The following is a 60,948-nucleotide window of genomic DNA, read 5'->3' as shown; positions in this document are numbered from 1 at the left end:
AAAACTACTACAAAAATTGATCTGTTATAATTAAGTTGTTATTTCAAGTGTAAAAAGAAGTCAGGAACGTCCAGTCATTTCACACTGAAATGATAACTCCACCAAGACATTCATAGCAATAGTTCTTTGATCTCTGTAACACAATGAATGTACAGTCAAAACCAAGGACCAAGAGGGAAAAAAATGTGATGCAACAGCTTTTGAAGGATCACCCCATTACTATTGTGTTTAGGAGTGCACAGCTATTCATATATATATGACAGGATTCTGAAAGTATATCTCATATACATAGAGATATCTAGACAGATAGATATAGCCAGCCCTGGTGGTCTAGTGGTTAAGATTTGGTTCTTTCACCGCTATGGCCTGGGTTCCTTTCCTGGCCAGGGAACCACACCACCCATCTGCTGGTTGTCATACTCTGGTGGCTGCATGTTGCTGTGATACTGAATGCTCAGGTAGGTCCAGGGTCCAGTTTGTAGGGTCACCTATGGTGGACAGGTTTCAGGGGAGCTTCCAGACTAAGATAGATTAGGAAGGCCAAAAAAAATTGTCCACGAAAACCCTATGAATAGCAGGAGAGTGTTGTCAGATATAGTGCCAGAAGGTAAGAGGATGGTGCAAAAAGACTGGGCAGGGCTCTGCTCTACTCCAAACAGGGTTGCGTGCTGTCAGAATCAAATGGATGGCACTGAGAACAACAAAGATAGATACAGATATATAAACTGGGTTATTATGAACTGGATTAATTGAATACAGTTCAATTCCTTCCCCACTTTGTAATCTGTTCCAGTATGTCAGGGTGCTCAGCTGATAATTCAAGACCGCAATGTGTGACAGATACTAATCTCACCAGATAGACCCTGAGCCATAACAGTATAAAACTATAGAACAGTACTTTCCAAGTATGTATTGAACTTTGATTATCTAGTCAGCACTCCACTGAATTCTCTAGAAGGACTGAAAAGAAGCTATGACATCCTAAGCTTTTCAAGAAATAGGACTAAACACTCTCACTGTGCAATCTGAGGATCATCTTTAATGTTTCTTGAATGCTAGCTTTTCCATTGTCACTAATAGTGACAAACCTTTTGCTTGTAAATTATTTTTAATCTTACAAAGTATGTGGAGTGCCTCTCTTCCCTGCAAGCTTTGCCTGGCTAGCCTACTCAGGTCTCAACTTAAGTTCCTCTTCCTTGGAAAATATCCTCTGAGCCCTTGTTAGGGTTGGTTGCCCATCTCTGTTACATCCCTCTACTTCCCCTATCCTGGCCATATATTACTTGATTATAATTGTTGTCTCTATCTTCTGCTAAACTATAAGTTCTATAATGACAGGGACATGGTACATAATGGGAAGATGATGAATTAATGAATGACAGTAGATATATTTCAGAATCCTGTTTCTTGAAATGTGTATATGAATTTCCAGGTATATTACTATAAATCCAAGCTCTCCCAGATGTTGGAGACTTGTAAGTTGAAAACCACTGGAGCTATAATATAGTCAGAAATTTTATTTAAAAGAAATCAAGGTACTATCTTGCTATATAATGCAAGTAAAATGTACAATAGCTAACATTTGTCACACACGTACCTGTGCCTGTATGCCAAGCAGTTTACCTCATTATTGAATTTACTTCTTACAACTCCCAGATGTTAACACTGTTCCCGTTTGGGGGCAAATTAATTTTGTCAAGCATAAGTCACCAAAGATCACATAGCTATTAAGTGACGGGGTCAGGAAGTAAATTTGGGCCATCTACCGGTCCCAGCTCTTACCTACCATGCAACACTTATCGTATGCTTCCTGCGCCAGTTATTAACTTACGTCTCAGCTTCACACCGCCTTTCCCCTTGTACTTGGTGATTCTGAGGCCGGGAAGCCGCATTTCTGCTTTTTCCTTGGGTCTGGGGCTCCGCCGAGAGGGGGCGCGAGAGGGCGACTGCAAGGCTGGGGAGGAAGAGGCGGGAAGAAGCCGCGCGGGGCTGCCTGGCTGCTGCCTGTGGGCTCCTTGTCCGCGCGCGTCCAGCGGGCAGGGTGCAGGTGCAAGGCCCGGTTTGTATTTGTTCGACACTTACAGAACCCGCTTCCTTAAGCCCCCGTCCTCGGAGGTCTGAGTCCATGGTCCACCCGGCCCTTCCCCTAGTGTCGTAAATTTCAGTAACTCCATCTCCTTGCTTCCCCCGTGTTAGAGATGAAGGCTGCTTCCCGCGCTTGCAACCTTCGAGAAATCTAGAGTTCTCCTTCGTTTACCTAAATTACAACTTTACACTTAGGTAACATTCAAGCTACTGGTGCATCTCCTGACTGAACCCGCACCCATGCAAAGTTATGCGTGCATCAAAGAAATAAATTAACAAGAAGAAATTAAGTTTAAAGCTTAGAAACTGTCAAGTTTAAATCTATTAGTCATGCATCACATGAATTCTTTAAATAATCTTTTCACTTCTATTATAGCCGTATATATAGAACACATACATATTGCTGGCTAGATAACCATCCATCTCTATCTGTAGATAGATATATATTTGTAGATATCTTAGGCTAGCTAGCTATATTATATAGCTAATATTAATTATATAGCTAAATAAAGCTAGAAAACACCAACTAGTTCAGCTCCTAATTTGAGCTTTAAGATGTTTGATGAGGGGATCAAGAATCATCACTTTCCACATCTAAAATGGATAATTAGAATATCTGTACTTCTTCCTTTCCAGAAAAATTGCCATCAGGCAATCTGTGAGTTTCTATTTCCGTTGTTTCAAGTTACTAGATTGTTGCTGCTGCTGATACTGTTACTGTTTCCACACCATTCTAGCTGTAAGGTTAAGTGAAAATTTTTTCAAGTTTTCATATTTGGAGAATTTTTAGCAAGTGGTATACGTGGCCTTCATCTGATCATCTAATATTTTAATCACTCCTATGCTAGATACAGAGCCAAGTGTTAGTTATACAGTACAAACAAGACAGAACATGCAGCTCCTGCACTGCCCCACAGTCTAGCAGGGTAGATAGATGTCAAACAAATGGGTATTTTATAAAAAGTATTTAATTTTAGGTCGTTTATGTCTGAGTTTTTTGGGGGCTCTTTGGTGAAAATAAGAAAATACTTGATATATAACTGGACAATAGTAATAAAAGTTTTAAGATTTTTTTCTAGAAAATAAATTCATTATCTCAATCAAGTTCATGAGTTACATGGAAACCTCAGCAAGATCAAGGAGCTACAAAGTGACCATGTGTTGATAACCCTACCTTCCCTAATTTTAGGCCATGTCTCCAAACTTAAATGTCTACACATAGTCAGCTATATTTGTAGAGTAACAGGGTGCAATTTCGTTGACTCATGAGTCATATCTACCTTTAGTATGTACAGTTCTCACAATCCACACCCTAAACACTTTAAAAACTTTCTTTAGTATTACTACAGAGTGGCTTAGTTTCACTTTATGAAGGGTGTGTGACTGGGAAGAAATGAGAGCTGGATGATAATATCTGCGTCTTGGGCTGCTAACATTCATTGTCTTCTCTTGCTCTGCCTTCCAGGCAAGTTTTAATGCTGTCATTTGCAACTTTTGCAATACCCAGGAATCACCCAGGAGGCATGTTAGAAATGCAGATTTCTGAACTTCACGTTCAGAGATTCCCACTCATTAGGTCTGGGATGTGGCTCAAGAATCTGCATTTACAAGAGTAACTACTGGTTGGGAAGCTCTAATGCAAGAGAATCATTGCTTTGAAGATTAGCAAGGTGCACCAGACTGAGAGTGAACCAGGAGATAGGTGTGATATGGGGTTAAGATCAAAACATAATGTAAATTACATCCAGGAGGGTTCTGAAGACATCAGAGAAGATGATCACTGTCATTGAAGATGACCATCTAAAGATCATTGTTCTCCAAACTTACCTGATGAATCACCTGTAGAACTCTGTAAAGCAGGTCATTCCTGGCTTTGTCTCCTAGAGCAGTGGCTCCAACTTCGTGTGCCCCATGGAATCACCTGGGAAACATTTAGCAATCCAGATATACAGGCCACACTGCAGACTGAATCAAAATTGCTAGTGCTTAGGCCCAGCGTGAGTCTTTTTTTAAAGCTCCCCTGTGATTTCAATGTGCAACCAAGGTTTGAGTGACTGTGCTAGAGATTGATTCTAGAAGTCAAGGGTGGTGACCAAGAATCAGTATTTTTAGCAAGAGCTTCAAGTGATTCTTATGAACACCAAGTTTGGAAGTTACTAAATTTGATATATCAGGATCTATTTCAAATTATTTAAAGAACCATCCACATTTGGCTAACTTCATGCTATACAGTGCAAAAAGGTAGGTTTCTCTTATTTGGGATTGATGATTCTGACAGTTTTTAGCTCAAACTACCTACTTATATTGTCACCAACAACTGCATTAAATACACACACACACACATATATATACACACACACACACCCTATAGCATTTTTACCCTTATATTGTGAAATAAGAACTCAACACACAAGTGACAAGTTATTCTTTTAATAAGACTTCCTGCCACTTCACTAATGTGATGAAATATTACTTCGCTGAAAGATGATTTTTAGGGTGTGGGGTTAAAATTGCTTTTCCTGGTTTAAACTTACTATTTGTCTTCATCATGTTCTTTAGAAATCAAAGTGAAACAACTTGTTCCTAAGAAGAGAAACTCCACCCCACCTTCAAAAAAAACCAAACTGGAACACAACGTATGTTCTACTGAGCACAGTAGAACATAGTGAGGTTATGTCTTAAACCCTGTCCAGAAGGGTAGAGAGCTACCTAAAAAATACCTCAGTGATATCCTACAGCACAGACACCAGTGTAGCACCATGGTCGGATTCCAGGAAACCTTACCTATGATTTCTTCCATCACGTTCTGTAGTCATCTCGTAGAATCACAAGATTGTACATCTGACCTGGACAGCAGAGACGTCTGGCCTAGTCCAACTGCCATGCTTGAAAGAGAAGGAAACTGATGGACAAAGAAGTGAGCTGATTTTCCTCAAGTCACACAGTGAGTCGGTGCCAGGTTTCCATGCTTCCTGACTCGCAACCTAAAACTCTTAAAACCCCTCACACACTATCCGTCTTCTCTTCCAACCCACACACCCCTCCTCCTTCACCTCTGAGGAAAAAAAAATCAGCCAGATAAAACTGTGCTGAGAGGATGGTGCTGTTGTTGTGACGCAGAAGATGTAAAAGTCTTTCTGGGTCTGTCCTTTGTATATATTTTCTATCTTTCCCTTCCCTTGAGTCTTTTAGGAGTAAGAGTAGGGCCTGAGTCAGGAAGGTAAAGACCGGAGGAACTTAGTAAACTATGTCCTATTCTTTAGAGAGATTTCTCTTTCTTTTGGTCCTTGTGTGCTTATTTCTGCTCCTCTCGCTTCTACTATAGTCTCTGTGATTTTAAGATGTCGTGAACAGGGTATGTGTTCCTGGGAACAGCCTGTTTTTCATCTAGGCCAGAAATTCTCCAACTGGTATGTATTCTTTGGCACCCTAGAAGTCTCTGAGAAATTAAAATTAATCTTAGTGTATTCTGTATCTTTTGGAAGACAACCTGTTATCCTAGTGCCCACATTTGTGTTTGTGTTCATAGGTGTGTTCTCATCAAATGAAGGCCAAATAACAACACAGGATGCTATAGGAAAAGTTTGCAGTGGTTCAAGAAAAATGGGAGGATAATTGTCATTACAGAACAGAGGGTAGCATAGACTCCATAGTAGTCAGACTATATTTTTACTGTAATTGGGTATTTTGCTGATTTGGATCCACTTATTTGTGCAAAACAACTTAAAATAGTGTAAATGGTAGCACTGTGGCTCATTCCAGGAAACCTATAAGTGAAGTAGTAAATGCAGTCACATGTCACTTAATGACAGGGATACATTCTGAGAAATGCATCGTTAGGCAATTTTGTCATTGTGTGAGCATCATAGAGTGTACTTACACAAACTTCAATGATATAGCCTATACATACCTAGGCTATATGGTACTAATCTTATGGGACCACCATCGTATATGCGTCCACTGTTAACTGAAACATCGTTATGCGGCACGTGACTGTAGGCCAAAAAGTAATTTGTATGTTCCTTATTCCAGCAATCACCAGATGAGATACTGTATTCCAAAGGATTTCATGAATTGCCATGATACTTATCTAAGTGAACAAGACTGTCCTGTATGGTTATCAAATTATATCTCATTAAATTATCATTTGTATATTGCTTGAGGGCAGTTTGATTAAATATTAAATTTGATTATACAGACCTAGCAAACAGGGATGGACTAAAGCTTCCTGGTCAAAAGCTTGGGCTCTAAGTTAGGATGCCTGGATCCAAATCTTAGTTCTCTAAAGCCTAGATCGTTTTACTAGACAAGTTACTGACTATCTGTCTCTTAATTTCCTGATCTGTAAAATGATGATAATAACAATTTCTACGTCATAGAGTTGTTGTGAAGATTAAATTAGTGACACATGAAAAATACTTAGAATAGTGTTTAGTGTATATTAAATGCTCAAAAAAGATATAGTAGTATTGAAGTTGAAATATAGAAACATTTTAAATCTGATTTTACATCTTTCTACCATTAAATCCAGCACTGGTGATTTAGGTTCAGTAAAATAGCATTATCTGTCACATCAAAAATACTCGTATTCAGGGGCTGGCCTGGTGGCACGGTGGTTGAGTTCACACACTACGCTTCGCCAGGCCTGGGGTTCGTGGGTTGGGATCCTGGGTGCGGGCCTATTCACCGCTTATGAAGCCATGCTGTGGCAGGCGTCCCACATATAAAGTAGAGGAGATGGGCCAGGAGGTTAGCCCAGGGCCAGTCTTCCTCAGCAAAAAGAGGAGGATTGGCAACAGATGTTAGCTCAGGGCTAATCTTCCTCAACAAAAAAAAAAAAAAAAAGAAGAAGAAGAAGAAGAAGAAAATTCGTATTTAATTTCATTTAATGGGTAAAGAAGGTTCTGCCTTAGGAGTTAGGCAATCAGGTCAGGAATGGTCAGTATATTCCAGGTTCCTCCAGGGGAAGGAGTGTGAGAAAAAGTGTTAAACGAATGTTCATGCCAGTTTGATCTGAATGGGACACGGGATTATGTGGTGCAAGATAGAACTGAAAAAGTAGTTTGCTTTCATTCATTTATTCAATACATGTTTAGTCAATATTAAGTAAGTACCTGGCACTGGGAATATAAAAAATAGGGGTACTGCCTGTCTACTAAACATATATAATCATATCATTATAATTATTCCCAGTGTTTTGGGGACCCAAGAGGAGATGGGCCATGAGAGTACCAGGGAAGGCTTCTCAAAAAGGATGATTTATCAGCTTGGTCTTATGGATTATAAAGAGTTTCTTTTCCATGTGGAGACAGAGGTGGGAAAAGTACGTCAGGTCGAAGGAAAGCCGGTGGTATGAAGAAGATGACGCTGAATTCCTTGGTTTGAGATAGGAATGGTGGAAGATGGAAAGTAGAGCTAGACTTCAGACTTGATCTAGTAGGCAGTGGAAAGTAGTGATCAGAACTGAGGGAAATGAACCAAAAAGGGGAGAGGTCAACATTTCAAACAATAAATTATAAGTTCTTCCTTTAAGACAGAGTCAGTGGGGAAGGTGAATGTATATTGAAGACTATTCTTTTGAGTGTCTTTGATATCACGGAAAGAAGGGAATTGGTAAGTAACTTGAGAGGTTAAAAAAAAAAAAAAGAGATTTCTTATTTGAAAACAAGTTCAAAGGGATAGATAGAGAAGTCTCAGAGCCCAAGAAGAAGGGAGTGCTACCAAAAAAAGGAAGTATGTGAGGGAGGGAGAGAGAAGAAATATAGGAAAGAGAAAGTAGTAAAAACAAGAGTTAGTTATCTAATATCTGATCCTCCAGCCAGGCTCAGCTTCATGAGGGCAGGAACCACAAGTATCTTGTTGAGCACTTAGTGAGAACACAATAGTGCTTGTCTCACAGGAGATAAGAGGGGGCTAGGTCAAAAATAAGAAAAGGATGGTCTTTTAGTCTGCCTGGGCTGCTTTAACAAAATACCACAGACTGGGAGGCTTAAACAACAGAAATTTATTTTGTCCCAGTTCTGGAGGCTGGAAGTCCGAGATCAGGGTGCCAGCATGGTCAGTTTCTGCTGAGAGCTCTCTTCCAGGCTTGTAGACAGCCACCACCTTGCTGTGTGCTCGCAGGACCTTTCCTCGGAATGAGGAAGCAAGAGGCAGGGAGAGAGGGAGAAGGGGAGAGGCGAGGGAAAGAGGAGAGAGAGAGAGAGCTATCTCAGAGCTCCCTTTCTGTTTCTCTTCTTATAGAAAACACCAATCCTATAGGATCAAGGCCCCACCCTTATGACCTCATTTAACCTTAATTACTTCTCTAAAGGCCCTATCTCCAAAGACAGTCAGATTAGGGGTTAGGGCTTCAACATATAAACTGGGGAGGGACACAAACGTTCAGTCTATAACAGATGGGTTAGATTTTGAAAGGAAGAGGGACAGGAAGGGAAAATGGGTAAAGGAATGTTGCAAGAGAATAAAGAATAATGAAGTTGTTTCATTCTTTTGGTGTTAAATTTAAGCAAATTAGGAGGAAGGCTGAGCTGTAGCTTTAAGGCTGTGAAATAAATTCAAAAGAGTTTCTCTTTGGGAATTACGGAATTATCTATGCATTGTTTCCTAAATTGACCAGATTATAAGAATCAACTAGAATATTATTTTAAAATACAGATTTCCTTGGAGATTCTTTTTCTCTAGGTCTGGGTTTGGGTTCTAAAATTAACAAGCCTCTTGAGAGATTTTTATAATTTACAGTTGTGGGAAACTAGAAAATAATAGGGAGTTAAGTAGGAGTGAGGAAAGAGATTGGAAGATAACATTGAGGGCTCAGCATGAAGGTAATCTAATCACATGATTTTCATAAAGATTATTTATAGCCAAGGGACAAGCGTATTTGGTTGAGTGTACCTTGAACTAAGGATTGGCAAAAAGGTTGGGCTCAGGTCAAGGGGCAAAAGAGATCCGAGGTGTTTGTGAGTGTACAGCAGAAATGTTGATCCATGCACCTCAGGCTGAGTAGGCACAGGAGTGAAGCCAAGAGGGAAGAATCAACTTGGGCAGGGGAGAAAGATTAAGGGGCTGTCAGTGCTTAAAAATAATGAGGGTTGTGTTTACTGGGAGACTTGAAAGAGCAGGAGGTTATAGTAAAAGATTTCAGAGATCAAGGTTTCAGGAATATCGTGGATTCTGAATTTGTATAGACATGGATGTCATGAAAAATGGCATAACAGTTCTTTTGGTCTTACTTCCTTCACATCCACGATCCATAATGCTGCCAAAGTGCTCTTTTTAAAATGAAAGTTAGATCATATTTTTCTGTGGCACCAAATGCTTTCCTGTCTCCCCACTGTCTAAGGTAATTCCAAACCCTTACCACTGCATTCAGGGCCCTTCATTATTCCTGCAAACAGTACATACCGTTAATACCATGCTGCCTAGACATCCTTGAAAACACTTCCTCCGTTCACCCTTTGCCTTTGATTATGTAGTTCCCTTGGCTAGGACTACATGGAAAAATGGCAAACTCATTTTTATTTTTTAAAACCACTTCAGGAAGGTTTTGATAAAATAGTCCTCCTTCCAATGCCCCACCTCCCACACACGTCAGCTCATCTTTTCCTCTTTGAGTCTACTTTTATCCCGGGCACGTGCTTTTGTTGTTGGCCTTAACACTGTAGGGTGACGGTCACAAACCAAATAGCTGCAGAGGGTGTGCACTTAACACAAATGCCAGAAATAGGTCAGATGAAAGACAATTGGTGCAAAGGTGCTTGTATTGTAACTAAGTGTAACACCAACTAGTTAAACTGCTTTTTCAAACACTGTTGGTATAATGAAACAGATCAAAGAAAACACATCCAAGGCACGCGTAGTCCCCTTCTGCTACACGGGTCACAGCATAACTGAAATGAGAGGTCAATTTTGAGAAGTAGCAAAGAAGAAAAGCAATTAAAATTTCAGGTGAAGGGAATTGTATGTGTAAATAGTAGAATGACATGATAAATTCAATATTTTGGAATAATAGTGCCTAGGCAGATTCCTGGCTCTGTGTGTCTCTGACTCAAAGAGGCTCAAAGAAAACTAGAGACACAGAATCATTACCCAGCAAGAAGCTGCAAGAGTGAACTTTGAACTGAGATGTGGAGACCTGTAGAGTCCAGCTGTCACCTTGTTGGCTCTCCCATCATATTGGCCTCTACAATGTCTGAAAAAGATCACATGATTTTTCCCAAAGTTATAAACTTTCTTCTGTGATTTATTTCTCAGTTTATGGACTGATTGGAGTCAGCCTAAAAGAGAGACCTTTAAGAGCGAGTCAATGGAAGCAGTTTGCAAGAGTCCTTTAGCTGCATCAGCAAAAGACAACTTTATTATTTATCTTCTGATGGCTTACAAATCTCTATCTCCAATCAATCTCTATCTCTATTTCTCCCATGAGCTTCAGAGATATATATCCATCTTCCTCCTGTGCATCTCTTAGATGACGCCACAGGCATTTTAAACTTAATATGCTCAAAACTGAATTTCTCCCTTCATCACCAACAACAAAGACAAAACATTGCTTTTCTTCACAATTCACTTAGCTGCCTGATGCAGAAACCTATGGGTCATCTTGGAGAACACCATTATTCTCCCCTCCTTACCTAACCAGTCACCAAGTCTTATCAATTTCTCTTCCTAATTCCCTCTCAAGTCCACTCCCAATGGTATAATCCCAGTTTGCTCAGGTAACTAACAGACTGACTCCTGCTCTTTTCTAATCTGTTCTTTACACTGTAGTCAAAATGATCTTCCTAAAGTGCAAACAGTAGCTTAAAGCTCTTTCTCAGTCTCCTACTATGTACTCTTAGAATGAAGGTTAGAACTCCTTAATATGGTCAAGAAAACCCTGCCTAATTTGTCTCCTGGCTACCTCTCTAGCATCTTTTCTGCTATTCCTTCCCATACCTCTCAGCCATTTGTTCATTCAGCAAACATTGAGTGCCTTTCTGGGCCAAAAAGTGAGGTGAACAAAACAGGCAGTGGGAAGATTTTTAAAAATCGTATAAATATGGAATAACACATTGTGGTAAGTGTATGTAGGAAAAGTAGAGGACACATTGAAAGAGTATGCGGGATTGACATGATTTAGATGGTTATCCAGGGACCCCAATCCTAATACTCCAGACACAGCTTTCCTGAGAAGAGCTATGTTTTCACACCTATGGGACTCTTCCTTGTCCGTCAGTTCACTAGCACCTGCTCATCTATGTGGGATTTCTTCCAAGAAGCCAGCCCTGAGGCCCAAAGCCCGGTTTCATACTTCCCTACAGCGTCCCTATCATTTGTATTGTAGTTGTTTACCGTCCTGTAGTTCAGTGGTGCAGGGACTGTTTTTCTCGCGTTGGATCCTTAACTTCCAGCATGGTGGCTGTTACAGAGCAGGAGCTCGGTAAACATTCCTTGGGTGAATCAGTGGAAGAATGTTGCTGCCACTGACAGAATCAAAGAAAATTCTAGGGAACTAATGTTCATGAAAACTCTGCCCTTTACTACTGCCCCCATGAGATTAAATCTTAAAATCTTTCTCTTGTCCAATTTGCCCAAACTTCAACCCTATTTGTATTATTTGACATACGATAGGTGCCTGACAGTTGCAAAAGGGTAGAAGATTGCAAGTTGTGTAAGTGGCTAGATCCACAAGAAAGGAGTTATTACTGAGGACCTAAGACCCGTGTCTCTATTATAAATATAATCTTATTCGGTCTTCAGCTATTTTATCTCCTGGCGGGCATCTTCAGCACGACCCTATGCATGAAAAATCAGCAGTTTAATCTATTTGTTTGATCTCACATGAATCACCCTAAGATGTTGCAAGAAAAACCTTGCAAACTTGACATGTTAGGAAAGAAACACATAGGTAACTTTGCAAAACAAGATTTGTGCGCAGTTGAGGAGGCATTACAGAGACAAGAGGTAAGATTTAGGAGGGCTACGTTATAAATGGGCTAATGGGTGAGGTCAGTTTTTCCGAAAAGGAAATAGATGAAGTTCATAACCTAATGACTTCATTTCTGAATCCAGGTGTGTCATAAATAGATCTCCGATGTAAATCATGTTATCTATTGAGAACAGGTTAGACAAATTCATACAAATCGGCCAGTTTCCATTTCCTTAACATCACTTCTTGGTTTACTGGGCCTGGTGTGCACTGGGCTACCATGGCCTTGGCAATCTCCTGGAACTTTATGGAACTCTGTAGCTGATGATCCTCACTATTTTGGCCTTTCCTTCTGCACTTGACTGCTTAGCAGAAGACTCAGCATGGCTATATAGTGAGGTTAAGAGGAATGACCTACCCATCCCATCTTGCCCTACTGCTCAATGGATGTAGAGTTCTGATTAACACACATATTATTTCTTACAAAGGAAAGTGAGAAACAAAAATGTGACAAGGTCAAGTTTAGGTTTGGCAGTGATCTGTTGAATTTTGAAACTCAAAGGTGTTTTATAATAAGAATTTCAAACACCATGCTATTATTACCTAAACAACTTATCTCTATGCCTTTATTCATGCTATTTCCTAGAATGCCTTTTGAATACCCTAGCTCAAATGCCAACCGGAGCATGAAATCTCAGATTTGCATAGCTGGAAGTGATCTCTCCCTGTTTGCATGAGACCTTAACTCCTGACACTAAGCGTATGCATCTGAGCTTTCCTGGGGGTTCAATTTCTTGAGGGCTTTGTATTTGGTAGGTGTTTACAAATATTTGTTGATTGAATAAATAAATGAATTACATGATTAGGTAGAGTAGATGACCTCAAGTTTTCTAGAACATTGAGTTAAATCCTTGTGTTTGGAAATGTCAGCATTCTCTATAACTTTCTGCGACATTGAGGAGCTCATATTCAAGCTCATGGTTGAGACTCCTTATCTGAGTTCACAGCTTTTCCCTCCTTCCCCTGTTTCTTCAACCATACTGTTAAACAGTTCTGTTTATTGAACTGGTTAAGTTTGTTCCTGCCTTAGGTGATTTGTACTAGCTATTCCCTGAGCCTGGAATTCCCTTCTCCCAAGTTTTCCCTCTCTACATGGTGGAGTTTCATCATTCAAGTCTCGGGTCAGATACCCCTTGCTCAGGGAAGACTTACTCGACCACCTAAACTAAATGAGCCCAGTCAATCATACCACCATGTTTGGGTTTCTTGGTCCTAATGCAAATTAAGCCTGAACTATCACTGGAGGCAAAAATGATCAAACTGAGGCTGTCCTACTTTGGGCACATCGTGAGAAGGCAGGATTCTTTGGAAAAGACAATCATGCTGGAGAAAGTAGAACGCAGCAGGAAAAGAGAGAGACTAAATCTGAGATGGATTGACTCCATAAAGGAAGCCGTAGGCCTGAGTCTGCAGAAGCTGAGTAGGTGTGGAGGACAGGACATTGTGGACATTACTCATTCTTAGGATTGCCAGGAGTCAGAGCCAACTTGACAGCATGTAACAACGAATTTATTACTGACTGAATTTGTCTTGTTTATTTATTTGTTTCCTGGTTTATTTTTCTCCCTTTGTTAGATTGAAACCTGCATTGGAGAAGAATTGTTTGTCTTCGTTGCTATAGGGTCAGCTCCAAGAAGAAAGTTTAAAAATGGAAGATCCTCAATATATAACTGTCGAATGAATGAATTAAAGGATGACTTCCAAATAAAAGTGCTTTTGTGTATATTTTTAGTGAAAAGCATCAGGGCACACAAAACACGTGTGTTTTGCTAAACTTTCTCTGGGGAGGTGGCCTGGTTTAAATTCTCTGCACTGTAGGAAATTGAGTCATGGCATCTGCAACAACCTATTAAACATATTGGTAACTTCTTAAAGACAGGACAGGGCCCTGATAATACATGTATTCCCCAGCACTTAGCACAGTTCATGGCATTAAGTAGAATAAACTGAGTGAAGGATTAAATAAATGTAGCTTGATTCTCAAACTCAGATGCTTTATTTTTTTTACCTTACTACTTACCCAATTCTTAACAATAATACCTGCTCACTAGATAGATGCTTTATATTCTTTACCATATTAATTCCGTTAGATAACCCTTTGAAAAGGATTACCATCCCCATTTTAAACATGAGGCAAGCTGTACTTAACAATCAGCTTATTAGAACATTAACTATTATCTCAAACTTTGCTAAATACTTCCTAATTCTCTTCACAGCAAATAACTAGTATGTAGCCTGGATCTGTTTTTAATATCTAAACAAATCTACAGAGATTTTTGCTATACATCTAACCTACTGTCCTTTTTCTTGTAGTTTAATATAAGAAAATAGCTTTATATCTTTTTGGTGACTGTAAAAAATAATATAGTCATTGCAAAAAAAAAGTCAAATGATACGGAAAATATGGAGAACACAGACTAAAATCCATCTCAAATACACATAAAATTTTACATAAATGAAATCAAATTGTATATAATATTTTTCTTTTCTTTCACCTAGAATTATGTTATCTTACTACTTTTAACAAAAAATTTTAAGCACTATCATATATCTTTGGATTTATTATCTCTGTTCAACATATATTGCACAAATGGTTTTTGAAATCTAGCAGAGTGAAACCTATCCTGGCATGATTCTGAAGTAATTCAACTAATCTAACTCTACTAAAATCTAATTGGTTTAGTTACTTTACCAGGTTTAGAGTCACATATGCCTTCTCTGTGGCACGGAATCGTCAGAACTCTTGCACACGGGAATTACATACATATTTATTCAATAAACCGCAAAAAACTGAAGCAGAGTGCTGTTTCTTTTTTTCAAACACCTTCTCTTTTCTGCTACCTTTCAATTTTTAACAATGACATTTTTTTACCAAGGATCAAAATACTGAAGGTACCGTTGGTTCCTCCTCACTCACTCCCAAAATTCTTTCTTTTTTATTTTGTTTGCCATTGTCTACTGCTAAACCTTTAGAAATCTGAACCTGGGCTATTACAATTCCTATATATATTTTGCCCACTCCAATCCATACTGAATATCATATAATTATCAGAAAAATCCTCCTAAGATATCCAATTTTTTATAAGATTAAACTCAAGCATCTTAATCAGACATTCCAGGTCTTCCACAACCTGGCTCAACCTACTTTCCACCCCCTCTCCACCTTATGGGCTCTACATTACATTCAGACTATCCTACACAAGTTTTCTTTCATTTACTACCCCTTCTAGGAAAAATTTTTTCTAAGTTTTTAGTACCTTTTAACACTCAAATATCATCTTCCCCTGAAGGCTTCTCTGACTACCCTGTCTAGTATTTCTATGTAATGCAGGTATCTTCCATAGAATTCATTCCAACAATGTATTTGTTGAATACCTATTATGTGCCAGACGCTGTTCAGGGTACTGGGAACATGTCAGGGAATAAAATGGACCGAATTCTCTGACTTCATGGAATTTGTGCTCTTATAGATATCTTATGGATATCAAGACAATAAATATACATAATATACAAAGAACTTGTAGAATGTGGTATAATGTGATAAATGTTATTTTTTAAAATTGAGAGAGAAAGAGATGGAATCAGATTGCAAGTGCTCCCAGTAATTTTTAACAAAATGGTAAGTCTATCCTAGGGGTCGGCAAACTTGTTCTGTAAAGGGCCGGATAGTAAGTATTTTAGACTGTGTGGATCATGTGGTCTCTGCCATAACTGTCCAACTTTGCCATTTTCGTACAAAAGCAGCCTGTGTTTCAATAAAACTTTATCAATGAACACTGAAATTTGAATTTCCTATAACTTTCATGCATCACAGAATATAATTATTCTTTTGACATATATTTTTTCAACTAAAAATGTAAATGCCCATCTTACTTTGTAGGCCATACAAAAACAGGCAGGGGCCAGATTTGGCCTATAGATTGTAGTTTGCCAACTCCTGTGTAGACCGTTGAAAGATTGTAACTAGTAAAGACTTGAGGAAGATAATTATCTTCCTCGAGTGAGCACATGGGTATGTAGAAGTAGGGTATTCTGGGTGGAAAGAACAGTCATTGCAAAGTTTCTGAGACAAGGGCAAAACTGATGTGTTTGAGGAACAAACAGTAAACCAGTGTGACTAGAGCAGGTTGAGTGAGAGAGAGAGGTGGGAGATGAGGGAGGAAAGGCAAGAAAGGTGAGATTGAATAGTAGGTCCTATAAGGACTTTGACTTTTACTCTGAATGCAAAGTTGAGTCACTGGAAAACTTTGAGCAGAGGAGTAATATGATTTATCTAAATCACAGATGACAACTATAGCTTTTTAGACCTGGAAGAAAGAAACCTTAAAAGATTGTCTCTAGTCCCAGCCTATCAAATAGGTTTAAACTCAGAGAGCCAACCCTGACTGGGGAGCTATGTTGTCAAAGACTCTGAGACTGCGTCCTGTCTTAGCCAGAAACACTTTTATCATCAACTAGCAATGCCTGCTCAGGTGTGAGGGCTATTGGTTGCCATGCACTGTGGTCCTCATCTGGTCTAACCTTCACATTTTCACCACTTGGCCACACTGGGCTTCCAAAAGGGCACATGACTTATTCGACATTACCATCTAATTAGTGGCAGGACTTCTGATTCCCAGATTAGCGATCTTCATTTGATCTTGGTCCTTCTTCCTTTCAGTTTTTACATGTAGGGCAGTGATCAGTACATATCTGTCCTGGAGAAGCTGAAAAGATACTAAAATCAAAAACCGTGTGGAAATAAGTGGTCCCGAAGCAAACGTTTTCCCCTTATATCTGCAAAACCTTTACAGTTTCTAAAGCACTTTTGTCTTTATTTTATTTGAGCCTCAAGATGGACCTGTGAATCCTTCATAATCCCATAAAATTGGGATTTGAACATGGGAGAGCAGGCCCTCCGGGCAGCTGTTAACTTGAGCTGCATTCGCCTGTGATGGCCGAGGTTTCCTTAACAATTCCACCTATAAAGTTAGCTTTAAATTATTACCAAAGTTATTTCAAAATTTCTTGCTAAAATACATAGTGTACTTTGAGCAAAAGTCAGGAAGAACCAAAGCGTCCAAAATGTTCAATGATAAGCTCAAAACGACCGTTCCTTCTGTGCATTGTGGGGAAAAGGAGGAGGAGTTTGTGCCGCGCTACTGTGATGACTAATGAAATTTTTATTCTTTTCAATAAGAAGAGCTTTAACAATTAGGCTGTGTTATAATGAAACGGTCATTTGTCCAAACTCTGACTCCTGGTCCGTCAATACCTCTTTGTGGGAGGTACATCCCTAAAATATGCCTTTGTCTTGAGCGGAATGCAACCAGAGGCGTTTAGTGCAAGGACTCTCAGTGAGGCGGCCTGAAATGAACAATGGGCTTCAGAACAGCTCAAACTAAAATGTATATATATTTTTTCTGTACCATGTGCTATTCATTACCTGACCAAAAGATGATCTAAAACAACAAGGAGTAGAACTTCACATTTTAATATGATCATAGTTATAAGTGAAAGATATTTTACATTCTCAGCATCAGTGTAAAGGACATCTGGAAACTAATATCCTGTCGTATAGTTTTAAAGGATTTCAGGTCAAAGCTGTCTATTGATCTTAAATAGCCCATGCTTTCTTAGAAAAATTTTCAGTTTTATATTTTGATAAGAAGCGTTCACTTTTTTCCCTTATGTTTCTTATGCAGCTGGAACCAGTTGGGATCTATTTTAATTACTTTCTTGTTCTTGTACTACTTCATCTCCTTTCATTAACGTTTAACATTTAGGGAGAGCCAATAAAATGTCGGGGCTGAAGACCTTAGTCATAAGTGGGTTCGCGTTTCCAACATGACAAGAAAGAACCTTGGATTTATAAGAATGCACATGGTGCAGAGAATGGAAGCGACATGAAGATAACCTTGGCGATTTACATCACCTATAAATTGATTCCGGTTCTTTTCAGAGCTTGAGATAATTTCAAAAGGCCACTGATAGTGCGAAAGGGGGACATTTTGCCAGGCATGGCACTGGGTGAGTAAAGAGCTGTGGAGACTGTCAAGCTCCCGGAGATGGAGGGCAGTGAGGCACAGGCGGAATTGGGAGCAGTGAACAGCAATGACAGTAAGAAGAGTCCGTGACTCGACTCATTTCATTTTCTACTGTTGTGGTCAATCCGTGGGTCTGTGGACACCTAATGAGTCTTTGGTCCCCATTCTATTTTCTTCATCTTCTAACCCATGTTAGAGCATCTAGTGGGATACTGGAACCATTGGGCCTATTTTTTTTTCTCATGGACAATGCTCATGTTCTGTCTTCCTGCTCCCGGAATGAGATTCCAGTTTTCGTGCCTAGCTAAGTTCTAACAAACATACACACCCAAATTCAGTGAAAATGACCTGCTCTGGAAAACTTCTCTGGTACTACAGTCTGAATTAAATCCCCTAATTTGAACTCTTATAGTGCCTTGGGCACACTTCTATTCTTACTTGATTATATGTACTTCTAACGTGATTATGTGTACTTTTTATTTTTCTATGTTTCTCTTGAGGGGGTTATAAACTACTTGAGAGCAAGGAGAATATCTCATTAAAATGTGTATCTTTAGTGCCAGCCACAGTTCCTGGAGAGTACCAAGCACTCTATAAATGCTTATTGATTATTATTCTTTCTGAAGAGCAGAGGCATGATCACATTTCTCATTCCATTTTTTGCCCCTTTCAGGTAATTTTTTACTGTTAGCAAGATGTTCTAGGTGGAAGGGAAATAAAGATCCAGGTACTAGGTCCTCATAGAAGCTTATGTAAAAGTGGAAGTGACTCTAAAATGATAAAAAATGATGTGTTGCCTTTATCAACACATAGCGTATGTTAGCAAAATCATTGGTAAGAGTTAGTTGCAGTGAAAAATTACAGCAGGTTAAAACCAGCTTGTCTTAGCAGGTTCTTTTGTAAAGCTTGTGTAAAATTTCATGCCAGGCAGAATGACCTAAATAAGGAACGTGTTTTCTCTTCGGAGGTAATTTTCTTAGAGACATTAATAGAACAAGTGGTGCCTGCATATAATAATTGACATGGTCTTGAGAAACTCCCAGCATCTACACCTGTCATTCCCTCTGCCTTCCATCATGCTGAAATCATCATGCATTCTTTTAGGCTAATGTTGTATCTACTAGGAGAGATAACACTGGAATGTTGTCAATTCTCCCTTGTTAATGCCACTGAGAGCTTTCTACTCACTGCTATCCAAGAACTCTTTGCAAGAATTGGACCAGAAGACAAGTTGTGCATCAAATAGAGAAATGAACATACCACAGAATCTGGAGTTTATCTCATAGCAGCACTAGCTAGAAAATATTTGTGAGACTTTGAGAGACAGTCTCAATTCTCTGGGGGCTTTAACTGGTTATCTATAAAATAAAGGGATTGAAATTTTGAACTTTATAGTTCCAAATTTCTAAGAGATACTTACCAGCTAGATTTTACAATAATTGAAAGAATAAAATGAAAAGTCCACACCATACCATTAGAAGGTTCTTGGGGGATGGGGGAGAATATTTCAATAAAGAACCAAGGCAGGCAAGGAGAAACACTTAAAGCTAATAATTTGGAGTATGGAATAATGGGGTTAACATTAGTGTCTACTAACTTTGCCCATTCCACAACTTTGCTTAAAGCTGGTGAGAGAGAGAGAATGTGGAATTACAGAAAATTGAATGACAGGCAAAAAGGTGATGGCCCTGAGAGCAATTAGAATCTTGAAAGATTTCTGGAATAGTACTTCTAAACTGTGACAAATGGAAATGAAAGAAAATGAAATGCTAGTGGGGTTCAAATTTTGCAAACACATTTAGCAGCTGCCTGAGATTTTAATTACAGAAATCTGTACCAAAGAGTTGGTTTTACATAAAATATAATAACAACAATAATAACTAATAAATATTAGTTATGCAGTTGATACGCACTTGCTAAGTACTGATTTTTATCCTCTCCACCATCCTATGTGGTACATATTATTTTTATCGGCATTTTACCAATAAGGAAGTTGACACACAGGAAGATTAAATAAGTTGCTCCAAGTAAATGGCAAAGCACATTTTGAGGCGGTCTGACTCCAAATCAGAGTTGAACTCTGATCCATTAAGCTATCATACTATGCTGATAAAAATGATCTTAAAATGATCAAAAAGAGTTCTTTACAAACTCAACGGTGTTTTTAAAAGTGATGATCTTGGAATGATGTTAGGCATGTGGCAAGTCACTTCATCTTTAAGGTGTCTGCCAGTTCCTTCCTGTGTTCCTAACAAGCGTCTGTGGTCATAACATGCTCAGGGGAAAGGCAGAGTTTGCTCTGGCAACAGCTGTCTTCTCCTCTGCCCGTTTCCATCCTGCAGGCTGCAGTAGTCCTCTTGAGCTGCTTCAGCCTCAAAGCTCTCCCTATCCTAGTAAGGGCGAGCCAGACCAGGCCCAAGTAGACAGGCATCTCTATGTAGAAAAATGAAATGGACGGTATCTCGATGTTTCTCCATGTTCCCCAAGACTCCTGACACAGGGTTTATGTTCACACAGATAAAGATGTTACCCTCTCTGATGTCCGAGATTTAGGTCCCAGGCAGGCAACTCAACTCCGAGAATGAGTTTAAGATTCAAATTATCTCAAATATCCATTTGCCACTTTTCTTAGTTTTGTAGCAACACATATTTGGTTTTCTCTTGACAAAGGATAGAAAATTAAAATATTGGGAGAAATATCTAATTATTATTAGAAACTTATTGAAAATAAAATTCACAAATAAAGCATTTTTAAATTTACTTATTCAGCATACCACAATAAAATCCTCCTTTAAAACTCTATGATTTCATGCCAGTATATTTTGGGGGTGTTTTTATGTATATCATATTCATAAAATTAGAGAATTATAGAGCTGAAAGGTTCCTACACACTCTAGTCCTATGCCTAAGATTCAGAGAGATTGTGAATTGCCGTAACCTTACGATGTAAAGGTCTCCCATTTCCCAGTTCCGTGTCCGTTCCATTATGCCACATTGTCTTGGAATTTTCTCAACACAAAAGGTTAAATAGTGACAAGAGTTATCACATAGTCTCCATAAGACGACTCTAATTGTCGGAAGCCGGTGTGGCATTTTTAAAAATACAGTATTCCCTCTCGTATCGGTCACCTGTCATACATCACATCATTTCTTACAGTGAGATTAACTTCATGTAACTTCATGAGTACCCTTTCAGAAGCCAATCCTGAGAACTTTCTAGTTTAGGTTTAGTTATCATCAGTTTTACATATGTCTTTGCATCACATTATTATATGTCCTATCTCACCAAATTTCTATCTTACAGATAATGACCCTATCTACTATTTTTTATAAAACTCCCTTTAGTGATTTGCTGTCCAGTTTTACAAAATGCTTAATAAATCTCTTTTTCTTGGGCAAGCCATGTCTCCCTGAGCTTTTTTGTTGCAGTTATTTGTTTCTGAACTTAATCTGTGAAACACCTTCCATTCGCTTCACAAGCAGGCATCTACTCACATTTCCTCGTGCCCAGAGTGGTGCCTACATGTGCATCTTAGATCTAGGCACTTGCCTAAATACCTGCCTTAACTATGAAGCCATAAATACGTAATTGCTTTGGCCACCTTGGCAATTGCCTATTTCAACATGACCCCAAATCAGTATTCCCATAGACTTACCAAAAGAACTCTTTTGGGTGACAGGATCCTTTCTCTGGCTAGAGCTTCAGGAGGATGTTTCACAGATTAATGGAGTTCCCGTGTCCCTGCAGCTTGTTTAAATTAGGTAATGTAGTGATGACATGAGGTACCAGCCACACCTTAAATAAGTCAGCTAGCTCTCCCTGCACAGTCAAATGCATGCCTAGATGAAGTCAGAGTCTATGTGGTTAGGTTTAGGGGACAGGGAAAAGGACTCCTTCTCTGGGATGTTTCTTCACCTGCTTGTACTTCTGCCTAAAAGCCAACCTCTAAGTTTGATTATTTTGAGTTAAGCAGTAGACCTGTGTTCATCATCGTTGCCTTTAGAATGTGTAATAGTGAATTTTGCAATCATTGAAATTAGCTATCTTTTGTTTGTTACTCCTTTTTCAACATGATCACTCAAAGTAGCTTCTGACAGGTGACATATGGAGGATAAATGAGAACTAAGGTGTGAGCACCGGGTTTCTGGGTATAAAATGTGATGGAGAGAATGAAGATAAATGGGAAACGAAGACCTGCCATAGACAATTCTCACTTTGAAACTTGGTAGGCGTGTCCTTGGGCATACAACTGGGGCTCCAGTTAGCACGATTCTGAATGTTCAGAAGCATACCAGACCGGGAACAACTTCTCTCTTGTCCCTTCACCATAGATTCAGCCCAAAGAAGCTGGAGCATATTTTTCTTCTAAACAGATTATTAAAAGAAATATGTCCTCTTTGAAGTCCGTGTAAGATTTTGTGGGTTCTTATGTGCTTCACACAGCTTGTATATGCGGCCACATGAGGTGGACAATAAGAGCATCATGCAATGAATGTTCAGCCTGAAGAAAGCTCGGCAGCTTAATCACAGTGCCGTGGGACATAGATGGTTCATTATCAAGGGGAAAACCAGCAGCAGATCGCTGTCTACCGTGTAGTTATAATAGAAAGAAATAGCGTCAAAGGATAGGCACTATGTGGAACGTAAAGGAGAACATTTCACAAGGGGTAGGGGCTGACTGCAGCTCCCTTTCCTTGTGATTCGACAATAATGACTTAAAAGGATGATATTGAGTAATTTTTCTCCGGAAAGGTCGTTCACTAACTTTTATTTTTAATCGTCATTAACCTTCTGAACTGCAAAGAATTGTTTCCTAGTATTTTGTAGTAAGATAACCTATTTTGTCAATGAAGTGATGTTAGCAAAGTACAGTGAGGTAAAGGAATGTGAAAAAAATGTGTGTATGTTTGGTTTTTCCACATCTTCAAGCTAAATATAAAAGTGTAGAGTTGCTGATAGAGGTCCAGTGTACCCTTAGATAATCTCTGCATCTACAGAGCTCTAGACATTCTGTGCTAAGAGAGTCCCTATCACTCATCCTTCTAAATTTACACATAGTTTTGTTCTAAGTATAAAAGGGTTCCAGCTAACGGTAAAGGTCTTTGAGTCACAATTTGCTATTGCTTAGAAAGATGTATCCTTATTCACTGGGTGGGGAGGGTCATCCTCCCTGATTCTACTCATACCCTCCTACACACACACACACACACACACTCACGTTCCTTCTCTCAATCAAATTCAAATGAAATTCAGAATTTTGCATTCCGTATGCTTTTCTGATTATTTCATCCTTTTTACCTTTTTGTGGAAGAAAAACACCTGCTCTAGTTACTTTTGAATTACAAATTCAATAAAACATGTTTTTCACAGATGCAATAATTTAAATTTCTAAACTATATCTGAGGAACAGAGAACTGTAAAGCAATGAGTTGGGAGAAACAGGAAAATTGAAATGGTTTGTGCATCTGAAATATTTGCCTTGAAGCTGTCACCACACCTGACTGGATCCACACTCGTGATGGGTGGAGTGGTGGGTATCCGCGTGGTTGTACAACTTACTCATTCAGCTTTGCTTATAAGCCAGAGAGATTCCACTTTTAAATTTAAAGGAAATTTTGAATTATTTCTTGATAAATAATATTGGTTTCGTTCCTCAGAACTCACATTTATCAAAGAATACTATCACAGCTAGGAAGAAATTATCAATAAATTAACAAGCAATAATCCAATATTGAATTCATTTTTCTTTCAAAGTTATAAAATTCAAGTTGGATTAATTTCTTAGATATATGATAAAATAAATGCAAAATGTCAATGTTTATAAATAGTGTACCAGAGACTACTTGTCATCTAAAATCAGTTCTACCCTTCTTCCATAGGATCAGAGCATTAGAACCATAGTTGGTCACTCACCCAGAGCTACTCTTTCTCACGTGCTCTTCAACCGGAGTAAACATGTGACGGAGTTCTCACTGATGGAACATGATGAGAAGCGACTTGTGCCACTTCCAGGCCGGGCTTTATCACACTGCATGAGTGCCCCTTTGTACTCTCCCTCCTTCCCACAGCGGGAGACTGGACATGGTGGTGAGCAGCTTCAGTATACAGATGAAGACAATGCCCTGGAGGATAGGAGAGCAGCCCTGCTAGTCAGGGTCTCTGGGTGATGTCATAGAGTCAAGTCCACTTACCCTCTCTGGACTTTTTACATATGAGAGAGAAATAAACTTTTATCTCCATTGGAACCATTGCATTTTTGGATCTCTTTGCTATAGTCTTCACCACAAACTAATACAAATGGAGACCTAATACAAAACTATTTGAGCCTTTTTTTTTACCCTAGAGTAGGACATTTTATGTTACTAGAGTTGAACATGATTCAAGTGATTAAGTTGGGGGAGCCCTATACTTTGTGCATTAATTAGTTTATGCTAACATTTTTGGTTATAAACAAGCAAGATCCAGAATTAGCAGAGATTAGAAAAAGCCACTGCATCAGTGTGAAGAAAAATGTTGTATAGACAATACAGTTGTTTAACTTGAGGGTTTTCTGCTTTAATGTGAAACTATGTTACAAGAGTGATACGGATAAGAACTACAGCTGGACTTGGTCAATGATATTTGAACTTTAAAACTATGTTCTAAGAGCAATAAACTCCTTTAAAATTGAAATATCTATAGGGTAAAGAATTTTATTTTATTAATTCTTAACTTCTCTAGACCTTGACACCCTTCCTGCCTGTTGAAACAACTGTTCTTAACTTAATTTTTGATAATATGGCATATCTTAGTTCTTCAACTATTGCATTATAGCAGAACAGACTAATGAAAAAATTAAAACATATTTATAAAAGTTTTGAATAATCTGGAAACCGATGTCCATTTAATTATGGCCAGATTTATAGGCAGCTGGAGAAAGTTCTCGTCTAGTAACATCAGGTATGTGTCGAAAAGTTGAAGAGCACAAAGCACTGTTGCTACATAAGGCCAGGGAGTCTTTTTTGGTGGGGCAAGCCCTGAGCTGGTCTGACGGAAATATCATGCTTTCTGGTTCAGATGATTCAGTCACTTAAAAATTTGAGTATCTGGGCCATGCCATCAGAGAGAAAACTCTGCTCAGAGAAAATGCACAGGCCTCCTACAGAACAAAAGGGCAAAGGAGGCATGGCTTGAAGGACAGCTAATGAGGCCTGGTTGTTCCACTGAGGTATGCCAGCCAGGAAACCCCCGTGTATAAGCACATCTTTGAACCTCTTGAATCTTATCTTATCTACTCCGTGACAACAATTTCTGACAATAAATTATGTCATAGAAAGTAACCTTTGGTTAATACTTTTTTTACCTCACATGTGCACTGATATTGAGGGTATGTCAACATTTTCCTTTTGGGAGTGTCGTAGTGGACATGCTATTCCACTATTTATTCCATTATGCTATTCCATCATCTCCTTCTCCTTCCATAGTGAATCCTAATGTTATCGAGTTACCTACATCTCAGCTGTGTAGCTTAAGTGCTTCCTAGAAAACTCCAGGAGTGGGCCTGGTAGTTCTAATGCTGGTCCGACTCTCGTTTTTAGTTTTTGGCCCAGAGACAGGCATGGGCAACATTCAGTATACTGAGACTCTAACATACATATGTCTTTGCATCACGTTATTATATGTCCTGGTGCCACCGGCAGGATGCCCAGGATGGGTACAGGCCCAGGTTGGGGGCCTGGCTTGAGCCTGGCCTGAGCTGACTGCCTGCCACCTGCGAGGGGACAGGCGAAAGCTACAGAAGAGATGCTAAACTGGCCAGGGGCCAGGACTGTTGCTCTAACTCCACCTGGGGGGCCGAGGCTGGGCTTCAGGACCTCCGGGGGCAGCCCCACCCACCTTCACCCTAGGAGCCTGGGGAAGGGTGTGTCTTCCCCTCCTGGAGTGGGGAGCAGGCTTGTCTCTGCTGGGCACCCTCCCACCTGCCCGCCCTGCAGCCCCTTCCCCAAGCCTCTGGGCCAGCTCTGAGGCAGGCCAGCAGCCCCTGGAGGAGCGGCTCCGGGGGTGGGGACCCAGGCCAAGGGGCCGGGGCTCCGGATGCAGACAGAGAGGTCCTGGCAGCTTAGAGAGAAGGGAACCTCGCAGCAGAAGCAACAACACAGACAGGGGTGGGGTGGGGCCGGGGTGGAGGAGCGGGGAATACAAGCACCCGTGTCGCTCAGGGGTCCTCAGGCTTGAAGCTCTCCAGGAAGGAAACGCACATTTCACATTTGCAGGGAGCTTGTAGAAAAGTTCCTCTTCACTATTCTGGAAGAACTGGAAGCCACTATCTCTCTTACACCTGCTCTGTATAAATATGCAAGTATCTTCAACTGCCGCTGTTAGCCATTCTAGGACCAGGTGAGGGATTAATGTAGAAGGGAGATGACAATGGAGGTCACAGTAGAGAGACAGAAAGAACCTGGGGCTTGATGATCTTAGAGCGCTAGGTCAGCCTAACTCAAACGCTGCCTCCCTTCGGATTTTCAGTTACATTAGCCAGCAATACCTTTTCTACCAATTAAACCAGCTTCAACTGTTTTTTTTTTAATTACTCCAAAATCATCCTAGATAATACATATAGTCATAAAATATATTATGTAGGCCTGGCTAAGGTGTGCAATGTAACCAGCAAACTTTTCCAACCTAAGATACATAAGAAATGTTTTTGCGACTGAGTCAATAATATTTATTGGTTGAACCCGTCAACATTATTGACCACACTGTTTTATTTTATAAATTGTCTGACACCTGAATAAACCACGTAACTATTATTATTGTGGTTTGTCCATCTGTTGTTGTTTTCCAGCATCATACAGCTAGACTTCACCTCTCTTGGATAACATTTTTTCTTTCTTAACATTTCATAAATAGTGACTCAAATTTATTCCAATAATAATGGCATTCTGATAACATGCAAGTTTATTATTTAAGTGATATTACTTTGACAGTGCTGTTGTGCCTGTCTTAACACTCATATGGAGAATGACTTAGCACTCATTAATATCTGATAATGCTCAGGATGTGTACACAGTTTGAAAGCAAGCACAGCCCTGGATAACATAAATTTGCTCTAGAGATTAAGGCCATATTGGCACCATTCTTCACCTACCAGATCCTTAAAAGTGGTCTAGTCGTCTTCTTCCTTTTTGTATTATATAAAAACAATAGCCAAAAAAAAAAAAAAATACTAATCAGTTGAGTAATATTGCTTTAATTCTTATGTTAATCTTTAGCTGTCTACTGGAGGGAATTGTTTCATTGTATGGTATTCAATTTCATAGAGTCATTATAATGACATTGAAGAAAGTTTGGAAATCAACATCTCAGTACCCATTGTAGATATTTTACTCATTTTTTTTCATATGCCTATGTCTACACACATAAAGCTTTACCCATAGTCATGTATTTGGAACATATGCAATTTTGTACCCTCATGATTTCAACCAACATGTATCATGTGATCTTTCCTAACATCAGGAAGAACATCGTAATTCACTTTATACTTTATATGATAATTCTATAAATTAGTGGATTATGGGTTATATTTACTCCCTTATTTTGTATTTTCTGTATTTTTCTAATAAAAAAAGTAAGATAAAACACAATAAACTCTTAAAGGTTCTACCAGGATAAATAAAACCAGAATTAAACAAAATATATCCTCTGTTTTGATATAAAAACGTATCTTTTAAATGGTCTATGAAATATTCAAGTGATTGAATATACTAAATTTTAATCAATAAGTTCTTGGTTGATGAACACACAAGTTGCTTAAATTTTTTCACTATTACACTTAGCGCTATATTGAAGATATTTTTACATAAACCATTTGTCTTATTTAGGATAAATTTGAAGTGTAAATTCCCAGAATAAGGATGGTTGCATTTGAAAAATTGTGTGTCACTTTTAATGTTTCCAAAATAATTTCCAAAAAGGTTGAATCAGTTTACATTGCCATCAGCAATGTAAAGTTTTATTGCAACATTTGCAAAAAAGAAAAAAAAGGATATGCTCTTACTTTTCATGTTTCTTAGCTTGTTTACCCATTTATTCGTTTAACAAATATCAAATGAGTGTCAACTATATGCCAGATACTGATAGTCCCTGGTGAGAAAACTTACCACAATCCCAGGAAGAAAATATTTTTATGCATAGGTTCACAGAAAAGAAAAAGGAAGCTCAGACAGGCTAAGAATTTATTAAAGATCACACAGCAATGGAAAGATCTAGAGCTCTAGGATGCAAATCTAAACTGACAGATACCAAGGCCTATGTTCTTTTTAGTCTACCTGGCTACTACTGAGTATTATTACTCTAGAAGTTTCTATTATTTTTGCTGATTTAGTAAACAGAGTTAATACCTTATGTTTCAGTTCTTTGGATATCAAACAAGGTTAAAAACTTTTTCCTGTTTGTTTACTAATTGTTTTTTCATGTGACAATTGTTTGGTCATGTGCTTTAGTCATTTGTAACTACTGTGGTTTTGATGATTTTTACTAACTTGTAGAATCTATAGATCAAGATATAAAAATATTAGTCTTTTGTAATGTTTGCTTAAAGTAAATTTACATTTTTATTGCTTGCTTTTAAACTTTGGTTATAAGGGTTAAAAATTCAGATTAACACATTGCATTTTACCATTGTATTTATTGATGTGAAAAAATAGGTGGAACTAAGAAAATAAGACAAGTGACAGTCTTATAAGGTGTGAGGTTTCTTTGGTGTGTTCTCAACTCTTGTTTTGACTGTCTAACTATGTGATTCATATAGTGAGTCGCAGGGCCTATTGATGGAGAAATCTTGGTTGGACAGGAATTGTGTTTGGAATGCAAGCTGGCTTTTTATTACAGAGTATTTTAATTTGAAGTAAATGTTTTGATGTTTTAGTGCTTTCTTAATCCCAACTTCAGAAGCTATCATCCTTGCTCATATTTTCTGTTAATATTTTGCTTTTATCATCACTGGTTGAATGTACAGTTGCCCTAATAAATGCTATTATATGACTCCATATAACGTGGTCATTATCACTAAGTTTTATCATTATAATTTAGTCAATAGAGCTGTGTTTTGTCTTCTCAATGAGTCACATTTCGTTCATATATTAACATATTAACAAGATCCCACTCACCACTATTCATGTCTCTGATTAATTGCTTGAAGGTCTTTTGATGTTGAATTGAAATCTGTTAGAAAAATTTTCTATAAACTAGCTTAATATTATTTTCCAGCTTACACAAGGGACTGCAAGTACAAATGAATAAAATACTATATAAAACCGGTATTAGTGATGATAATATCAATTACTTCTAATGTGGTGACATAAATAGATACAGAAACTTAAGGGCTACTCTTTTCTGCTACTGCTGCTATGGAGACCAGCTACTGTTTACTGAGCACTTACTGAGTGCTGTACACTGGCGAAGTACTTTACCTTTTTGTTTTAATCTAGTTTTCACAACTCTTTCATATATATGATAATTACAATGGGAAATCTTTTCAGATTATGAAAGGGTAGGTATTTGATGCAGGTCACGTGACTACTGAGTAGGTAGAGAGTGTGAATTTGAATCAAGTTCTAAATTTATTCGAGCATGGAATATAAATTTCAGAAACAACTCGTTATAGTTCTTGGGATGGTTGTGTTCCCTAGAACAGTCTAAAAATGTCACCTTAGCTGTTCCAGACTTAATCAGACTTAAGAAGTGTGAATAATTCAAGTACGGCTCATTAGACAAATACAGAGAATCAGAATGTCAATTTTATTAATGTACGATGATATAGGTATAAATGCTAAAAGAATCAGACACTTCAAGTTCTCCACAGTGGATTCTGTCCCTGTAAGCAAGTTACAAGAAAAGTGACATTACAAACAGAGAATTTCTGCATGTTGAAAGAAAAATTGCAACAGGGAAAATTAGTTATTTGAAATTATGCATAAACATCAGGCAAGTGCATCTTTTTCCACAGAAGATACATCTGCCACTAGACTGGATAACTCATGTCCTCGGACCAGGGATCCTTTTTCTTTGGACAGGTCTTGGATGTGAAGGACTGATGTTTGCCTCTGTGAACAAGTCTGCAATGCCATGACTGACAGCCGACTTTCCTTTGATAGAAACTCTTGTTTCTTTAAATCTGTTAAACTTTCAACAAAAATGTAACAAGCCTGAGGAAGACTTTGTCTCTTTGATATTGTTTTGCATATTTCCATTTTATGTTGATTTACATAGAGAAATCTGGTTTCCAAGGTGAATGGGTAAGGAGGTATCATGGGATGGGCCCCAAGGCCATCCCCCCTGTCACATGCCACCAATAACACAATAAGTGTTCAGATATTTTGTGTTTTAATAAAGAAACAATCAAATCAGGGAATAAATGGGCTTCTATTCTGATGTCCTGAAAATTCCTTGTTTTATATATTGAGGAAAAATGAAATGTAAACCAATTCTTTGTATAATTCTTTCTGGATTGCTTCTATTATCAACATCATATAAAATCCTGATACCCCATGACCTATCTGTTACTTTTTTTGTGTGGAATAATTTTATTTTGTTTTTGCACCTTGAGTAATGAGTCACTCTGTGCTTTAATATAGTGAGGTTCCTTTTATTTCAATTAGACGATGCTGAGGACATGTTTTTTGTTTTTATCTCCTGCTCAGAGTAAATGGCTATAATACAGAACTCACAATTGCTAAACTCTGGCAGAGCAAAATCCCTACTCACATTTACATACTCTGTCACAAATTTCAAGATTTCAAATTTCAGTTTATTGTGCCCAATCCTACAAATTCACCACCACCACCACCCCTATCCACCCTCATCCTGAATTCATAGTTTTTAGTCTCCTGCAACCAGAGAGCACTGTCAAGAGGGAGAACCGGCAGGCAGGCAATGAAAGCATTTGATGGTGATTTTGTCTCCTGTCAACTAGGGTGGTTGGAGGAAACAGAAGGAGATGAGCAGAAAGGATCTGCCTCTAGGATGGCAGGATGGGCGATTATACCCTAAAGTGAATTCTCATCCATTTAACCTTACTGATAACCCCTATATCCACATTAGTTGTGATTTGGCTTGCTACAAGTAAGGGAATTTAACAGGGAAAAGGCAGACATTGTGAGTCAGCAGGTTTTTTTGGCTGTCTGGAAGAGAGAAGAAAAGAGTGTAAAAGGGCAGGGAAGTGGGTGAGGGGCTCAGAAAGGGAAGAGGCACAGTAACCAAGCAGACTTGGCTATTTAGCTAATGTGCCAAATTAACAGCTCTCGCGCTCTTGAAAATGCCTGGGAGCTTTCAGGAGAGGTCTAGAAGTCAGCCAGTTTGTGTGCTTACCTGGCTTTCTTTCTCCAAGTTGGTCCAATTGCCATCCAATTTTTATTCATCCTCTGTGAGAAGGGAAGGGAAGGAACAAAATGCACAGACAGGAGGAACAGAGAGATTATGTCCCTGCCGACTCACTTCCTTCCTCCTCTTTAGAGTCAGAAACATATAATTCCATGAGATTTCCCTACTAATAAAACACATTCCGGGGCCGGCCCCGTGGCTTAGCGGTTAAGTGCGCGTGCTCTGCTGCTGGTGGCCCGGGGTTCGGATCCGGGGCGCGCACCGACGCACCACTTCTCCGGCCATGCTGAGGCCACGTCCCACATACAGCAACTAGAAGAACGTGCAACTATGACATACAACTATCTGCTGCAGCTTTGAGGGAAAAATAAATAAATAAAAGTTAAAAAAAAAACAACACATTCCTTATGAATGCGCAGCATTGTCCATGATGCTTCCGCCACTGCCGCGCGCAGCGGGGGCGCCTAATTCACTAGGCTTTGAGCACCGCTATCATTGGGCTCCTTACTGGCTTCTTTTTCCTTTCCCAGGAGTTGTTTTGCTACACCAGACGCCTTCTCACTTGATCTCCTTTAGATGTCCTGAGGATAGGTCACGTTACAGTTCTGGCAGGGCAGTAGCAATACTTCTTTATTTTAAAACAGCTATAAAACGGCTTTCTTTATGCTTATTTCATCTTGGTTAGCTGGATAGTTTTTATATTTTATTGATCTATAATTTCTTCATTATCATATATATATATACATGATATGAGGTATATATGTGTATATTGACTTCTCAAGATGTAGCTACAGCTACGTTTACCAGCTAATTAGTGAATGAACTACTTGTTAGCGTGGCCTGCATATACCCAGAGGGGACCAATGACGACTCTTAATGCTTTTTAAATCTGAAGTAGCCATCAGAATCTATATTTAAGAAATATCTAAAGGATGAGAAATCCAGTCTACTAGAAAAATTGAAATATCGTTCAGAATACAATGAAAATTATTTTGAATGAAAGATTAGAGTCAGACATAGGAGTCGGCTGCATATTTAAATATGTGTTGGGCTGTCTCCTAAATTACTCTCTTTACTATCTCTCCTGCACACTACTATTTTTAATCAAGGTAAGGTAGCTAAAGTATTTAAGCTCATTTTTCGACTGTTCATAGTTGTACAGATATTAGTAATATGAATTCAGAAAATACTATCAAAACAAAGTAACCTATTTTTTTAACTACATTATAAAGAAACAATTGACCTCGTTGCTAATGTGCGACTTGGTAGGTGATATTTTACTGAGATCTAGGTTATCTAGTTGAAAAAGATGACACAAAGACACAGATTGAAGTGAAGGTTAAACTTTTTATCCTTTTTATCCTTAACATGCACTTACCCTCTCAATCTCCCTACACATATCTATTCAAGACTGCCATCTGGTGTTTTTAACCGAGTGGGTTGGAAATTTTACTAATATTTTGTGTTCTTTGATAGAAACTATCACTGAGTTTACTTGAGAATTTTAAATCCAGCTGCTCTTTTGTTTCAGAAACTACCATACAAGTCTTAGAAGTCTCAGTATGAATGAAGCCCTGCAAATTAGCACCAAATTTAACAATCACCTAAATATTTAATCAACATTCACTCAAACTAAAATTTATGCAAAATAAAATGATGAGCATTCTTAATATTAAATAATAAAAACACAATCTTGCTTCCCCCCCAGGAGAGTGAGCTTGACATTATTCACAAGTCAAAATAAAGAGGTTAGATTCTACAAGCTGAAAGCATTTGCTATGAGATCATATAAAATTGGTTTTTTTCTCTGACATAATTTTCTTCCTTTTGACTTATTATTATACAACTCAAATAAGCAAACATTTACTATATTTTTAGGATGTGTTTAGTTGGGAAGGGGAGGACAGAAGGAAGACTAAGAAATCATGCTTAATCTAGAGGTGATGATAATATAACTGATTCCCCTTATCACAAGGCCCTTACAGTGACTCTTAACATAACATAAATATCTCGTACTGCTCTTCTTTTCTCTGTGTTAGTCTTCTTAGCCTATCTATACTCACAATAGTCCTAGAAACATCTACTTTAACATTTCCCCCTATTCCCATGAACCGGTCAGGGTGTGGTACAGAAGTTTCTAAATTTCACTTTGAGAAATGCTATCTAGAATTCCTTCTATTTGATTTTTGTACTCAGAAAGTCTGACTGCTCTTCCTCGTTTGTGTTTGCATGCTAATACTCAATTCTCATTTACTGGCCAACAATAAAGAGTGAAAAGAAAGACAGAAGTTGAAAAACTAAAAACTGGAAAGCATGAAGCTAAAAAGTTGTTGACAAGCTATACTTAAGGCTGCAATCATAACAGCTAATGGAAATTTTGAATAAAAATGGGAGTGTGGCAGGGAAGGAAGCAGGTTGTTTGGATGAACAATAGGAAGCCAGAGGGGGATTAAGGTATGGATAAATTCAAAATGATGGTTTTAAAGTAAAGAATAAGGGAACCTACTTAGAATATGACTGCAAGGAAATATAGGGAAGGGAAATTGTTTTAGAATACAAAGGAGGAGAGTATAGGAGTGAGAAGGGAATGAGATACACTTTCCAGAAGATTGGGAGGACTGAAAAGATTTACTAGGCTCAATAGGCAAAGATGAAAAACTGCTTTGGTGGTATGATTTTGTACCTTGTTACTCAATGTGTGGTCTGCCGAACTGCGACCTCAGCCTCACCTGGGAACTCGTTAGAAATACAGAATCTCAGGCCACACCACAGACCCTTGAATTAGAATCTGCATTTAGCACTATCCCCATGTGAATTGTCTGCACATTAATATATGAGAAGCACTCGTGAAGTAGAATCTTTTAACCACTGTTTTTTGGGGGGTTTTGTTTTGTTTTTAATCTTTAAAAAGAGATTAAAAGTAATAATTTCACAGAATTTGGAGATGATTAATGAAAACACATGGTAAGGCACATGATAGGTGCTCAATAGATGTTAATATATATTCTCTCTCCCGGTAATTGTCTTTCACAGCTAGAATAGAAATAAGAAAGAAAATTTTAAATTTCAGCAGAGGAAGATCAAGTCAGTAAGCTTCACCCTTGAACTGAAAATAACTAGAAAAAAGTAGACCAATGCAAGAAACATGTTTGAAGGCATTGAAAGAGCTGAAAAAATAAAAACAAAAGCAATGAGGACATCTTTTCATGTGTCTGTTGGCCATCTGTATATCTTCTTTGGAGATATGTCTGTTCAGGTCATTTGCCCATTTTTTACTTGGGTTGTTAGTTTTTTGTTGTTGAGATGCATGAGTTCTTTATATATTTTGGAGATTAAGCCCTTATCAGATGTATGGTTTGCAAATATCTTCTCCCAATTGTTAGGTTGTCTTTTTGTTTTGTTGATGGTTTCCTTTGCTGTGCAGAAGCTTTTTAGTTTGATGTAGTCCCATTTGTTTATTTTTTCTATTGTTTCTCTTGCCTGGTCAGACATGGTGTTTGAAAACATGTTGCTAAGACCGATGTCAAAGAGGGTACTGCCTATATTTTCTTCTAGAAGTTTCATAGTTTCAGGTCTTACATTCAAGTCTTTAATCCATTTGGAGTTAATTTTTGTGTATGGTGTAAGGTAAGGGTCTACTTTCATTTTTTTGCATGTGGCTATCCAGTTTTCCCAACACCATTTGTTGAAGAGACTTTCTTTTCCCCATTGTATGTTCTTGGCTCCTTTGTCAAAGATTAGCTGTCCATAGATGTGTGGGTTTATTTCTGGGCTTTCGATTCTATTCCATTGATCTGTGTGTCTGTTTTTGTGCCAGTACCATGCTGTTTTGGTTACTATAGTTTTGTAGTATATTTTGAAATCAGGGAGCTGGAGTACTATGATGTACACCTGAAATTTTTACAATGTTATAAACCAATGTTACTGCAATAAACAAAAAATTAAAAAAATAAAAAAAATAAAAGCTACAGATGAAGAGAAAAAAAAAAAAAGCAATGAGGAATTGTGGAAATAAAATCTGTGAGAAGGAAGGAAACGCAGAGAGGTAAGTGGCAGTACAGTCTGTGTTTCCCTAGGGGTCTATACAGACTCTGGAAGAGAAAACTGAGAGGATGAGAAACTGGAGAAATCAGCAAACTCAATGGACTAAGAGGCCAGAAATTGGTGTTCAGATCTTGTGAGTGGGAGAAGGAGACTGATCAATTTGCAGGTTTTGGTAGGGACTCGAAAGAGTTAGGCCCTAGGAGTAAGGGTAAAGCAGAAATAAATAGACTCTTTCACTAAAGTTTAGCTTCCAATCATCTCAGTTTCAGAACTGGATTAAAGTGGTCTGAGACTGAGTCTAGCCTCCTGGGAAAAAGCAACTATAAATCATTTCTGGAAGAAGTTATCATCATCTTAACTCTCATAACATTTCTATAATTTTTCACATAAGTATCTGGTATTAAATATAAGATATAAATTAAATATGAAACGCTTGGTATTAAAGAGGCAGGAGGCTGGGCCGGCCTGGTGGGTCAGCTGTTAAGTGCACGTGCTCCGCTTCAGTGGCCCAGGGTTCGCAGGTTCGGATCCCAGGCACACACCGACACACTGCTTGTCAAGCCATGCTGTGGCTGCATCCCATATAAAGTAGAGGAAGATGGGCACAGCTCTTAGCCCAGGGCCAATCCTCCTCAGCAAAAAAAGAGGAGGATTGGCATCAGATGTTAGCTCAGGGCTGATCTTCCTCACAAAAAAATAAATAAATAAAATAAAAAGGCAGGAGGGAAAAGTGTGCCCCAAACCAAAGAGATATAACAGACAACAGAAAAAAACTCACAAAAAATACACATAATTGAATTACCAAATATATACTTTCAAATAGTGATGTTTAATATGTTCCTAGATATAAAATGTAAGTGGAGAATTTTGGCAAAGAATTGGAATTATAAAAGAAAAAACTAGGGGAAAATTCTAGAATTGAAAACTATAATTAAAATTACAAACTCAATGAATGGGTTAATAATAGATTAGATACAACTAAAGAGAAAGTTAAAGAACTTTTAATGTAGATTAGAATAAAACATTGAACATGAATCGGTGAGTGACAAAATGTTGGAAACTACAGAAGAAGAGGTAAGATAATGGAGCATACAGTGAGAAGTTCTAACATATGTACAATTGGAGTTCCAAAAGGAGAAGAAAGAAAATGAATGGATAGAAACAATGTTTGAAGAGAGAAAAATTTCCACTAACACCCTGCTCTTCAACATTGTACTGTATATTCTAACTATGCAATAAAGAAATATATTTTTTTAATAAAAAGATTGGGAAGAAGAAAATTGACATTATTTACAAAAACTATGAATGGAAGGTTAGAAAATCTACAGTATTGTACAAATAAACCGTTAGATTAGTAGTTTGGTAAGATTGCTGGATACCAGATCAATGAATGTACAAAAGTCAATTTTTTACATTCCAGAATCAGGAAATGATTTTAAAAACTAACAGTACCATAAAACCGTCAGGTACTTGAGAACAAATTGGAAACAAAAATGATGTGCAAGAAAATACATAGAAAATAGAAAACAGTAAAATGTTATTCAGAGAAATAAAGTAAATAGACAGATGTATTATATTCATGAACTGGAAGAATCAAAATTTGAAGTTGTCAATTCACTGCAAATTGACCTAGAGAATCAATGCAATCTTGAGAGTCTCAGTGAGTTTTTTTAATTGGCATATGACTATAAAACTTACATAGAAATGCAAAAACTCCAAGAATAATCAAGATAATCTTGAAGAAGAACGTGGCAAGATGACTTACTCTAATGGATATCAACTCTTATTTGTAGAGCTATATAATTGCTACAATATAATATTGGTACAAGAGCAGACAAAAATAGCATGGAAACATAATAAAGAGTCTAGGAATTAACCCAATCCTTGGCACACACGTTATTTATATCAAGGCAGCGCTGAAGAAAGTGGTGCTGAAACAATTAGAATTTTGTCCCTACTTCACACTGTATATAAAAATCCATTGCAGGTGGATTATAAATCTAAATGTGACATGCAAAATAATAAAGCTATAAGACATCCAAATGACAAAGAAAGATGTGAAAAGATGATCAACCTATTAGTATTCAGGAAAATGATTTCTGAAAAAATTAGATACAACTATATACCCACCAAAATGGCTAAGATTAAAAGGGTTGATGATACCAAATGCTGGCATGAACGTAAAGCAACAGTAATTTTTTTACACTGCTAGTGGAATTTTAAATTGGTACAACCGCTTTGGAAAACTGAGTATCAGTATCTATTATAGCTGAATGTATGCTTATTCCATGAGCCAGCCATTCTATTTACAGGTATATGCTAAACATATATATATGCACATGCGTGCCAAACACATGTATAGCAGTCTTCCTCGTCTAAGTAAAAAGTGGAAACAATCCAAAGGTCCATCAACAGAAAAATATATAAGTAAATTGTGTTATATTCATATTATAGTAACAGCTATTAAAATGAAAAAACTACTTAGAAATGAAAACAAGGTTGAATCTCATGGATATAATATGGAGCAAAAGAAAACATATACAAAAGAAAACACAATATATGACTTTACTTACTATTCAAAACCAAGAAAAGTAAACTATGATGTTCAAAGTCAGTATATTAGTTATGCTTTTCCTCATTTATTTATTTATTTAATGATGAGGAAGATTGGCCCTGAGCTAACATCCATTGCCAATCTTCCTCTTTTTGCTGAGGAAGATTATCTTTGAGCTAACATCTGTACCTATCTTCCTCTATTTTGTATGTGGGATGCTGCCACAGCATGGCTTCATGAGCGGTGCATAGGTCTGCACCCAGGATTTGAACCTGCGAACCCCAAGCTGCCGAAGCGGAGCACGAGAACTTAACAACTATGCCACCAGGCTGGCCCCTTAGTTACTCTTTTGAAGAGAAGGAAGGAGTCATAATTGGGAGGGGCCTAATGGGGGCTTCCAGTATTCTTTAATGTTCCAGTATTCTTGATTAGGCAGATGGTTACAAAGATATTCCTTTTGTGGTAATTTATTGAGTTATTCACATACTTTTGTATGTATATAATTTCATTAAAAATGTCAAAAATGAGGAGCTGGCCCTGTGGCCTAGTGGTTAAGTTTGGCACGCTCTACTTTGGTGGCCTGGGTTCAGTTCCTGGGCGCAAACCTATACCACTTGTCGGTGGCCATCCTGTGGCACCAACCCACATACAAAATAGAGGAAGAATGGCATAGATGTTAGTTCAGGGCAAATCTTCCTCAGGAAAGAAAAAAAAAAAGTCAAAAATGAAAAAAAAAAAAAAGAATAAAATTGATGCCAAAGGAATTTCTGCCAACTTTTGTAAAATAAATCATGGTAAAATGAAACAATAAATAGAAGTAAAATAAATAAGAATTGGAAATAAAGAAATGAAGTTGTCATTATTTGCAATTTTTATGATTTTCCACATAGAAAACCCAAAAGAATCTATGGAAAAATTACTAGAGATAACATTTAATAAAGCTGCTGAATAAGGAAATAAAAATGTGGTTTAAATCTTTTATATCTAACTCTAATTGAATGTCACAGTGTGCCTAGGTAACAACTTTACGATGCATTTAATAGGCACTCAAATATATATTGAATGAATAGATGAACCATATTATTGACAAAAGCAGAAGACACTTCTCCTAATTTCTAAACTAGTAGAGCATATATTCAGTTACTAAATGGTCATATCAAGTTACTAAAGGTTTTTAATAAGTTATTAGGACACGGCACTGAATTTTTAGTATTTGAGATTGAAATATGGTTCATCAAGGGCTGTTTCCACTCACTCTGAATCTCACAATGGAATCTTGATAATTTTGAAGTGGTTGTAGTAGGCTGGCATCCTAGTTTTGCTCTTAACTCTTTCCTTGACAAGGCGAAACAAAGTCTAGTGAGAGGCGATAGTGGAGGGTAATGGATTCACAATGCACTCTCCTTTGTGCAAAATTTGCATTGAGGTTGATGAACCACTTCTGAAATTATTTTCTCTTCTATCCAAATTATTTTTAGCTTGCAACATTATTCCCATGATAGCTAACCATCTTTATGAGTGTTGGTTGTATTCTTTTAGCCTTTCTGTACCAGGTCAAATTCGCAAATAACTCAATTGCCTGAATGCAAACTCTGGGTGGCTAGTTATTTCTGCTAGACAAAGAGTCATTTCTTGTCCTCTACAATAACCACTCAGGTATGATGTGAAAGGGGCTGTTGGTATAATCTTGTTTCCAGTGATCCCAGGTCAATAATTTTCATTATAACAACATTTCTGAAGGTGACTTCTTTTGGTCCATCCTCACTGATTCCATCACGTTCAGAACGCAGAAGGCTCATTGTGGTAACAAAGGACATGGTGTCTCCTGTTGTGAATTAATAATTTGACACCTCAATTTTGCCTCTTATCTGCAAAAAAGCAAATTGACTTTGAAACCTGGGGAAGAGCAGGGCTAATGATTTAATTCTTCTTATTAAGGATATAACAACATGTGCTTATGTTAGACAGTTCCATCTAAAACTCCATGCTTAATTTGTTCTCTCAGGCAAATCTGCTGAATCAAGTCAGTGCCCTGCATTGTGAAAGTCAGTGATGGCTTTTTTAGGCGTGGAGGGAAAGAAGCATAGAACCAGGAGCTTATGTGCAGAATCAAGATCTAATGTGAGTTGTTGATTTAATCAGAAGGATACAGTGAAGAGTTTAACAGCCTACTTAGAGAAAAATTGCTCAGAGCTTATATGACTAGCAAGCTCTCAAAATCAAACGTAACATACATAAAAGAGAAAGAGATTTTGTCTCCTTAGTATTTTACTGGACTCTCAAGTGGAGCTCTCTTTCAACAGTATAAAAAACTGAATTCCTATTTTTATTTATGCATTCCGCTGATGTTTAGCCACTAGGGGCCAACATCTAGAAATTACTACTCTGATGATTTTGTATTCATTTTCTGAAAACAAAGAATTATTCAATATAAATTAGAAAACATGGAAAAGAAAATATAAATAATTCACCCCAAACTTTTTAACCACATTTTTGTACGTTCCCATTCTCTGTGTGCTGGGGATGAGGAGTGGAGTTCTTTTCTTGAATAGCAGAATTGACTTTTTAAAGAAGTCAGAGTCAAGTCAAGAGGAATTTTTTTGTGTGTGGCAATTACAACTTAAGCCTATAATGAGTAAAAAAAACCCTCATGGTAAGATGATTTCCTTTGAAGTTTCACGTAGAAGGATCTTTGGGAAGCAACCTCTGTACCAACTTGTTGTTGCACTAATGTACTGTGTCTGCAGTGGTGATCCTCCCCAGCCCTCTTGTCACTAGTGGCACTGCTGGTCTACTTGATACTATGACTTCTCAATTCTCAAAATATTAATCACAATACATATCTTCATCAGCTGAAATACAGTGTTAAGAGGTTTCTTTGGTTGTCCAAGATGGATGTATGGTTATAAATTAACAATGTGTTTTTCCTTCATACGTGATGGACAACTAGCTAACCTTTATTTATTCATTCATTAATCATTAAATTATTTATTGAGTGTCCACTATGTGCTAGACCCTGTTCCAGTTGCTAAGGCTACAGAAGTAAACAAAATAGACAGATCTTTCAGGATTGTTAACTCTTCAACAATTTATAAAATTATTCTGGCTTTCAATATTCAAATATGACTGAGACTGGCCTGGATTTATTCTTTTGAGTCCAAATATGCTTTGAATATTTTTAAATTCTTATCATTTAAATATTTAATCAGGAAGTAGGTCTCTTTTCATTAATGTGTGAACTCTCTTTCAACCAATATACTCAGGTATTTTTTCAAGAAAGAATTTTTCTGAAATTATAGACATTATTTTTTCTGTTTCAAGTTTTCTGACTTGATTCTTCTTCAGAAATGCCTATAAATAATGAGTCATATCTCTCTTTCCTTCTCCCACACCTACTACCATCTCTTTGATAGCTTTCATGTTTTGTACTTTTTAAATTTTTTCCTGCATTCTGGGATGGTTTATCAAATTTATTGTTTCTATTCTGTGAATTATTAATTTTTCTCTTTTCTATATCCAGTATGGATTTTAATTCCTCTCATTACAATTACATATTTAGCTCCTCTATAGTTTTTCTTATCAACTCTTTTCTTTATCAAAGATTCCCTTTGAATCTCATACTTACTTTTTTACTTCCTGCCCCTTCTTCATAGAGAACATGCTTCCCTGCCCCCCCCCAAACATCTGCCAAACAGTTTCTAAAAATTTATTTTGGTTTCTGTGATGGGTCATTTAAGAGATCTGCATTGCTTCAAGAGTGTTCATATTGCCTTTATCTTGTACTATAAAAATTCTTATAAGTCTAAACATATTGGTTGTTTTCTCATATTTAGACCTGGTATTTTCTAACAGCGTCATAAATTTTCTTTGAACTTCCCAACTCTCTTTCGCCGGGAAGCACGTCAGATCTCCTTTTCTGATCTGTAATTGGATGAAGAGATGGCCCACAACCTATGATTGCCCTTAGGCAAAAAAATCATTTGGGATCATTGGGTACATATTTCTTCAATATTTATTTAATAAAGAGAGGCCTGGTACCTACAAAGAGGTTTTACAAATTAAAACCATAATACTAATAAGAAATATTACCATTTCCATTCTGACAGATGAAGGATTGGATTAAATGTTTCCATGTTACAACCAGAATTCTCTGTAGAGCCCTAACTGCACCGTTACTTCTCTCTGGTTGTTTTAATGCCCCTCATAAGCTGGCATACCTTGCAGTGGTGTGACTGGCATTACACTTGATCCAACTCTGGCTGACGGCAGCTGCGTGTTAACCGGACCCCATCTGGAGAGATCTTGCTACAATTCTACTGCTAAAAGGCACAGAGCCTAGGAGAACTGTGGGACAACATCAAGCTTACCAACACACACATAATGGGAGAGCCAGAGGAAAGGAGGTAGAAAAAGAGACAGAAAGAATATTTGAAGGAATAATGGCTGAAAAGTCCTCAAATATGATACAAGAAATGTATCTACATATCCAAGAAGCTCAACAAATTCCAAGACAGATAAATGCAAAGAGTTCTACACAGAGAAAAATTATAATCAAACTGTCAAAAGAAAAAGAAAAAATCTTGAAAGCAGTAAGAGAAGCAACTCATCGTGTACAAGGGATCCTTAATAAGATTAACAAATAAACAAAATAGATAACAGAAAAATAACAGAGAGAACCAACAAAACCAAAAGTTGGTTCTCTGAGAAAATTAACAAAATTGACAAACTTTTAGCTAGATTGGTTAAGAAAGAAAGGGGGAAGATTCAGATTATTAAAATCAGAATGAAAGCAGGGACATTACTACTGACCTTACAGAAATAAAAAGGATTCCCAGAGAATACTGTGAACAATTGTGTGCCAACAAATTAGACAGCGTTGATGAAATGGACAAATTTCTACAAACACACAAACTGCCAAAAGTGATACAGTAAATAATAGAAATCCAAACACTCTTTAACAAATAACAAGATTGAATCAGTAATCAAAAAACTTTCCAACAAAGAAAGCTCAGGACCAGATAGCTTCACTAATAAATTCTACCAATCGTTTAAAGAATTAACAACAATCCTACTCAAACTCTTCTAAAAAATAGGAGAGAATACTTCCTAACTCACTATATGAAGTCAGCATTACCCTGATACTAAAGCTAGACAAAGACACCATAAAGAAAGAAAACTATAGACAAATATCTCTTATGAATGTAGACGTAAAAATTCTCAACAAAATACTAGCAAACTGAATCCAACAGCATATTAAAAGGATTATGCAACATGACCAACTGAGATTTTATCTCAGGAATGCAAGGGTAGTTCAACATATAAAAATTAACCAATATAAATATCAACATTAATAGTAGAAAGGAAAAAATGACATGATCATTTCGATGCAGAAAAAGCATTTGACAAAATCCAACAATCCTTTCATCACAAAAGCACTTAAACTAGAATAGAAGGGAACTTCTTCAACATGTTAAAGGGCATTTATGAAAAACTCACAGCTAAATACTTAATGATGAAAGACTGAAAGTCTTTCCATTAATGTTGGGAACAAGACAAGGATGCCTGTTTTTACCACTTCTATTCAAAACTGGAAGTTCTAACTAGAGCAATTAGGTAGGAAAGAAATAAAAGCATCCAAATTGATATGGAAGAAGTAAAGCTACCCCTATCCATAGCTGACATGATCTTATATATAAGAAATTCTAAAGAATACACATACACACACACAAACACACAAACTATTAGAGTTTATAAATGAACTTAGTAAAGTTGCCCCCAAACTCATTTGTATTTCTATAAACTAGCAATGAACAATCCAAAAGGAAATTAAGAAAACAATTCCATTTATAATAGCATCAAAAAGAATAAAATACCTAGGAATAAATTTAACCAAGCAAACACAAGACTTGCATATTGAAAACTATAAAACGTTGCTGAAATTGAAGATGACCTAAATAAATGGACACGGGCCGGCCCCGTGGCTTAGCGGTTGAGTGCATGCGCTCTGCTGCTGGCGGCCCGGGTTCGGATCCGGGCGCACACTGAGGCACCGCTTCTCTGGCCATGCTGAGGCGGAGTCCCACATACGGCAACTAGAAGGATGTGCAACTATGACATACAACTATCTACTGGGGCTTTGGGGGGAAAATAAATAAATAAATAAAAATCTTTAAATAAATGGACAGACTTCCTGTGATCATGGATTGTAAGACTTGATATTGTTAAGATGGTAACATTTCCCAAGCAACCTACAGATTCAATGTAATCCCTCTTAAAATTCTAATGGTGTTTTTTTTTATTTTTTTTTTTATTGCAGAAACAGAAAAATTCCTATAGAATTGCAAGGGGATTTGAATAGTCAAAACCATCTTAAAAAAGAAGAACAAAGTTGGAGGGATCAAACTTCTGATTTCAAAACTTACTACAAAGCTACAGTGATCAAAACAGTGTGGTACTGCTATAAGGATTGACATAGACCAGTAGACTAGAATTGAGAGTCCAGAAATTAAGTCACACATCTATGGCAAATTGATTTTTGACAAGTGTGTGAATTGGAAAATAATAGTCTCTTCAACAAGTGGTGCTGGGACAACTGGACATCCACATACAAAAGAATGAGGTTGGGCCCCTAACTCACAACATATACAAAAATTAACTCAAAATTGATCAATTGGCTAAATATAAGAGCTAAAACTATAAAACTCTTAAAAGAAAACACAGGGGTAAATCTTCAAGACCTTGGATCTGGCAATAGAGTGTTGAATATGACACCAGAAACAAGAAAAAATATAGGTAAATTGTACTTCACCAAAATTAGAAACTTGTGCATCAAAGCACATTATCAATAAAGTGAAAAGATAACCCCCTGAGTGGAAGAAAATATTTGCAAATCACATATCTGTTAAGGATCTAGAATCCAGAATAAAAAACTCTTACAACTCAACAAAAAGATAAACAGCCCAGTATAAAAATGGACAAAGAATCTGAATAGACGTTCCTCCCGAGAAGATACACAAATGGCTAAGCAACACATGAAAAGATGCCCAACATCATTAGTCATTAGGTAAATGCAAATCAAAACCGCAATGAGATACTACTTCACACTCATTAGAATGGCTATTACCTCAAAAAAACAGAAAACAAGTTTTGGTGAGGATGTGGAGAAATTGGAATCCTCATATATTGTTGGCAGGAATGCAAATAGTGCAGCCACTGTAGAAAAGTTTGGTAGTTCCTCAAAAAGGTAAACATTGAATTACCATATGGCCCAGCAATTCCACTCCTGAGCTAGAACCCCAAAGAACTGACAAAAAATATTCAAACACGTACTTGTACATGAGTATCCACAGCAGCATTATTCACAATAGTTAAAATGTGGAAACAACCCCAATGTCCACCAACTGATGAATGGATAAATAAAATGTGGTATATATATATACAATGGAATATTATTCAGCCATAAAAAGGAATGAAATACTAATATGTACTAAAATGTGGATGAACCTCGAAAATATTATGCTAAGTGAAAGAAGACAGACACAAAAAAGATGCACAAATTGTATGATTTTATTTATATGAACTATCCACAGTAGATAAACTATAGAGACAAAAAGCAGATTGGTGGTTGCTAGGGCCTTGAGGAGAAGGGAGAAATGGAGAGTGACTGCTTTATAGGTACCAGAGTTTCTTTTGGAGTGAAGAAACTGTTCCTCTGCTTGATAGATATGAGTGTCACATAACATTGATAATGTACTAAATGCCACTGACTTGTCCACTTTAAAATGGTTCATTTTATGTTATAGGAATTTTACCTCAAAAAAATTTTAAAACTTAATGGAATACATCTTTATCTTAAGAAGCTATAGAAATAGAAAACCAACCAACAGCAGAGTACATTAACAAAGCCACAAATAATTTCTTGAAATGATTAATAAAATTGATAGTCTCCTACAAGGACTGATCAAGAAATAAAAAGTAAAGAAAAACAGATTACTTATATAGGAATTAAAGAGGAGATATCATTACAGAGGTTCTAGACATTAAGAAGATGAGGAAACATTATAATAAACTTTTTGCCCATAAATTTGAGGATTTAGGTAGAATGGAGAAGCACCTTGACAAACATAATTTACCAAACCTGACAAAAGAAGAAATAAAAAGTCAGAATAGCTCTATATCTTTCAAAGTAGTTGAATGCGTTACAAAAAGCTTCCCACACAGAAAACACTAGCCTATAAGGTTTCATTGCTGAACTCTATAAGTCATTTAAGGAAGAAATAATGTCTAATGCAATCTTTTTCAGAAAATAGAGTGGAGAAAACATATTCCAACTTGTTTCATGTGGATGGCGTAGCCCTGGTACTAAAATGTGACAGAGATATTGCAAGAAAAATTATAGACTGACTCAGCCTTATATAAAATGAAGAGGCTGCAGTTTCACATCTGTTTGCATTTGAGAGATGTTTTAAGGACTGGGAATATTACAAATCATCCTCCTGTAATATTTTATTTTTCATCAAATATCACAAGAATGATCAATACCTGGGATAGGTATTCCTAATAGACTTGAAGAAGAAAAACTTAGAGGAATAATACAAGTTTCTGTCTGTTGGCCAGACATAACTAACATCATGTTATAGAGAAGCAAAATTCTAGGGACAGTCACATCATTGTAACACAAACTACAAGCAGAGAACTTAATGATTTCAATATATACTGTAACTTAACATAGTAATAGGATTCCAAAAGCATTAATGTCTCAACAACTTAATAGGTGCTCCTTCACTCAGTGGATGCTAAACAACACGGTGTGCCTTGGCAAACATTCCCTTAATTGAGCTCCCATACGTTTTAAATCCAGATGAGGCTGAGATAAGAATAAGAGCCAAAAAGACCCAATATGTCATAACACTAAATCTTATTAGCAGAGTTCTAAAATGGGAAAATAAGTGCATTTACTTAATACAGTACCTATTATTGTCTAGCTGATGACTTTTCTCCTTGATGAATACTTTTAAGAGTCCATTAAAAGAATTCCTACATTAAGTCAAACCTATTGTCAGCAATTTTTCCCTGTGAAGTTGTAAAAATTTATTTTTTCTTAATGACATCTTATTAATTCTTATTATACACCTGAGTATATTTGATGAATAAGGAGGGAATTGAATTAATGTTTATGATTCTTATGAAAATTGCTACTATTTCTTCATTGAATCAGCACTAAGTTGAATCCTACCTATTTATTACTTGGAACAACTCCCTTCAGGCTACACACTCCAGTGCTCTTTATTACTTTTATTTATGAAATATGTTTGTAAAAATCTTTCCAGTGTGTCTACATTTTCTTCACCCTTAATATAATGTCACAGAATACAGTTTTGCTGGATTAGGAAATATTATACTTTGTGATGTAATTTATCTTCTTCACATGTGGCCAAAGCAAGACATCTGTTTGGAATGTCTTTATCTAATTGCTACTAGACAGAAAAATAAATAAATATCTGTATCTCTGCTGATCAGGATGAAGTCCTTGAAATCACTGGCCAGGATGAATGAGGCAAATAATAGACCCAAGCCACATTAGTAAGTTTATTAAAAAAATTCATCCTCTGTTGAAAACATAACCTATCACATTGCCCGGATAGTGATAACAGTAGTCAACTCCCTTACAGCTGGGAGATGAAACCAATGTCTGCTTTGGTGTTATCCATTTCAATAATATTATTTTTTCATGCCTCTTGTTGACATATGCAGAAATCATTATCCAACATACCAACCTACCCTTGCCACACTTCTTATTCCCACACGATTTATTTCTTAAGCAAATTAAATTGCAGCACAATAAGGCAACTCATTTATAAGTTCACTTAAAATGTTTTTATTCCTACTCATCCTGTGTTCATGTCCTGGCTCCTCCTTTCTTGCACATGTTAGGTGTGTCTGATCCTCCCCGCACTCATTCGTATTGTTTTCTGTGTAGCTCTGTGTATTAATGACCGCAAATGCATGCAAATACGTGTCCATACAAACATAATATTGTATCTATTGTCATCTCTACGTATCTCTAAATTTTTTTTCTAGTTTTACTCCTGTTTCAATTCTAGCCAGAGATATTTTACTTAGATATTCTGGTCATCAGCCGGGCAAGTCTACTCTTTTGAGTGATTCCTTTTCTCCATGTCATCCCTCCCCTCAGCTAGTTGCTTGTTGCATCCTTCCAAAAACATCACTTCATCATGCTGTCTTCTGCAACTTCTCTAAAAGCTCCTTTATTCTCTCGTTAATTCTTCACCTCAGGATTGACCTGCTCCTTTTCCACTCCAGCCCCAAGGAAGCCAAAGGGAATTTTGTTCTTAAGAGGTCAGTAAAGCTGGGCCTCTGGGTCAAATCCAATCTACAGGCTGTTTTCATACAGCCCACGAGCTGGAATAGCTTTTACATTTTTAAATGGCTGGAAAAAAATCAAAAGAAAATAATAGTTCATGACATATGAAAATTATATGAAATTCAAATTTCAATTTCCATAAATGAAATTTTATTGGAATCCAGCTATGCCCATTCATGCATTTTGTCTATGGATACTTCTGGACTACAATAGCAGAGCTGAGAATTTGCAACAGACACCAAATGGCCTGCAAAGTCTGAAATATTAATTTCTATTTATAAAAACATTTGCCAACCCCTGATCAAGATCAGACTCCTGAGTGTTATGAAAATGGGAATTGTTGCTCACAGAGGTTAAATGATTTTCCCAAGGTCATGAGAGTTTATTGCTAAGCAAGGGCAGGAACTCTGATTCCTTCATTCACTGCCTGGTACCCTCCCCACTGTATCATATGCAGCCCTCTTGTTTAAAATATACAGTTAACCTTGTAACTGACAAACAAGGAGAAATACAGCTTTTCGTGAGGTCGCCAGTGTTTCTAATAACAGTCACAAAAGACACTCTGTAGAAGATCAACATTTAGATGCTGCTGAAACAAGGACTATCATGCATCATACAATGCATTCACTAACCAAGGGATTAAAAAAATCAATATTATTTCTGGTTAGGTAGAGTTGCGTTAATACCCAATCTACTCTATAGTACTGCATTTCACACATTATTTTTATATATGCATATAATCTTAGAAGAAAATGAGAACAGTTCTCTCAGATAATTTATCATCTTGCTGTAAAATGAAGAAAAGAAATAAGTTCTTCTGCGGAGACGTTTCCCACATGCTCCACCCTTGTCAGAATAAATTATTGGTTGATCAAAATAGCAGCTGCCTGTGTGCCCCTGGCTGAAGAGTTGATTAAGGAACTCTCATTAGTATTTACAACTCTAGGACCATCCAGCAGCCTTTCAACATCCTCTCCCTCATCATCTACCTCCTTCCTCCATCTTTGCCTTGGGAGTGACCGCTGTGTCTTTTCCAGGTACCTACAGATCTGTGAGGAGACAGAGGTTAAGAGCAGGCTTGCAGTAATTCCCTGTTTCTTCCTTCCCAGGCAAAAGGAACAAGAAACTTCTAGCAAAATGCTGTAATTATCTCTTTTTAACTGTAATCCAAATTTCTCTCTCCCCTTTTGGTGAAATACTTTTCCTACTATATTTGAGAAAGGGGAGAGAGTCGTCTGTCATCATTTTCAGAGCCCATCCCTGCTGCAACAGCTGCTTCTCCCACCAGCTGGCTCCCCCGGGGCCTCTGATCACCACACTCCTGGCACTGCTCGCTGAGCAGCCCCTTTGGAGCAGTGAAGTTATTGCTGCTTTGGCTTCAGTGGAGACTATGTAGGGGAGACAACACTACCCTTTACTATCTGCCCCCTGAATTTCCCACAATAGCACTAAGCCAGTCTGCGGATGTGACCTGAAGGTACAGGCACAGCTAGAGAGCAGGTGAGTAACAGGATACGGTAGGAGAATCCACTTAAAACTGTCTACTAAATATGACTGAGTTGGCAGAATCCAAAAGGCTAACCCCTGCATGATGTCTCCACTTATGGGCACAAGCCAGTTCACAGACTTGCTCCCCATCTTAAGTTCACACTGCTCCACCGCTCAAGGAGAGATCTTCCTTTATCAGACATTCAGAGAGTAAATTTCCCCGTCACTGTAAGAAAGTAACTACCGTTACCCGCACAAATGTGACTACCCTGGACCTTGTCTCGTTTTCCTCCTTAGGGCAATGCATAGGTTTAAGTGAAAATAAAACAGCATTAGCTGGGGCTTTGGCAAGAAATACCTGATGTTGAATTCCTGAAAGCATCATCAGACACCCTGCTAATAAAAACCAACTGAGTTTGTTCTAACTCACTGTAGTAAGGAAGACAGAGTCTTACTGTATTTCAGAAGGAAGAAATTTAGCAGGTCTGGGGTCTAGGCTCCAATGGTTTCAGGCAGATCTTTCAAGGCAGGGAAATGATTAGCACTGGGCAATGTTCATGATGCAACAGTCTAGGATTGGTGGACGTAGGGAGGAGAGGCCTTTGAAGTGGTAAGTAAACTGTTGATAGCTTATTTCATTACTCAAGTGAGCAGACTTATCTCTGATAAATTGATTTGTAGGACTTTCTTGAAGCCAAATTACTTATAAATTTAGTCTTGTCTTTTCCTGGTCAAAGTCCCTCCCCTACCCCACTCCCCACCCCGAAGGAAACAACTAAGTTATGTTGACATAGATGGTTTCAGCTCTCACTAGGATGATCTTTAATACTCAATAGAAGCAGGAAAGACCAGGTGTGGTACTAACAATCCACAGTGGTGGATCTGGGGTGTTTCCAACAGTGTAAGCAAACATACACACACATCTCCCTAGAATAAACATTAATTTAATTTTCAGAGGTAGTATAGCCATGATACTCAGAAAGGAAGAGAAATGCTTTTCTCAGGTAATACTATTTTTAGAGATTTTTCCCTAACCACAATGAAGATAGAGATTTACATTACCACCTAGATGAGTTTTATTCTCTACTTTAGCTCTAGATCAGTCCAAGAGAGTTCCTGGTTCACACCATCACGAGTAGGGAGCATCCAGCTGAGCATCCTGTCAAAACCAAACCATCTCTGCCTTAAAACTCCCAGCAAATACTTTTGAATTAAAGTTTTACTTCACTATGGGCCAGGCCAAATTGACCAATATTTGAAAATAGAGGGTAAATCATAAGTATTTGATTACGTAAATCGTAAATATTTAATTATGAGAGTAATCAACTTTTATTATATCTAAACTAAAGCCATTCACTAGGTGTGGCAGTTCTAGATACACAATTATTTGCAAATTATTTCTTTATCTCTTCTCCTTTCCTTTTTCTTCTGTAAAAATGACTGCAGCTGTGCTTAAAATAGTCTTTGAGAATTTATTGAAGAAAGAAATATTTAAGCTAAATTTAATCAATTTGATACTGATTGCTGTATATTTTAATTTCAGTAAAATGAGAATTTTTTTTTTAATTTTACTTATTTATTTTTTTTCCCCCAAAGCCCCAGTAGATAGTTGTATGCCATAGCTGCACATCCTTCTAGTTGCTGCATGTGGGACGTGGCCTCAGCATGGCCGGAGAAGCGGTGCGTCGGTGCACGCCCGGGATCCCAACCCAGGCCGCCAGCAACGGAGCGCGTGCACCCAACCGCTAAGCCACTGGGCCGGCCCAAATGAGAATATTAAATTAAACTTCATGGTGATTTTAGCAAGCAAAAGTTGTTAATTCATTCAACAGATATTTATGCACTTACTATTCTTAATAGATAGGCACTAAGGTAGGCACAGGTGTTCTGAGAAATGGGATAAACAACACAGTTCCTTCTCTTGAGTAACTTTCAGCCAATAAGAGAGAGACACAGACTCTCACAGTACACTGTGATAACCTAATCATGATTACTGGAAAGGTGTCTGGGAAGATCTAAATCCATTCTACATTGAATTGAATAAAGTGGAGCCAGGTTACGGAATGTAGTGGATTTGACCACCTACTATGTGCCAAGCACTTTATGTTATTAAAACATCACAACAGCCTGTAAGAAATGCATTGTTATCTCAATTTTATAGGTGAGGAAATTTCTGCTTATAAATGGTAGGAATGCAAAGGCACCACAACCAGTCAGCAGCCAAGCCTGATCTGGAACCCAGCTCTTCTTGGCTTTGAATCATTTACTATTTCCAGCACACTGAGCTGAATCTCCTGAGAACACAGATCAGAATTCTAGATTTTAGGCAGGAGATATCAGTAAATTATTCCAGAAACTGAAGCAAGAGATGAAAATATGAAAGCCAAGTTTAGGAAAAGTAAACTGAGAGGGATGTTGAGGAGGAAAGTGATGTGGAAGTAGAGAAACCAACCGGCTGGCTGAGGTATCAAAGTGGAAAGGCTTAGGCTTGAATGGTAATAGCTAATAAAATGAACATTAACCAATTACTGTGTACCACTTTCTGTGCTAGGCATTTTATATGGACGATCTCATTTGATCCTCAGGATAAACTTATGAGGTTCAGTATGTTGTATTGTCCCCACTTTGAGAGGACTTAGGATTCAGCAGCAATGTGCCTGAGTCACACAGCCCATAAGTAGAAAAATTACAATTCAGATTTTTTTCTGGCACTAAAACCTGAAATCTTAACTACTTTGCCCTGGTAAGATTAGAGCAGAAAGGGCAAATAAAAGAAATATTTTTCAGAGTCTTTTGATAGTAAAATAAGTAAAGAGAAGGTGCTTGAGAGAAGATTAACCCAGAATCTACCAGTGCACAGAGTGAATCATTTGGGACCACAGGGCTGGAATCTAACACAGATTGCCCATCTCCTGTGGGTAATGAAGTCTGTTATTAACCTCATCACTTGCCACTGTAATCATCCATTATTACCCATATCCTCATCTTCATACTGCTCTCAATATTCCTCTATTTGGCCTCTTCAGTGAGCTCTACCTTCACTCCTAAACACTTGCCCTGTGTGTTGTGGAACTAGTGGGCACGTAAGTATAAGTGGTGTCTGGGGACAATGTAATAAGTTTGTCTCTCTCCCTGTGCGGTGTTGCGGGTCTAGAAACCGTGGATATTAGTGTCTTGACAAGACCAATGTAGACTGATGCCTAGAGAAGTATATCCCCTTTGCTCTCACCCTTCCCCTCCAAACTCAATATGTCTCTGAGTGACTGTTCTGTGATCAGCAAGCTCCCCTGTGTTTTCAGCATCTTCACTGCGAATCTCCTCCAGCTCCTTTGCTCTAGCTGAGACTTCGGAGCCCACCCAAGCAGAGGGCTCTTCCTCTTTTGCTCTTCCAACCAAATCACTTCTACCCAATCCCCTATCCATTACAGACTTTAATTCCTGATCCACTAGTTTTGTTTTCTAGTTCTGTACTTCTGTCAACATTTTTATTGAGGTCAAAATCCAGGAGAAAGACACGTCCAACACCCTGGTCATGCATTCTTTGACCTCCTCATTTTATTTTATTTTATTTTATTTTTTTGTGAGGAAGATCAGCACTGAGCTAACATCCATGCCAATCCTCCTCTTTTTGCTGAGGAAGACTGGCCCTGGGCTAACATCCGTGCCCATCTTCCTCCACTTTATGCAGGACACCACCACAGCATGGCTTAACAAGCAGTGCGTCGGTGCGTGCCCCGGATCCGAACCCGGCGGCCAGCAGCAGAGCGCTCGCACTTAACCACTACGCCACAGGGGCGGCCCCTGACCACCTCATTTTAAATGACACTTAACTGCCATCTCCATCTTAACAAATCATCACCATTGACATATGCTAGATGCTTCTCCTCTTGAAACTAGACGAACTACAAAATTTCAATCTCAACCATTTTGCTTTACAATGACACGTTTCTATTTTTCTATCTCACTTGCAAAAGGACACTCACTACAATAATTCTTCAACTTCATTAAGGACCAATTCCTTTACCACGTGATTTTCTCATTACCAAACTCATTACCCCTTCTATATTCATTTTCCTCCTAGTCCAGATTAGAGGCTATGGTCCATCACTACACTCACTCATTACAAAAACTCCCTTGCAAATATGCTCAATTTCTCTCCCCCTTCTTCCCTCTCTGGGAAGTCAGACAAAATCAAACTTTTAATGAATCATTCACCTTTTAACACGAAGGCAAAAGAAACTCCTGTAGCTGGAAAGAGAAATCCCACAAGTAAGCGGACTAGTTTTAACTTAAAAGGATCACCGTGTATTTTAAATGGGCAACTCCACATGGGCAGGAACGGAAACTATCAGAGAGGAATTTTCTTATTCCTTCCCGACCAATCAAATGGTCTTAATCTGCATCCACTGTAACTTTTGCAGTGTATTTTCCAGCACTAATTCCAGCATAGAGGGTTTTAAAATTTTTCTGTAGCACTAAAAAAACCATGAAATCATGTCAAGTAGTGGTAGGAAGGTCTCGAGAAAGTTTAGTGTCAGTACTCAGTTATAGTTGAGCACATTGATACCTTAAATAAAAGATTTCCTTGCAGCTTTGTGTGGCCATATGACTTAATTGTGTTCGATGAAATTTAAGCAATGTGTAATATTTCCAGGAAATCCCTAGTTTGCTTTTTTGCTTTTCATTCTTATTTTTGGGCTGACGTAAATGTGATACCTGGAGCTTCAGTGTTCATCTTGGACCAGGAAGTGACCTTGAAAAGCCATATGCAAGGATCACAGAGGAGAAAAAGAAGAGCCTGGGCACTAATGACACTGTGGATATGCTTCTACCGCCTAGATCTGGATTGTTTTTAATGAAATCAAAATGAACTTCCGTTTTGTTTAAGCCACTATGTTCTGTTTTGTTGGTTGGTTTTTACTTTCCCTCTTATATGCAGCAGGACAAAATTCATAAATGATACAGTTGGCTTGGTAAATATTACGAATATGCAACACAAGTTTGAAATTTATCTGGTTATATGGGATAAACATTACATATAATCATACAATTTTTTATACAATTAAACCTGGATTTTAATTTCCTTTGCAATTCCTTGATCAAAAAGATGGAAATAAACCCAAAAAACTGGCAGTTCTTTTTCATTACCTCAATCCTCAAGCAAAGCACTATTTTCCAATATTGTGCTTATATCCATAGTTACTGGAAATTGTTTTAGGAAAATTTGAAACCAGTTCAAATAACAACAAATTTCCTAATTAAGTGCATTAATATGCTAAAATTATTTAGGCAAACTTGTGGAAATATTTATTTTCTTTCATGCATCTTATGAAATAATCAACCATATGATGCTAATTAAACACAAAAATGGGGCTGGGATTTTATATTTCAAGTTATATATGTGTCATCTAGGTTTTATTGGACTATTGGCATAACAATCTAATTCATTTATCTTCATATTTTAATGGATTCATAAATAGTTGGAAAAATTAGAACTATGTTTCTTCTCGAAACGTGGCTTTATATTCTTTCCTTAAAATGGCAGAGCATTATTAGAACATAACGGCATGACCATTTCATAATTCCGATCTATAAAACAACTACTATATGCCAAAACTATTCAATATATTGTTGCATGCTATACTGTCTGTGACAGAAGAGATTTAATAAACATTAATTGACTTAATATTCACACGAAATCTATGACTCAGGTTACACATTTATCCACTTTACAGGGGAGAGAGTGGAGCCTAGGAAAGATGGTATGACTTGCATAGAGTCACCTATCTGGGAAATGGCAGGGCTTGGATCAGACTCCAAGTCTGTCTGAAAGTGGCCTATGTTGTTCCCATTGTCTCTTGAATCCTTGATCACTCTGAGTTAGAATTTAAAACAAATATGGCTATTTCTACTTAATTTTAAGTGAGTCAATTTGATGAAATACTAGAATTTATCTGGTATGCCCATACTTCCTTTGCTTTCTCAACACTTAGCGAAGGTGAAGTGAGAATTAACATGGAAAACAGTCACGTTATACCAGAATTACTTTTTTTTAACTTCTACATTGGTTAAATTTTATAATGGTCATTTTCAGATTCTGTTTTTATTTGGCTGTCCAAGGAAAATTTGGTGGAAAAATCCCTTTTCTCTCATGTTTTTGTAGTATGTAGTTTATTTCCGCGTGGCAGGGTTAACAAAAGAAAACTTTCCCTGTAGGGTTTTTCTCCTGAAATTCTATGAGGACTGCCTCACTTTGCAGTTCACAAAGTTAATGGTTCAACTATAACTTGTTAATTAGCTACACTCTAATGCCTCATGAAAGGCATTGCCTGGCTTTCTTACAGTTCAGTAGTCTAAATAACACACTTCAATAGTCTAAAGAATGAGCATACCTGGCTTACTTACTTCCTTTGGTTTTGTTTTTTCTCTTTATAATTTCTTAAATTGGATTCTTTTCACCATTTTCTCTCTTAGTTTAAACCAATAATTTTTCTTCAATGTACTGCTTTTGCTACACCCCACAATTTTGTTGTCAATTGTTTTCATTATTATTCAGTTCTCGCTATTTGTTAGCTTCTAGAATGATTTCATATTTAATCTATGTGTTATTTACAAGCGTCTTTCTAAATTTCTAAATGTATAAGGATTTTTAATTTATCCAGTCATTAAATCCTACCTTAATTGCCTTTGTAGTCAGAGAAAGTAGTCTTGTATATTATATATTTATTGAAATTTGTTGAGGCTTATTTTATGTCCTAGTATACAATGCTTTTTTAATTTCAATCTGTGCCTGAGAAGGACATGTGTTCTCTCATTGCTATAGATTTTGATATACGTCCATTAGGTCAAGCTTTTTATTGTATAGTTTTGTTGAGATTCTCTATATCCTTCTTAATGTTTTATCTGATTTGTCTATCAATAATTGAGAGGTATCTGAAATCTTCCAATATGAAAGTGGATTTGCAATTACTTCCTCCAGTTTAATTCATTAGTCCTTATATATTTTGAGACTATTTTATTAGAGGCATATCTGTTTAGTGATGTTATATCATATTGGTGAAGTGACCATTTTCTATTAATGCAGTAACTGTCTCTATCCCTCAGGGTGCTTTTTGTCTTGAAGTCTTTTGTTTGATCTTAGTATAGCCATATCTACTTTTCCAGGATAATTTGTTTGACATATTTTCCATTTGCCAAATATGAATTTTATTGTGAGTTCCTGCTCGTGCTCCCCCACCATATATTAGGTGTGTGTTTTGGTGGCAGTAGATAACCTGTCAATTTAGTTCATAACTTTTCAACCAAGGAGAGCTACAGGTGGATCTGAGGGAGATTGCTGTTCATCATCTAGCTATCCTATCTTTATGACAGATGCAGTTACTGGAGGGAACTTGCAATTCTCTCTTTTGGGGAAGGGGTGTTCTCTGTGTGGAAGGAAGAGAGACACTGATATTTGAGGACCAGAAGAGCAGATCAGGCAGAGAAAAGGTTTTGTTCAAACATATTTTCTTTTACTCCTTAGCGTAAAAATTGGCCAAATTTCAGTCATCCTTGAAGTTAGAGGACAAGAAAAATGAATTCAGGACAATGGAATGTGAGCAGACGGGATGTAGACCATTAAAACTCTCCTAAAATCTCCCTTGATATCCTGCATGCTTTCTGTCTTCTCTTTCCTGCTGGCTCATGCAGAAGAGTCAGTGGAGAATTCCACACAGTTGGATGGAAACTGGGCCCAGAATAACAGTATGGAGCAGGGCTTCCCTTCTCTTCTCCTGCTCCTTTCTCCTCATCCCACTCTCTAAAGACCTAGTTTGGATTTTAACGTGAGCAAGAAATAAATTTTTATTATATTGAGCCACTGAGATTTGGGATTTGTTTGTTATGACAGGCCACAAGGCAACCTAACACTGTACACACAGCTGCATTCATTTTCCCAGTTGGTGGTCGCTGTCTTTTAACTGGCAAGTTTAGTTAATTAACATGTATTTTGATTTTTGATGCACTTAGGTTGGTTTAGCCAATTTTAGTTTATAATTTAATTTTTCTCACTTTTATGTTTCTTTTTAAACTCTTCTTACTGCTTTCTTTGTATTAAAATCTAAATTTCCTGTCTAAAAATATAAGAACATTCTATATGTCCTTTAGTCTCTCACTTGCCAACACTCATCGTCTTAATGGTTGTTCAGAATTTTGTTTCTGGGTTCTTATGGTTTTACTTTTTCTTTTCTTTTGGTCCTAACTACTTATTTTTTTAATTATGAACTTTCTCTAGGTATGTAACCATTTTTTAATGAACATACTTCTGACAGCATCTCTGGGACTTTTTTCTCCTTTTTTTAGGTACTTTCTCCAAAAGTCTTCTTAATGGGGATTTTTGTGAGGCAAAGCTTCCTAGTCATTGTATGCTTCACAAGGTTTTTATAATGCCCTCACTTTCAAATGGCTGGATATAAATTCTAGATTGAAAGTTCTTCTTCTTCAGTATTCCGTTATTTCCTTGAATCTACTTTTTTCCTTTATATAGGATCTGCTCTTTCTTTGCAGAAAAACTTAGAATTTTTCAATATTCTTAATTTTTACCGTATCTAGATATGGCTTTTCTTTATATTTCCTTTTGGTACACAGTGGGTCCTTTCAATCTGAAATCTTTCATTTTTCTTTAGTTCTGAAGAATTCCTCTTTATTATTTTAAAAAATATTTTATTTTTTTCCACTTTAGTTTTTTTCCTTATCCTTTCCAGTATCTTTATATAGATATTGATATTTCTCTGTATAGGCTCTATATTTGTCAACATTTCTTTATCCTTGTCTGCTTTCTTCTGGGAGAATTGCTCAATCTGATCTTCCTGCTTTCTTATTTCTTCTTTGTTTGCATCCATTCTATTAAAAAAAAAGATCATGTTCTTTATTTCATATCTACTATTGCATAACTAATATTTTTCTCATCTAATATTTCCACTTGATTTTCTTAATACTGGCTATTCTTTTTTCACATTATCTTCCCATAGCTCTTGAGTGTTTATTATGCCTATTTTAAATTCTGTGTATTTAAAAACACCTGCTTCTGTTGAATATCTGTAAAAGGTTAATATTTTTTTATTTTAAAATAAAAATACACTCCCTGGACATCTTTTTATTTTGAATGATCACCTCACGTTCCCCCTGGTATATGGCTGCTCTGTCCAGCAGCGCACATTTGGGAAAGATAACAGACTAAGTCTACGACAATCTGGATGGGCTGAAGGAAAGGGCAGGGGTGGAGAGCACCAGGTTCCAGGAAACCACAGCCAATCAGCCCCCCTCGCCAACAACCCTTGGGCCAGGGCTTTACTCCCGGCTTCTTCCACTCTCTCCCGGGGAAAAGCAGCGCTGACAGACGCACTCTTTTAATTGTGATTCAGCACCCCTGGGTGGCTGGATGGAGAGGGGTGGGACAGTCAATGCTCTGGCCTAGTCAGTTCCCACTGTCTTCTTCAGTCCTCTCCACAACAGGGCCCGTGTCACCACCCAGATTTTACCCAAGGATCCCTGCACAGACAACAGAGCCTCTGCCGCTGATCCCTGAGGCGAAGGGTTGGCATTTTAATTGTCCAAGGCAACATGAGGAGGGGCAGTAGTGGGCACGATGGACAGTGGAAAGCAGAGCTCAAACTCCTTTTTTCCTCAGCTCTCCTCCCCTTACCAGCTTCAGGCTCCTCCTTCTCCGGGCTGCAGCTACTGTCACCCCCTCCACACACACACCCTTGTAAGTAATACACTCCCTGCTCAGCAATTACTCACTGTTTTGTTCTCTATTTCATAGGTTTCTGACATGTCGTTCTGTTCTGTTAGGACTGATCTTGGAGAAGGGAGTGATTAGTTCATGTTAATTGAATATCCTGACAAGATCCAACTAATAAAAAATTTTACTTTCAATCATTCTATAATAACGTATAAACATTTTTTTTAAATAAGGGAAAACAAGGCTTTCCAAATTAGATCACTGCTTGTCAATGATTATTTGTTACATATTGATTATTAGCTAATCACATAATAGTCTTATAGCTGAATTAATGTTTTGAATACTTTGCTTTCCCTGATGAAGTTGAAAGTTAAAATGGGAGTCCCAATCACCAGTATGGCTACGAATGTGGTACCTGCAGCAGATCTCTACACCTGCCTGTAAAACCAGCTTCTTTAATCTACCTCCTACAAATCTTCCTACTGTGTCAGTGTGAGCTTCCTGGAAATGGAGTCATGAGACATGGCTAGTTCCATGACATTGAAGTGAATCTCCTCACTACATGCACGCTTGTCTGGGCAGGGAGATACAAAGCCTAAAGAAAAACTGGTTGTCAAAATGTTAAAAGCAGGTGGACCAGAAGTATCATCTCAGGAAAAGTGATTTAATGGTGGATAAAATGGGAAATAAGTGACTGATAAAATATTCCATGTGTGTCTCTAACAATTATTACTGCTTCTTTTGTGCAAAGGTTTCAGGTCAATTGTTCAATTAAGTGTTAACTTGCCAAATGCAACAAATTTTTCTTTTCACCACCCTCATTTTTAGCTACCAATAAGATAATCCAAGCACATTTACGGTGAAAAGTTTTTAAGACCTGGATTTTCTCTCAATCATGCTCTCTCAGTTAATTAAATCAGTGGCATCATTCTTTGAAAATAAAATACAAACTGTTGCAAAGTGAAATGTGTTACTTACTATGGATCACAATAAAAATAAGAGTAAAAAAGCAACTGGTACAGATAACCACACACACTCAGAAATGGTTGGCAAAACTTAAGGACACAGGATAAGGTTGCTGAATACAGAACCATTGTGTAGAGATATTACTAACTGCCTTCCCCCAATATCCTTTCTTTCCTTCCTCCCCACTTGGATAAGGAGGCAATGCACCTAGTGAAAAAAACCACACTTCCCTGCTTCCGTTGCAGCTAGAAGTGTCAGTTGTGACAGATTTCTGGGCAGAGATATAAGTGGAATTCATACTGTAGAACTTCAAGGAAAGCTGTTGACTGAACCAATTCTCCAGGCCTAGTTCT

The 60,948-nt window shown here is 37.6% G+C and overlaps 1 long non-coding RNA gene across 2 annotated transcripts; it reads left to right on the top strand.

Moving 5' to 3' along the window:
* Positions 1-2,539: 2,539 nt before the first annotated feature.
* Positions 2,540-24,726, top strand: LOC131411272 (uncharacterized). Of its 2 annotated transcripts, XR_009221531.1 has the most exons (4): positions 2,540-2,824; positions 3,551-4,326; positions 4,645-5,002; positions 23,959-24,726. It is a non-coding gene; the product is annotated as an uncharacterized LOC131411272 (long non-coding RNA). The 2 variants fall into 2 exon arrangements; XR_009221530.1 differs by lacking the exon at positions 23,959-24,726 and having other exon boundaries at positions 4,645-6,189.
* The last annotated feature ends 36,222 nt before the right edge of the window (positions 24,727-60,948 follow it).

This window comes from Diceros bicornis, chromosome 11 (assembly GCF_020826845.1).
Source record: "Diceros bicornis minor isolate mBicDic1 chromosome 11, mDicBic1.mat.cur, whole genome shotgun sequence".
NCBI lineage: Eukaryota > Metazoa > Chordata > Mammalia > Perissodactyla > Rhinocerotidae > Diceros > Diceros bicornis.
Note: the sequence above shows the minus strand (reverse complement) of the source record. Positions and strands in the feature narration are given on the sequence as shown.